Raw genomic sequence first — 72089 nt, forward strand, 5'->3', positions numbered from 1 at the left:
AATTTGCGTTAAACTATGCTGCTTTTTTCTCTGTGCAGCTTGCAGTAGCATGAATAGCATTGCATTATCTACGACCATCACAATGCTTCAAACCGGTCCTCAAATGTGCACCAAATGGTGGGAAAACTGGGAAGGTTCAAAAGTCAATGTAACGGTCACCTGGTCAGCCAACTGTGAGCTTCCGAACAGAGCAGATCGTAATTATGTCCACAGTGATTCCGCAATGGATGCTACATAAAAACTGGATCGTATGACAGTCGATATAAAAGCGAACTCCGAGCATGTTGACATTGTTAGTTGGCTATTGGGTGCGCTATCAAGAAATGATCCACAGGTGTCTGCACGAAAACGAACTACACCACCGCGCGAGAAGCCGAAGCTTCAATCGTATGCACGCAACCGTGGCTTAACAGGACGGAAGCATATGAAGACTGCAGTGGTTCGGGGAGTGTGAATGGGAAGGAGAGAAATTATATCCAAGAGAAAGAAAGATCCAACGGTACATGCCATCAGCGCGGGCTGAATCGGCTTCACATCCAGCCGGGTTGAGTCAGTTGGTATCTAACTTTCATGGACTGTAAACATATCACGGATATCGTGAACCGTTGTGTGGGGCTGTTGCGCATTTTCGATAAAAAGATCGCATGGGCTACCAGTGTGAAGCAGCTCGATGTCGTTGCTGACCAAAATTGTTCGAGCCAAATAAGTGTTCCGGATATTAATATACCTTTCTGTGTGTCATCATAAAAAAGTGCATACCAAAACCAAGTCCTAGTGAAGAGTGGCTGACCTATTTTTAGTGCAAACAAAATCGGTTGTATTAGTGAAGAACCTGGCTGAAGAAGTGAAAATAGAAGTTAGCAGGAGGGAACAAAAGAAAGTACAATTGGGCCAGTGGGCGGAATTTTACAACCTGTTGTCTGCTGTTCATTAACAGGTTTGGATACGGCGCTATTTCTGGAGCCTTCGGTGAAGCACAGCGCATTGATCTGACTGGATGCTGACGAAGCAGCGCATAAAGGTGAGATCAGAAGGTGTAGGTTAAGGTCGTTGCACCGGTACAAACGTGTTATTTGTGTACTCATTTCTATTTCGTTGTTGTATCATAGTTAAGAGTATTGCTTCACGCAGAAAGAAAGTGAGAAACACATTTTTTATCGGCTGCTAATTGAGCGGAATGGGGAAACATGAGACATGTTCCGTATGTCTTTCTAGCGAGACGAGTCGAATTCAACCTGGCTTATGCAATTACAACGTATAACATTATCTTGTTTACAGTGGAATTTTCATTTCTCTTACGGATTTAAATCCACTAGGAGTTTATGGAATGAATATGTTTATGAATACAATTATAGTGGTTATAGTTTTGATTGTTAACTGTCAGTAGGATGGGAGTACTAATGAGCATTAAGTGCGTGAACATATAATTGTATCGTAACTAAATTAGAGACGCATGTCATCAAAAGTTAAGCAACAGTTTCAGTAGCTTATTTTTTTACGATTATCCTTCCAGATAGAAACACGTTTTTCCTTTTAAACGGAGATACGACAAATGGCACATTTTTTTAAAGCTCTAGAATTATTTCGATGCACGAAAGCTTCAAATTATTTTGTCAATACATTACGTTGATTAAAATTATAAATAAAATTTGTAATTGTATTGGGAGTAGTTTTTTTTAATAGGGGAAATGGCTCTAATGTTGGCCTATGGATCTAAGATTGGGCCCATCGCTAAAAATTTGATGTTTATTAATTTTATCTAGATGAACGTGTCATTGGGACGGTACTAATAGATATTTTTGGTCGCTATTTATGTATAGATCCAAATTAATGGCATTTAGGCCGACATTACATCCATTTTCCCTAAAGAGATTTTAAAAATGTTTGTAGGTAGTAGGTTATTCGTGACTTGAAACTGGTATGAGATTTGAAGTCGTGACCTTCAGTGTGGAAGGCATGGATACTAACAACTACGCCAGGCCCGTCCTCCTGGTGAATCGTTTATTAGAAGTTTGCTCATTTCAAGTCTAAAAAAAGTAGAAGTTAAGGGTCTGTTTTTGAATAGTTGCTGCAATTTGATGCGGGGCTACATGATACAATAATAATGACAATAATATCCTACTCAGGGTACAGTGAGATAAATTTTATGTCTTGCCAAATAGCGCATGGATGATTGCATTGGCGTAACTATTAGCGAAGTCCTTGGGAAAACTGTCAAATCTTGAGCACATACATTCTCAGGTAAAATTTGAATAACAAATCACCAATATTACCCAAATTTCAGTACCACATTTCTGCTACACTAAACATTTTCAAAATAAAGTCGAAATCTCGGGATTGTTAAGCTATATCTTTTTTTCAGAATCATCGTTACAGGGTAGGTGAGCTGCTAGTGGAGGAACTCAGACAATTTATTTATTAAAAACTGCATACAATTTTTATCCGTCAATCTACAGAAAAGATTACATTCTAATAAAATTTTATACATTTTTCGAAAACTCGCTCTTCATTAATAGGAACACTGTTCCAGAAGTTGTGGTAGTTGCTGACTTTGGTTCCTATATTAGTGGGATGCATTAGTTTCAAAAGATTTCACTACTATAGGTACACTACCGCAACTATAGGTGCAAAGGAGTGAAAATCTCAGGGAAAAATCATTATTTCCGTCGTTTTTGGTCATGCAAAGTTAAAACTAAGCAAATCTACTTTATTTTAGGATAGGTTGGTTGTCTTTATTAAGGAGATTTTCAGCCAGACGCTGGTTCATCTCCAGCTTATTTTAGAATGATGAATAATAAATGTATCTGGTTTTCTACCATTATTCCGACATAACACCCATATCGCAACTATAGGTACACCACTAACTGGAACATTTGGGAAACTGGATACTATGTATCCTCCTGTTTTCTCGAGACGTCTTTCCGAAAAAGAAACGTAGTTTTGAGAATTTGTACGACACTTCGGAACAAGTTAAGATATTTCCCAGGGAGCCTGCGATCTAAAATGCATAGGGGAAACAGCTCTATTGTTGCGGTACGTTAGCAGCGTTAGTAGCCTATTGTTGTGTATGGAGGTCTCCATACACAACAATAAGCTTCTAACGCTGCTAAAGTACCGCAACAATAGGGCTGTTTCCCCTACACATTACCAGAAATCTACCAAAAGTTTTTAAATCTCTAAATAAATATAAGATTAAGATTTAATAATAGAACATTTTTCCGGAAATTTGAATTTGTTTTTTTTTCATCCTCGGAGCTTTATATTTTACTGTGGATTGAAAGCTTAACACTGCAAATCTATTTACATATTTATAAGACGAATCCACGGATTGGGATTTATAATTCTTGGATTTCAAATGCCTTCTGGATAGTTCTATAGAAATATTTAAAATAATTTATTTTTAATTGTAACTTTAGTTAGGTAGAGGAAATGGCTCTAATGTTGACCTATTGATCTAAAGATTGGGCCCTATCAATCACAATCTCCCGTTCTTCAACTTATCTTAGACCATTGTGTCATCAGAACAATACAAATAGAAATTTTTGGTTGCTAGTGAAAAATTGTCAAAAATCGCATTCGCTCGAAATTTATGCCTGGGTCCAATAGTAAGGACATTTAGGCAAGGTTGCAAATACTCATTTCAGCTAAAATAATGTTTTTCGGAATAATAAAACCAAAAGATGGTATGATGACATGTTTTACTTGTAACTTACAAGAAGAGGTTACACAGTATGCGTTTGGAACATAAAACCTGTAAATTTTGCTTTCTATGAGTCAGTGAGTGAGTGAGTGTGTGAAAAATAGCTGATTGTGACTTTCATGAAGTGAAATAAACAGGTTTAATATGTCAAACACATTCTTTGCAACCTCTTCTTGTATCTTACCAATTCAAAATATGATCATAGCATCTAATTATTTCATAATTAAAAAAAAAAACATTGTTTTAGCTGAAATGAGTATTTGCAACCTTGCATTTAGGCCGACATTAGGGACATTAAACCCCTCGCAAAACTAACGAACTGATAAAAAAAAATCTTAAGCTTAGGTTATATCACAATTTTTAGTTGCAATTTGCGATACATTCTCAAACAGAGTTCTAAATCATGGAAATTGTCAAAATTTCTAGCTTACAAACAATGTTGGCATTCTTAAGATTTCGGCATTTTTATCAATTTTAGGTCATTTTGATGATTTTGGTCTATTTCGGAATTTATATTTCTTCTAATGATGATATCGACAACTACAAAAAACAACTCAAAGAAATTATAAATGTAAAAACATTTTTTCTATGCCATTAGGGTATACGTCCCTAACCTCGGTCTAATATGCAGCCATCGATTACGTTTTTAATCATAACTCATCAATGAATTTACCTGCAAACGATATTCTACTGCTAAATGGTATGCTTAGATATGCTTATCATGTCGTTTGCTATCAGAAACCACGAAAAGTTGAAAAACTTACTTTTTTTAAGACAATAACTCACGAGGGAAATGTATGTAATATGGGTCTATTGTCCCCAAATTGGGTCTATTTATGGATGCAACTTCGTCCTATCTTGTTTGATCCTCAAAAAAACGCTCTTGGTAACGTTTTCTGATGTATTTTTTTTTATCACTATCACTGTTAACTTAATGCTCTTCATTCCTCAAAACATTTCTTAGAGAAAATTTTACGAAAACTACATTAAATCACTCAATTTAAAAATTAAAAATTAAAAATTTCGCTTATCGTCTTTTGACCGCAGAATATCTAAATCAGAACATTGTGATGTTCATTATACAGGTTTGGCAGAAAAAATCTCCCTTCCTGTTCGTTCCTTATCATCCAAATGCAAAACAACATTGTTGACGTTACTCTTATTGCTATATGCTGTCAAATGAATTTCATGGGCCATAGTTAGGAACATAGAAAAGAAATGTGTCCCTAAAGTTGGGTCCATGTTTTACTTGTGAAAACGTTGTTAAACAATTAAAATAAACATAAAATATTCAAACAGCAACTGTAAGTTTTACGTCTAGTGTGTATTATCAGGTAATTCCAATCAATAAATGCCATAATCAGGCCATTTGATGATCGTCAGTCAACCTTCCCATCTTAACCTTATAAGTCATGGCGGCTAAAAACTCCGAACATTGTGATATTCTCAACCAGTTTTATTACTTACGAGAGCTGAAAATGTATTGAAATGTTGTGATATAAATTGATTTGTGTGTGGTACACATTTATCAACCATCAGTGATCAATATTTTCCTTATTTTTTGTGTAATATTCCTTAATTAATTATTTATTTGCGTGATAGGCCGAATGAAAGGACTAGACCCACATTACATACCGTAACCCTATGTCATAAGTTCGGCTTAAAAAAATCGCAAAAATCAAGCTTTCAGTTTTGTTTCGAGTCTCACTTTATTTCGTGATCAGATAAAAAATGTTTTTACATGTAAATTTAATCAAAAACCTAAACCTAAAAACCTTTTCATAGATTTTGGATATCTTTTTCCAGTTTTTTTTTAGGAAATCTCAAAATGTGCTAGAATAATAAACGGATTTCAGGCTGTCCGGTTTTTTGAATGATTGTATAATAGTTTTTTATGGGCTAAAATAGCTTTGAACTGTAATTTTTATCAAAGCGTGTCCAACTTTAAAATTGCAGAAAAGTTACTATTATATATAAGTTTTCCACTAGATTTTTATGAAAAAATATCAACAGGCGTTAGTTTTTTGCTATTAAAGTTTTTTTTACCCTTCTTGGTAAAACGACTTATGACCGACTGTCATGTACTAACCAATCCACTTATTTTGACGAGATCAGGTGTATGTTTGTGTGTAACAAAATAAAGCTCAGTCGGTAAAGGCGCAGCTACAAAGCAAGACCATGCTGGAGGTGACTGGGTTCGATTCCCGGTCCGGTCTAGGAATTGGGTTCTTTAATTTTGAAAAATATATCGGTTTTTATATATCATCTGAAAGAGCTTCGTTTTCTGAGCATAGCGATATTTTTTTCGAACCCACACACTTTCATCTCGATTTTTAAATCAATATTTAAAGCAAAATAATAACATCACTGTTTGACACTAAACTGACAAACTGACAGCTCGCTCCCATACAAAGTGACACCGAGGGGCGCTAATAAGTGGATTTTTGCAAATGTAATCATTCTTATTTTAAATAGTTCCAGTGTACCAAAATTGATGAAATTTTGGGTTTGGATTCCATTTCTAATGCAGATTACGAATATGCATTTACCTCAATACCCTTAAAGAACCCAATTTTTCGGGTTGGAAAATTTCTCGACTCCCTGGCCATAGAGTATGATTGTACTTGCCACACAATTATACTAATGCAAAAATGGTGGCAGGCATCGAAAGCTCTCAATTAATAACTGTGGAAGTGTATCTAGAACACTATGTTGAGAGCACGCAATAAGCTAATATGCCATAAGCAATAAGCTTAAAAAATGCGAAGAAGAAGAAAGAAAGAAGAAGAAGAAGAAGTGTTTATCGGCAACCTCTGAACCAAATTGGACGCAACATTCGCCAAACGAAAGATACCATGGTCCCATAGAACGCTATTACATATTTTTCGGTCAACTGGTTCCGGAGATATGGCCGGAAAGGTAGTGTTAACTCACCTGTCCAGAGAAGCAGGCCACTGTCGATGTGTGTCACGCGATCGTCTGTTTACTCGGCAGCAACTATTGCGTGGTCCTCCTCATTGTTCTTCATCAACAGTTCTTTCTGTCGATGCGTCGTTGACTTTGTAAAGCAACCGTTTCGTGATGAGTGTGTGAGTGATGACCACGTTTTCCGTCCATTGCTACAATGGAAGCGTTCTGCTCCCCGTTGGCGATACTGCCATACAATGGAACCACTGGAAGTGGCTCTCAGAACAAAAGAAGGATAACTCAGAATGGAGGAGGCTTATTGGATAGTGGAAGATAAAGTGACATTTTGAAATTGCAGCGTTGCGTTGGATAAATGTCCTTTAACTGAAAACTTGTTTCAATTAGTGGACTTTTAGTTAGCGGCGCCGGTGGTGTAGCGGTAAGCGTGATTGCCTCTCACCTCAAAAGGCCTGGGTTCAATCCCAGTCCGCGCCGTAGGGATTTTCTGAGGCATAAAATATCTGATCACACCTTCCTTCGGAAGGGAAGTAAAGCCGTTGGTACCCGTTTCATGAGTTGATGGGCCGATAGTTTTGGTCCAGGTGTGGGAGCTGCCTCCCTGGCGTCGGTAGCATTGGTACTCAGTACGGAAAACTAATAAAAATGGTGGACTTTTAGTTGATCCGAAAACGAACTTTTTGTCAGTGCGAACCTCAACCTGAGGTAGGTTTTAAAAAACAAACGGTCAAACTGACCAATCAATCATCAACGTGCATCAATTACCATCCATTGAGGGTAATCTAATGCCAGGGAGGCGGTATCCACACCTGGTAGATATCGCATCCATCAACACATGGAACCGGGATCAACGGCTTGATTTCCCTTCCGAAGGATGACGTGACCAGAGATTTTTTGCCGCAGAAAAATCCCCAATTTTAATTTTAACAGTTTTTTTCAAGGGGTTGTTCATAAACTAGTTAGACAGCTTAGAGGGGATGAGATAGTGATTGTTTACGGTACATACACATTTTTGACAATTTGTTTGGACGATTGTTGACGCAGGGGGTTTGTTTTTGGGATGAAAGAAACGTATGTAAGTGTCTTTAATAAAGACGTTTGAAAATGTATTTGCAATATGGGAGATGAACCAGCCTGCGGCTGAAAATCTCGATAATAAAGAAATAAAAAAAAAAAAAAATATTTGCAATATAAGTACCACTTGATGTTTCAAGGCACAGCCGATATCAGTAAGTTGTTTCTGGCCTCTGTATTATTTTATTCAAATTTAACTGGAACAGTCTAGTTCCCCTCGTTGCTCGCTAATTGGGAATGGAACATTATCAAATTTTACGATTTTTGTTACTCAAAAGGTCACAAGTTGCATAACCTGACGCAAGCTGCTGACATAAATGGTATAACATCGCTTTCGTCTAGTCTCATCAAAATCGGAAACCGCATACTTACTAGAGGATTGTGAAACAACAATAAAAGACGACTTCCAAAAACTGGAGTGAAATTTAAAGTATGGTTACCCTCGCTAGTGGTACGTGACACGACGCACGTTTGCTGACGATTCAATCCGTAGTTTTTGGGTCAGTCAGTCCACGGAATGAGCAACGAATAAGCCAGGGGAAATTGCAATCGAAACCGATTTCATAGTGATACGTTTATATTGGGGATGATTCATGAAAACTTATTAGGCACAGGAAAACCAGATGAGAAAAAATAAGAAAAATTAACTTTACAAAAGAGAATGGCCTCACATTGTGCCCTTGGATATCCGTTGCCGAATTTGTGTACGCATAATTTGAAAACTCACAACATTTGGTGAATATTGATTGAGTATGGAAGATAACAGTAAAAAGAGCAGTGTGATGAGTTTCGCAATCTTGTATCCATGCTATTTTTTCGTCATAGTTATTTAGCTATCATTTGCTGAGCTGAAGAAAACCGTTATCCACAGTACAGTTTTCCCAAGCAAGTTTTGTACTTTCCCTTGCATTGGAACTTAGTGTGATGATTTGATGATTTGTAAACTTTTAATTACGCTCTGCTATTACTTCATTTTTCACCCGCTACAACGTGAGTTGAAAGTGAAATGCCATGATGACGATGCAAGGATTGTACTGTCGATAAATGTGACACATAGGCGAAATGCTCGATGAGAAACCACTCGGCACATTTTTACGTGATGTCTGCTCGAGTGAATAATCTATTCGTGGGAGGCAACACTAGAGGTTAGTAAAATTGTATAATCATTTGTTTCTTGTTTCTTGAAATCTGAGATTAATTGCTCAGTTATCAGCTGTAATATGATTTTGAAATGTTATTACACAATTTTAAACAAACATTCGGTTTTGGTTCCTGCCCCCACTATCTTTTCAGGGGGTTTGAATGTGCCGTACACAGCAAAAAATAAATTTAATTATTACATCCAAGAGGATAAACAAATGCAGTAAAAGCAACGTAATGTCAGTTCATGCACTGTATTAATGATAATTTTGTCCTTTTTGGCAAGTAATATTACACCATATTTTCGACACGATTGAATTGCATCCACTTTGATGTGATATTACAGTTATTTTTTTTGTTGTGTAACAAAAGGCGCTTGATACGCTATACATCACGTTACATTAGCATTGCGTACTATAATGTTGTCTTAAATTTCATAAAATACTATTGATGGATTGATCAAATATGGATACATAAAGACACTTTTGAAGTAGTCCTCAAAGAAAACCAATAGTGTCGCTTTTGAGTTAAGCTGTATAAATTTTATGTCTTTAGTAACAATGGCTGCAAACATTTAGAGTTTGTATGCTTAATATCAGTTCAGGTGTTCAGACAAACACTGCCACATTCTCAAATGTTAGTAATTTTTTCCATAAAGGTTGATGATCAAGGAAAGTAATTGCCACGTAGAAGCTGGTTGCTTCAAAAGAGTTTTCAACATTGGAATAATCAAACCCATGATGTTCCTCATGGAGTCAGACACAATCAATAATTCGAGAATGCTATCCACAATGCCAGAAAACGTCAACTTGGAACATTGAAGCCTTGGAAGAAACTGGATTTCGCGGAAAGTTCATATCAAAATCGTATGATTTTAAACCCAGTGGAGGGGCTTTTGGAACATTACCGCTACTTCCTGATTTCTTCAAGATTACTCGAGGTTCGACACAAGATGTTTTCCCAAGCTGTTGCGTGGTATTCCTGGATCTCTACCCAGGTGGATCTTTAACACGAAATGACTTCCCTTGCCAACATGTTCTCGCCGTATTCATCTTTAATTCAACTCATTTTGCTTCATGTTTCTGCATGAACATTATTCCGATAAAAAGCACGTTTGTCAGCGAACCAAAAAAACTAGCTGGATTTATTGAAGATCGTGCCTCGCATGTTAACCTTCCAGCAGTCGCGCTGGTGCACTATTGAAACATGATTTTTATCAACAATATCCTTGGATATGTTTAAAGTGTTTATGCAGCACTAGAAAGAGGAAAAGTTGACCAAATTTGATTGCATATATATATCATATACATATTACAAAAATAAAAGTCAAATTTAATTAATTACTTTTTGTATATCACATGAAAATTTGCATGTGAAAATGTGTCACTGTTGTCACCAAATAAAATAGTATGCTGAAATCAATACATTTAAAATATTATACGTATTTTCATTTGATTTACCACTCGTGATGATAAACAAATACATTAGTAGCCTTTTTGACCACTGAGGAGCTTGCATCGCAAAAATTTGGTTCGCAAGCTAAGCGAGTGAATCATTTTGTAATATAATATATTTGGTGAAGGCCCGCATGTTTCATAACATCTTCTTGCGCAATGCTAGACAGGAGGAGGCAGAAAAGACCATCGTTTTGTCGAAGTCCTTTGCAAGTTTCAAACGAGTCCGATAAGGCAACAGGTATCATTTCACACATCACTGGACACCATCCATCGTAGACTTGATCAATCTGGTCAGTTTCCCGGTCCAACAGTTTTCGTCCATAATTTTCCATAGCCCTTGACGGACAATAGTATCGTAAGCGGCCTTGAAATCCTGGATTAGGTAATGAATGTAAACTTGATATTCGCGACACTTTTCAAGGATCTGACCCAAGATTTGGTCTGTTGTTGATGGCCCGTCTACGAAACTGGATTGATAATTACACACAAATTTGCTCGCTAGCGGCGATAGACGACTAAAGATACTTTTATCATTTTGATACTTCCGTTCATTTTCCACAAGAGAAAGTAAAGATTTTTTTTAAATAAAGCGTCTGAACGGTTTGAGAACAGGATAGCAATGTTAGTTAGTCTTGTTACATGGAAAAGGATGTTAATATTTGTTGAAAATTTCACAGTTAATTCCTAAAACTTTGCGAATTTGTATTCAAATCTTTCAGTTTTGATTTTGAGTGCATCCAAAAAGATACGGCTACCTAAACAAAACCATGATCGCAATGCTCTCTGATTTTTGATGTTTTTTTTTTCTTTTCCAGACCGGTTCGCACGTGCTGTCAATGCTACATATATGATGTAGATGCTGACTCAGCGAAGTTCAACGATGTGGTGGTAGATAGCACAAACAATGAAGTGCTAGTTTGGATTGCGAATGAATAACGCATGAGTTTACCAAATTCACTTGCGAAGCGTATATGACGAATTGAACTTCATGTTTTCGCTCTCAATGTAGAATAAGTTGAGAGAGAGTGACTATAATTCGTAATTAGACCGCTAGTGACGAACGCTCCAATATGAGTGAGCTGGTTGGAGCCGCCTTTGGCTCAGTCGCAACAGCCGCTTCCAGTGTTGGTTGGTTCGTGCCTATGCTGGTAGCGGCTATTGCCTACTTTCAGTACGAAGAATTCATGGATCCAGAGGCAAGAGTCATCGATGTACCGTCGGATGCAATGTTAGATAAATATGACTTCATAATAATAGGTGCCGGCTCGGCAGGTTGGTAGTGTTGCGAAATTTGATGTAATGGCGCTGATACATGCTTAGCACTGAACTTGTCCGAATTTTCAGGGGCAGTAATGGCGAATCGACTGACTGAAGTAGAAAACTGGAACGTGTTGGTGTTGGAAGCCGGCGGGGATGAGACCGAGATTTCTGAAGTGCCATTGATGGCTGGATATTTGCAGTTGAGTAAACTCGATTGGAAATACAAAACGGAGCCATCGGGAAAGTACTGCCTTGGTAAGATATTTACATTATCAACAAAAGTAGTTTTTTATAACTTTACTGGACATATATAGGCAGAGCAAGCAAACGTAAACAATGACTTTAAACTCAAATTTCTCGAAAACCAAAAAAACACCTAAGCAATCTAAACCTAGCATCTGATTGCGCAAACTTCCTCTATCGAATGACATTGTTAGTTTGCGTTGATGTGTTTTGATTCTCGATAAATTTACGTTTAAATCCATTGTTTACGTTTGGTTATTCCGCCTATTTCAATTATTGGTCTATATATGTAATCGATTAACTCTGCATATAAGTTCAGTTCATACTGAAGCCATATGTTTACCTGGGTTTTTGATAAGAATTCATATTTTGAAATATTATCGAATGAATATTCCTATATAGTTTATGAGCAAGTTAGAAGATACTGAGAAGTAAGCCCACCGGTGCCTTTAGATTTTTTCGCAAATTTTCTAACACAAACGTCTCTTACCAATGATATGTACTTACTTCTCAGTATCTTCTAACTTTCTCATAAACAATAAAAATCTGAATATAAGTCGCTAACCGCAATTAAAAGTATTCCTATATAGTGAATTGTAAAAACCAATAATTTTAGACATTTTTTTAAGTTAACTACACATTTCCAATATGTATTATCATAATATTTATTTTTGTGTTAGTTTTATTTTGTCCCACCTTAGAGTTCATTTAATGTGCATTATTTACTAATTTATTATTGCTTTATAGTTTTTATCCGACCGAACAATACAGAATTTTACCACAATATTTATCAAAACATTTCTTATGTTTTCGTTTTATATATTTTTTCTGCTACTACTCGCTCATTTAGGAGCTATTTAAGATTTTCTGTTTCTAACCCACTGCTAATTATGTGAAATTTTTACTAAAAAATAATGTAAAATAAATAAATGTATTGAAATATAATAATGTAAAATAGCTTGGTCATACGATTTGCGTTCAGTTGATACGATAATATGTAAATATTAAATGCTAATATTATCAGATCCACAGAACGCAAATCAGAAACCACAGCATTACATGTGAATACATCGTACCTTTTGATGATATCATGCTTAAAATATACAGCATAGTTCGATGCTTGTATGTCCTGAACATTCGTTGTTAAATAGCAAATTTTGTGTTCAATGTTTGTTCTATTTTTTTTTTCATTAGTATCAAATCTAAAATTTCTTAAATAACTAATATGGTATCCCTTTATTGCAGCTATGATAGACGGACGTTGCAATTGGCCTCGTGGTAAAGTAATAGGCGGATCGAGTGTGCTCAATTACATGTTATACCTGCGTGGTAACAAAAAGGACTACGACAACTGGGAAGAGATGGGCAACACCGGCTGGGGATATAAAGATGCATTGTACTACTTTAAGAAATCGGAGGACAACACCAATCCGTATTTGGCGAATACACCGTATCACTCCACGGGTGGTTACCTAACAGTGGGGGAAGCTCCGTATCATACACCGCTGGCAGCTGCCTTCGTGGAGGCAGGTGTTGAAATGGGATACGATAATCGGGACCTGAACGGCGCGAAGGCTACTGGCTTTATGATTGCCCAAGGAACGATACGGCGCGGCGGAAGATGCAGTACTGGTAAAGCTTTTCTGAGACCTGCGAGACTGCGACCAAACTTGCATGTAGCCATGTACTCCCATGTGACCAAAATTATAATTGACCCTGTCACGAAAGTAGCTTTTGGCGTTGAGTTTATCAGAGGTCAAAAAGTCCACGTAGTTAGAGCATCCAAGGAGGTTATTTTGTCGGGAGGTTCTGTGAACTCACCTCAAATATTGATGCTCTCAGGAGTAGGACCAAAAACTGAACTGGCAAAGTATAGAATCCCATTGATCAAAGATCTAGCAGTTGGTGAGAACCTACAGGATCACGTTGCACTTTGTGGCCTCACATTTTTAGTAAATCAACCAGTAACGATTGTGGAACACAGATACCATACTATGTCAACAGTTTTGCAATATGCTGTGCTGGGACAAGGACCTCTGACGATTCTTGGAGGTGTAGAGGGACTTGCTTTTGTCAACACAAAACATGTGAATGCGTCTGATGACTTCCCAGATATTGAGTTTCATTTTGTCTCTGGATCCACCAACTCTGATGGTGGAAATCAACTTCGCAAGGCACATGGCCTTACAGATTCATTTTACAATGCCGTATTTGCACCTCTGAATAATATGGATGCTTGGAGTATTATTCCTATGTTACTTCGCCCGAAAAGCATCGGTCAGATAAAGTTGCGAAGTAGTAACCCGCTGGATTATCCATATATCTATCCAAACTACCTGAATGATGAACTGGATTTAAAGACCCTGATTGAAGGAGCCAAAATAGCCTACGCTGTATCGCGGACACAAACCATGCAAAAGTTCCAATCGACTATGAGTGGCTACAGATATCCGGCCTGCAAGCATATCAAATTGTTCTCAGATCTGTACTGGGAATGCATGATACGGCAATATACGTGTACAATTTACCATCCTGTTGGTACCTGTAAAATGGGACCATACTGGGATAAAACTGCAGTGGTAGATCCGCAGCTTCGTGTGTACGGTGTTCGTGGCCTGCGGGTTATCGACGCCAGTATCATGCCAAAGCTGGTCAGTGCAAATACGAATGCACCAGTGATAATGATCGCCGAAAAGGGTGCCGATATGATCAAGGATTTCTGGATCAAACGAAGCGTAGTAAAAACGTAGTCCATATAATCTGTACTATGCTGTATATATGCATTAGAGTGCTCGTAGTCGTAGAATTTATTTATTTTGACTACTTAACGTACGAAGATAATGTGTCATCGACTAGTTTTAAGATTTGTAAAAAGTACGTTATCCTAAGAGAACTTTTGTGATCTGACAATCGACAATCAACTGGTGAGATGATTGTTATATGATACCTAAACATGAACAATAGAATAATCAGTATCGAAATCCTAGATGATCTTAGGTATTCAGAAATTACGTAGAATTCCATGAAACTTCCTAACGAAAAACTTATGCTTTGAGGTCAAAGAAAATGTAAAATGTAAATACAGATAATGGAAAAAAAAATAACGGCATATTTTATTTCTGTTTGACTACACGAATGAGAAAGACCCTGGTATAAAGTATTTTTGTCACAATAAACGGGCTGCAATATTGTGTTAAATATGTGTTGATCTAAATTGAAGCGATCAAAATTAAAGTAATATAAATGAGTCTTGTCCAACAAATATTATAGGACAGTTACCAAATAGTACTTAATAGCCAAGTAGTTCAAAGTCGCCGAAAGAAAATATTCAAGACGATTCTTTGGTTGCTTGAACATGGAGTTTTTTTTATTGAGCTCAGTTGACTACAGTTCATACGAAAATTAAAGATTTTTTATCGGCTCCTACAAAAAACCAAAACAAATGTAAATGTAGTGGATCAAAAATGTCACGACTTTAACCTTCCGTTACTCGCGCTGTTGTACTTTGTACAATAATTATGAGTTTTCCATTGCCATTTTGTGCTGAGCTACCAATCGATCTGAAACCAACTTGTATTCCTCAAAAAACTTGTTTTGAACTAAACAAGCTAAACTTTGTTTACAGTAAACCTTCGAAAAATTCGGATTATAGGGAAATTGTAAATGGAAATCGTGTAAGCGGTGTTCATACTACATGCAATTTGACTTAATTGGTTACAACATGGAATATCTCGAGATCCTGACCGGATAGAAAGTTACTGTTTTCGGAAAAGTTACATACTTGCATGCATGTGAAATTCTCGCATGTGATATATCACTAGCCTGACCAGATAGAAAGTTGTTCAGAAGGTCAAAGCCTATTGATTGGCGCACAAAATTTCAGAATTTTCTCACTACCTGGCGCTAGTAAACACGTAAAATTCTCGCATATAAAATATCTCGAGATCCTGACCAGAGAGAATGTAAATGTCTTGGCTGAATGGATTTTTGAGACTTTTAGAAATTTTATCTTTAAGAAAAGATTACTCCACATTCAAGCAAGTTATGTTTGATCTTGGCAGTCCATTTTGAACGTATTTTAAAGTAATTTTTTATAGGTGTACTGGCATTTTATATCTGTTACAGTAAACAGACTGATTACCGGAAGGTATTCAAAGTATCGAAAAATGGGATATTTTCACTCAGGGCAGGATCCTTAATTTCTTTATTTTTTTAGCTCAAATTTTATCCACACTTTGGAAGAGTTTTCCTCCTTGATGTGTTTTCATGGGCAAATGATTTGAATGAACAGTTTTTAAGATATGACAAGATGAGTGACAGGTAGTTTTGAGCTTTTTTGGTAGAAAACCACTATTTTAATATTATGTTTAACATGATCTGGACAGGTTTTTCATTGGATGTATGGTATGAAATCATAACAAGCTTATTTATTTACTTGTATTCAGAATTTAATTGTGCTGCATATAGTAGATCCCGAACAGGTAGAAATTTACTGTTTTGAGTCAAGTTGTACAGGAGGTTCAAGGTTATAGGTTTATATACAATAGTTCAGAATTTTCTTACTAAGTAGCGCTACACGTTCAATTATGTACAGGGAGTCAAGACCTGTTGTCTGGTGGACAATATTTTATGTTCAATACTCGAGTTTCTGACCAGCTAGAAAGTTACTGTCTTTGGCAAAGTTGTTCAGGGAGTCAAGGAATTTTCTGGTCGACAGCAAAATATTCTAGCTCGGAGACGAGCCAGCCAACGGCTGAAAGTCTCCTTAATAAAGATATGAAAAAAAAAAAAAATTCTAGAAAAATGTTCCTTTAATCGTTTCCTACAAAAAACTCTTCAACAGCAATATCGTAACATGCTTTAGTCAAGCAGCATACGATCATCATCGGGACAACATACCAAAATTCATAAAGAAGGCGGTACCAAAAAATTAGGACGTGTTAGGATATAAGTATGTTCTAGGATTTTACTCAGGGGACAACAAGAAAGTCAAATATGGTCAATTTTACAGTCCTAGAAAGTTTTGCTATTCTTATAATCGAGCAAGACCAATAATATTTTTAAATTGAATAAAATAACAATAAAATATGATTAAAATCGTCGCATTTAGAGTGTTTTCATTCTTTTGGGTTATTAAAATAATTACTTTATGGAAATCTCAACATACTAGCACATATTATGGTTTATTACAGTGATTTTACATGAATTATAGATTTTTAAGGGGGAACCCAATTTAAAAAAAAATCACCCAAACGAGGGGTAAGACAACGAGATATCGTTTTCAAATGTTGTAAAAAAATGTCATTTTCTACAAAAAACTCTTGGACGGCAATGTCGTAACATGCTTTAGTTAGGCAGTACCAACAAATTAGGACGCGTTAGGATATAAGTTTGTTCAGGACTTTTATTCAGGGTACCACAAGAAAGTCAAATATGGTCAACTTTCTCAGTCCTAGAAAAAAAAGTTCCGATTTGTTGCACAGTGTTATTAGTGCGTATCGGGGTTAAAATCGGGCTGATTTCGTGTTGCCAATAATAGAACAGCTGGTTAACACGGCGATGAAATGGAATGGTATCCGAAAAAAAAAAAAAAAAAAATGCCGACAGTAGTTACATTCACCTGAGAAGTTTGGAGCGTTGTAAACAAGTTTTCAAACAATTTTGGACAATTATGTCGATTGGATAGAGCAGCAAGCAGCATATAAATCTAAATAAACAAACACGACATATGTGTGCGTGACGCTGAGAAAATAGAAGTGCGAACGCTGCTTAGATTGACAAGTATACGTGAATTCCCATAAATAGTTTTAACAACTTAATTTGAATGACGTCCCCAGGAGATTCTTCTAAATTTCTTCCGGAAAAATCTATTCTTTTGAATGCTTTGTTGCGATTTTTCTGGAAGTTTTGTCCGAAAGTTTCTCCAAAAATGTCTTCCAACTTCTTCCTTAGGTTTTGTTTTCGATTTTTGATTTTATTGCTTCCACTAAATTATAATTGACTTCCTTTGATATTTTTTCCCACATCTCCCGAAAGCTTTCTCTGACTTCGCCCATGCTTTTGTATCCCGAAAATTTCATCCAACTTCTTCCGGAAGTTTTACTAACTTCTCCTGAAAAATTATTCCTGGGAGATTTCTTATGCAGACCATAGAAATCGTCGTCTGAGCTCCCCATAATTAAAAATACCATACCCGAACGGTAACTCAAATTTTAGAACTATTTATCAAATGGTTTGGATGATACCCTGAACACGTCGTTAAGCAAAATAACAATACAAAATTTATTAGGACCAGGTAGGGTTGCATCCACTCACTTGCTATAAATCATGATTTTCGGAATTACAAAATCATTAGATGTTATAATAAGATTTTGTATTTGTAAGTTACAAGAAGAGGTTGTGAAGTGTGTGTGTTTGACACATAAAAAAATGGTCAATTCCGCTTTCAGAGAGTCACAATGAACGATTTTAAGATTCGTGAACGTTCACTCAGAGTGAGCGCTCACGGATCATAAAATCGCTGATTGGGCCTCTCTGAAAGCGAAATCGATAGGTTTTATGTATCAAACGCATACTTCACAACCTTTTTTTTTGTAATAAGTACAAAATATCATTGTAACGTCTTATGATTTCATACTCACCTGCAGTGAGGGGTATCTAAACTCGCAGGACAAGAGTATTTTGAAACCTCCTGCTCCCATGGGCTTTTCCTCGGAACTTCTCTCAAAGGCATACAAAACTACTCTTTTTTTGCCTCTATTTTCAATAAATGTTTCCACTTTCAGTTTGAAAACTTATCTTTGACGGAAGCCCGCTATCTAGTTCAGAAAAAAAACATATAACTACAAATGTACTGTCATTTCACTTTTTTGAACATGTTTTGGCCTTTGACGATGCTTTATAAGAGACGCATGGAGAGAATACAAGTAAATCTGGTTGTACGGCCAACTAAGTTATTTTGTTTGCAAGGTTTTACAACCCGCAATTTGGTGTATACTTCAAGTGACTTTTAACTGTCGCAGCAATTAATTTGAGCAACTGTCGTCACGATAAAACGAATATATTTTAACTCTATCGGTAGTGATTTTTTGACAAATTTCATTAAAATACACGGCATTCTTCTGTAAAAATAAACCGAATAAAACGATACAAAATGTTAGTTTCTACCGGTTTCCCAAAGACAATGTCGTCAGAAAAAAGTGGGTTCAATTCTGTCGGCTTCCTCCCGATCAAAGCGTGACGGAATACTCTCGATTATGTAGCCATTATTGATAAATGAACTGTCGTTTAGATGAAAGTCGATTTATTATATTTCAGCTACATTTCAATTACGAATTATTGTACGTGGCATCGGATGGCGGAAAACTATTAACAACTCCGGGTACAGTTTAGGTTTTTGAATTTGTTGCCAGGGAACAGAGAATGGAATTCATGATCACGTCAAAAATTATAATAGGCCTGACTTGATTGAATATGTTTTAACTAGTTGTATGTTGATGGCGAAAACATATTCGAAAGAAGTAAATGAGGCCAGAAAAAAACGTTAAATTTAATAAAATTTGTACGGTGTTTAGTACCCTGGCAAATTTTACTAAGAAAACGGCTGAATAAATGTTCACAAATTAAAATATATTTATCCTGCTATTTGTATCATCAGAACTCATTTCAATTATTGTTCATAGCTATTTTGGTAGCTATTTTACCTCTCAACATACGTTATTAAATAAATGTGTCATTATAATACCAGTAACATTATTAGTGATACAGGTAGTTGTACGTATAACATGGTTTTAAGTCCGGTTTCTTCAACAATTCCCGCATGTAATCAGCTTTAATCATATCAGAAGCTTTCTCCGCTATCATAATGGTTGGTGCATTGGTGTTCCCGGAAGTGATCGTAGGCATAACGCCAGCATCAATCACACGTAAACCAGAGATTCCATGAACATTGAGCCGTGCATCAACTACTGCTAGCGGGTCAGTTTTGGGACCCATCTTCGTCGTTCCTACTGGGTGATAGATTGTTTGCGAATAGTGTCGCACTAGACAATCGAAGAACTTCTCATCGTTCTTATTATAGCAGGTAGTTTCTTTATCCGCATCATAAATGAAAGTTGGACTTAATGTTGCCAGTACAGGAGATTCTGAAATTTTCAAACAGTACTTCAAGCCTTCAATCTAAAATAAGAAAAATGAAAAATATTTGAACCTAATTAAATATATTGTTCTTACCAATGTATCAATATCTCGTTGCACAGCAAAGTAATTGGGATATATAGATATTTTGATGTATGGATTTTTACTAGTCAGTTTGAGGTATCCTCTACTTAATGGTCTCAATAACAGTGGCAAACAAAGAAATGCGTCGTGGTATATCCAGTTCCCGAAGTTTTCAGCATAATATTCATAAGTAAAAGACGAACCATAAGCTGCCCACGTTCCACCATCTGAAACATCCGTTTCTGCTGCCATAAATAATTGTATATCGGGACGTGTGCTATTGGGTGGATTGTATTTCGTATTAATGAAGCCCATTACCTCACATATAGGCATCATCATTAATATTCCGCTATTGTTGAATAAGAAGTTTTCGATTGATGTTTTTCTGATTGATTCAAGCATATTTTCGGAAAGTGGCCCTGTTTTGTTGGGATTAGTAATTAGATACACAAGTCCTCCAGTTCCAACATGATCTTGCAGGTTTTGCCCTACTCCAGGTGAGTCCTGAATAACTTCAATGTCATGTTCTTCCAACTCCTTCCGTGGTCCTACGCCTGATAGCATTAGCAATTGTGGACTATTCAAGGAACCAGCTGACAGAATAACTTCCTTCGTTGCCAACACATATCGTTGTCGGTTTTCTTTATTAAACATAACCCCATAAGCTCGTTTTTCTTCAGGATCAATCAATATTTTTTCAACCATAGTGTTTAATGATATATGCAAGTTTTTGCGCATTCCAACTGGACGAAGATATGCCTTGTTGGTACTGCACCGTAGTCCATCTCTGATTGATCCATGAAGAGGCCCGAAGACAAGCTGCGAGGGACCATTCATTTCATCAGCCCATACTTCACCCATTTGTTTTGCAGCTTCAACAAAAAATGGGTACAATTCAGAACGATTTTTAAACAATTCAACTGTCAGTGGCCCAGTAGTGCCATGCCATGGCTTGTTGGCTATTTTTGGATCACGCACATTCTCCATTTTTATGAAGTATGGTAATACATCCTTCCAGCTCCAACCAATATTTCCAAAGCTTTCCCACTCATCATAATCTTCTGGATTGCCACGAATATACATCATGGCGTTTAGTACTGACGAACCACCGAGTACTTTACCTCGAGGCCACGCACACTGATCATTTTGCATCGCTTGACAAAAGCTCTCGTTTGGCATCGTTTTGAAGCTCCAGTCTAATTTTGACTTTTGCAACACTGGATACACATATGGAATATCGGATATGTATGTTTCATCTGGACCAGCCTCTAACAGCAGTACGTCCCAATCGCAAACTTCCGACAGCCTTGCAGCTAATGTAGCACCAGCGCTTCCTCCTCCGACAATGACAAAGTCGTACACATCGTAGATGAACTCCGGAGGAATGTCTTGGATACGGTTGTGGAAATCAACAATATCTGGACGCTGCAGCCATATCATACCATCGAGAAGTAACAACATCAGAACACTAGCTGGACGCGAGAATGATATCCTCAAAAGAGTAGCTTGCACTTCAAATGGCCCCATCTGTTATTAATTAATCATGAGCTGGACTGAGCGACGCGGCGGTGAAATCGGAACTAGCGGAAGAATTTGCTAAGTTTTGCATTTCAATCATACTCGTCCCTATGTTTACTTGTCATGTGACGGTTTTGGTAAGGCATTTTTTTTCTTTGAATAAAACTGCTGCTGCTTTTGACGTTTGGTTCTGTTCGAAGGTTTAGTAAGTGTAGTCAATTGACTGAAGTTGAAACCATAGTTTGAGGAACTGACCAAGTCCTGATTGAACTATTTTAGTGAAATAAATTAATAGTTTCAACTTTTGAAACTTTTGAAAACAATATCATATGCTTTTGCTATATAATAAAAAAGCCTCATTCGAAAGCATTGATTTTGAGCCATTTGTTTTCTACTGAACAAATAATAACAAATAGCATCATTCTGTTTTACGTGACACATCACTTACATAAGAGATAATCCCATCAAACAATTCTAGCTGCAGACCAGCCTATACAGGCGCAAATTAGCTACATAAGGCATTTTTTGACTTTATAAGCTAATCTGCTCCCAAAATTGTTAGTTGGGATGCTAAGTTTATAAAAAAATTTAAACAGGTGGTTGCTATGGTAAGTTGCACCAGGTCTATACAGATAAATTTTTAGTCGGCATTTTTCACTAGTTCGTAGCATCGTACCAAACGACTAGCATCGTACCAAACGCATAATTGACTTGTTAACTCTAAAATCATGGATTTATTTGAAGTTTTCTTTTCCAAAATGGGCGATTCGGCCGAACTAGTTCTCTACCCTACTTGAAATATGTCAAAAGTAACTTGAACGTAACGGAATGTATACATAATAATATGTGATTTCTGAAAATTTTTCATTGGGCAAACGCACAGTGCACTATACAACCATTTGCTATTTATTATAGAGATGATCATACCAAAGATTTAATGTTTACTAGTTTCACTGCAATCGCGGAGTTTACCAAGCACAACCATGTTTCAGTTCGATTATTCGTAGTTAATTGTATAAATTTCATCAAGAGTAAGATACCCAGCCTTAAGAAAATTCACTTTTTCTCAGATGGATCAGGCAGTCAGTACAAAAATAAGATGACAGCTTTTAATTTGTGTCATTTGAAAAAGGATTTTGGTATAGATGCGGAGTGGAACTTTTTCGCCACATGCCACGGTGAAGGTCCATGTGATGCTTTGGGAGGAGTCTTGAAACGAAATGCTGCTAAAGCAAGTTTGCAGGGGCATCTCATTACAACTGCTTAAGAGCTTTATACATAAGCAATTTCTAAAATCGATTCAAAAATGCACATGGCTTTTTTTCAGACGCAGATCATAAAGCTATGGAAAGAAAACTTAAAACTCGTTATAATCGTGTCAAACTAATTTCCGGAACACAGTCATCAAAATAGTTTTAGGCCAGAAAATGAAAATTATATTATTGTGAAACGATTCTCGTTCTCAGAAGAAGAACATTCTGTGAAACTTTGAAAGTATCTTTAAGCATGTTTTATGTCTACAAATAAAAAAAAATGATTTTTTTTTTTTTTTGAAAAAAAAAAAAAATGTATTTCAGTTCAGCTTCGAACCTGTTCGGATACGGTTGTGTATAAGTTTGTTTCTGTTTTGCGCGTGCGTTCGCTGATTTTGCCAGATTAGCGCTGGCACTCTGCCTCCCGGACGGTTATACGTGTGTGATTGGTGGTTGTCTCGCTTTCCGAGAAGTTTTGGAATCGAAAAAGAAAACGTGATGCATCATGTTTGCAGGCATCAGAAGAGATGTCGCTATCTGCGTTGTTTGTTTTTTCTTCGCTTGTGCTCCCGGTACAGAAATTGGTGGCGTCGCGAGTGATAGTTTTTGATTTCAGTTTGTTTACGCGTTGTATGATTTTGTGAGCGGTCGCTTCGTGTTCGCGTCATGGAGAAATCGACTAAATTCAACCAGAGGATTGATCCCCGTAGGGCGGGTCTATGATCGGAGCTACTACACCAAGCGTGACATAGCTGCTTGCAAGGGATTCAGTTGGACTGATTTGGTGAGATTGTCCCTTTTTTCTACTTTTGTCTATTTAAACTTAATTTCTATGAATGCGTATCGTTTGGAATCATTTGATTCGGATGAGACTCTTAACTTTTTTTTGTTTACATTGTGTTTCAATCGGTATTCTTAAGAACCACAAAATAAGGTTTCAATATTTAAATTGAGCAGCTCGACTAGCCTGGTGGCTGCCACGTTTGCTTACTGAGTAGAAGTCCGTGGGGGATCCACATTGTAATGATTCCCTATTTTCAGCTTTTTTACAGGCTGGAGTTGTTGTTTGAACCATTTAGTTTATCAATTTAATTTATCTGTATAATAATTATTCACAAGCATTCTTCCAGGTCAATTCAAGAATAGTTTGATGATGATAAATCTTCCTAATATTTTCATTACAGTTATGACCCGATCCTGTGAATCTCTCCGCGCATCAGACTGTTATTTTTCAATAATTCCAAATAATTGTAATTTCATACCTTCCTCCTTCAAGATGAATGTTTAAGATACACATACTTTGCTAGCTGACAAAATGGGGTCATTGCTGTATAATTATTCTCTTTTTGCAGCCTTCATTCAGACTGGATCTATTGATTTAAATTATTTGAGTTTTCTTCCAGCTCTTTGATGACGGAACATCATTAGATTTATACTGTAATGATTCACTCTTTTAGCTAGTTTTGTCTGTTGATTTGATTTGTTTGAATTGGTTTTCAGCTCTTTGGTGTTGGCAGTCGCGAGCGATCAATTTTGCTCATGCTCATGCTCTAAGTTTATTTTCAGCATTTCGATGATGGAACGTCTTCAGATTTATATTATAATGGGGCTTATTACGGGTGTCACATCACGGTGAAAAGTTGTCACTTGTCGTCACGGTGAAGTGATTCCCATTTGATTTGTACGGTAATCACGGCTCTTATTCTGAGTATCACTTGCTTATCACCGTGTAGTGACACCCGAAATAAGGCCCAATGATACACCATTTGGTTTTGGCTTCGGGCAAATCCAAGTATAATGCATGATAACACTGATTCATTTAAAACCATGGTCGCATCACTTATCAATGTGAATCCTGATCCAACGAACCCAACTTAAATACTAACAAAATCTCCTTTTCTGTGTCTTTTGTTGGGGTGCAGAGGTAAACACGGCCCACAAACAACAAAGGTCACTCTAATATTCCTTCCCTACTTCAACCTGATGGCAAGGACGTGGCCGGCGCCGTTATTGATCTACTACATATAGAGTCACTGAAACTTGTACAATGAGAATGGACGGCCGCTCCCAGCCCCATTCAGTTGATTCATTGCACAATTTCACTGATTCTGATCAATCACGGAGTACCAATTGATATGTGCAGTCAATCTAAGCTAAGCTAGCTATTGGTTATCGTATATGTACAGTGTTTATAGTACTACATATCTTTCATTATTGACTTTACATCATTTAATATTATTGTAAATTACATTTTATTATAAGTACTTAATTCTTAATGTTAGCTATTATGAGCGGCTCCAGGGAAGCATAGTGCCAGCTTGAAAAGAAATCTGAATCGTTCATTATCTGTTTTGTAAAAATCTTGTGTTTATTGTATCTTGTTACATGGCATTATAACGCATTTTCAATATTACATTACATTTAAATAAGTATTAACCCGGTTACATACATTTCAGGTCATCCAGGTCTTAAATAAGATGGTATCCGTTCCTTTTATCAACAGTTGTGATATTGCATCATAAAGGGTGATACGGTCAAAATTTGGTCAAGGGAAAACGCGTGTAAATCGGTGAAATCGTTTATTTAAAAAATCAAATTAAATTTCTTTTTCAAGTTCAATTAGTATAAAATTCAGGAAAAATATTCAGTTAGGCTTCCGCTTTTCCAAATCCGAATTGCCGGGCCTTACGCTTGACCCCTGCCATCAGATTTTGTACAGCCACCTTGTCCACCTTCTTCGCCGCAGAAAGCCAGTTTGCCTTGAACTGCTGCTCGCCCTTAGCAGTTTTTTTGGTCTTCTTTAGGTTCCGCTTGACAATAGCCCAGTATTTCTCAATTGGGCGGAGCTCTGGCGTGTTGGGAGGGTTCTTGTCCTTGGGAACCACCTGCACGTTGTTGGCGGCGTACCACTCCATGGCCTTTTTACCGTAATGGCAAGATGCCAAATCCGGCCAAAACAGTACGGAACAACCGTGTTTCTTCAGGAAAGGCAGCAGACGTTTATTCAAACACTCTTTCACGTAAATTTCTTGGTTGACAGTCCCGGAAGCTATGAAAATGCTGCTTTTCAAGCCACAGGTACAGATGGCTTGCCAAACCAGATATTTCTTTGCGAACTTTGACAGTTTCATGTGCTTGAAAACATCTGCTACCTTTCCCCTTCCTTTTGCCGTATAAAACTCCTGTCCCGGAAGCTGCTTGTAGTCGGCTTTGACGTAGGTTTCGTCGTCCATTACCACGCAGTCAAACTTCGTCAGCATCGTCGTGTACAGCCTCCGGGATCGCGCTTTGGCCATCGTATTTTGTTTATCATCGCGATTTGAAGTCACTACCTTCTTGTAAGTCGATAGTCCGGCTCGTTTTTTGGCTCGATGCACGGTTGTAGACGATACACCCAGCTTATTTGCGGCATCTCGGAGAGAGAGGTTAGGGTTTCGCTTGAAACTACCGGCAACTCTCTTTGTCGTCTCAGCGGCTTCCGGTTTTCGATTTCCCTCCGATCCAGACTTCCTGGCTGTCGACAAACGTTCCCCAAACACTTTAATTATATTTGTAACGGTTGATTTGGCAACTTTTAGCGATTTTGCCAACATTGCGTGCGAGTAGCTCGGATTTTCGCGATGCGCGAGCAAAATTTTGATACGCTGCTCTTCTTGCTTGGACGGCATTTTGACAACTGAAGAGTGAATTCCAAAATCAAAATAGGAGCAACATTCTACACACACACACCTTCAAAATGAGGGGTGTTCAGGTTTTTTAAATGCAAAATTGAAAGAAATACGTCAAGTTGATATTGACCAAATTTTGACCGCTGATTTTGCTGAAAATATATGAATTATCGCATATTTCTGTTGTTCATTACATACCAGGTGAGGGCTTAATCATGTTTTGTCGTCTAGTGTTTTGGTTTTGAGATGCTAGATAACCTTAGAGGGATCGGTTTTGCTTAATGAGCAGAATATCATGGGTTTAATCCCAAGCTCTCCCACAACATTACACAACACAAAAATATTAAGTATCATTCTAGCTAAAAATATTTATTTGCATAATATAACCTGGAAATTTCAGGGTTACATCTTCCTTATTGGGAGCTGAGGAGGCATAGAGCTGCATCATATTGTATGTAAAATAATTATTATTTTCATTGCGGAATACCAGTTTTTTGTATCATTATAAATGTATTTTCATTATTACGTATTTTAATGTTCTGATATATTTCATTTCTCCATTACATATTTTTACTATATATATAAATAAATACTGGGTTGGGAGGGAGCATCAGGGTATCATTTGACCTGGAACTGGACGATTGGAGTGGTATGACAACCGGAGTATAGGAGGGAATAAACACTATCATTTTCTTTATCCTACCGATTCGATTGTGATGGTGTGAATTCTACTCCAACAGTTTCATGGAGATTGACGCGCCCTTCTTAACAAACCATCCTGTAGGAAGCTTAATAAGTATTGCGAATTGCGTTATTCGATTTGTTGGATCGTATCGTTGGAAGGAGATTCTTAAATTCCCGTGGATTTGGGAGGTAAACGAGAGAAGGTATAATGCAAAGTTGCTCGATAAACTATACGTCACTTCCCCTTATTCTGTCACGTTTCGTGATAATAAACGAATCTAGACCTTGGTCATTTCTCTAGGGAAATGGCACAAGCTGATATTGGAGATTATTTGAATCTCGTGCCTGATCTGAGGATTTTGGGACTTGGTTCGATCTAGCTTGTGGAAGAGGCAGGAACGATTCGCTTTTAGTTCGCGCCGTGATGTGTAATTGGAGGCAGCGTTGGAAAAGATCACGATATTTCACGAAGTTCATCAAGGGTAAAGTTCGTGAGCCATAGTGAGTTTTCGCTGATTGAAGATGATTTAAGTTAACATGTATTACCTTTTTGTGACTTATTTAGGCTTTTCCTTCGTTTAGGCTTCCTGAATAAGTTTGTGCGTTCCGTTCGTCATTTCACGCGTCAATCAACGTGAAAACGCATCATCGCGTTCGTGCCAATTTTGTGTTAAACCACGAAGACCACAAACTACGAGGCATCGACATAAGCGTCATTATCATCCATCTCACTTACGCAGTAGTGACCGTTGTGATTCCGAAGGCGATATTCCCACCACGCATTTTAGGTACGCTATGAAACCGTGAGTACTCTCAGGCCTGATATAAACTAAGATCATGCACATGGTTCAGTTTCTTCCCGCTACCGAATGACTACAAGTAGATAGCGTGGTTCAGTGCTGAGATTTGTCATTGTCATTGACAGATTTTTGCGTGATATTGACAACATTGTTTTTCCCAAAGTCCGGGGCAGAGATGAACCAGCCGATGGCTGAAAGTCTCTTTAATAAAGAAAGATAAAGATAAAGATTTCCCAAAGTCACTGATAGACTTCACTCTTAAAATCTGATTCATTTGATAGTCAATGACAAAGATTCCAATGGTAGTTCAGGACGAAGATGCTTGTTCACTTTAACGAGTCCATGTAATTGTTTTGCTCAAGTAATTTAATTTCGTTACAAATTTAGCTAATAAAAAATCTGCACATGTTCGCACTAGCGTGCACAGATAAAAATTCTAAATTTTAATAGTGATGTAAACATACATACACGTAAACTTGTATTTCATTTCACGCAACCGAGCAACTTGTAAACAATGTTATTTACAATAATGGGCTTTTGTATACAATATTTGCTACATTGCATGAAATGTCTCAGAACTTTACATGATATATAATTTAAACTTACATGATATGTGACGCTCCATTTATGTGCATCATAGTAAACAGAATTTTACACTACTTTTTCGAACTGTGAGGTTACAACCGCAAAATTCTAGTGGCATTCATTCGTTTGGGATTTGCGCCGAATTCCACCCTGAGCACACACACTGTAGAATGAACACATCGCACGCATGCACCACACTCCAAAATAAACAATCAAGATTGGTAGGTTGAGAGAGGGAAAGCAGAATGTCTAAGCACAACTTTGGAACACCCCTGCTTGTTTCAGATGACGTTTAAACAGCTGATTATCACGCTGTATAATTTTTTTAAAATTTCGACCAACAGTTTCGTTATCGCAAGTGACGGTTCTTGACATTTCCGTGACAATGCGAAGCATTTCTCCGGAAAAGCACAAATAGATCGTACACAAATGGTGTACTATCCTCAACATTTCTCTGAGTCAATTAGCGAAATTGGAAGGTGTAAGCACCGGAGCCGTTCGAAACGTGATTCGGAAGCATGGTGATGAAGCAACTTTCCAGGACAAACAAAAATCTGGACGTAAACCGGACCCTGTTGACCGAAATCTGGGCCGGAGAATCGTGCAAGCTTTCACTTACAAGAAAAGTGCTTCGGTTCGAAGGCAAGAATGGGTCTAAAGACGTATAAGAAGCAGAAGAAGCCAAAGCGGAGTGAAAAACAAGCCGCATCAGGGCTTGGAAAATCGGTGTGCGTGATCATGGAAGATGAATCATACACGCAGGCAAAAGAACGTAAGAATTCCATAAGAAATACGCTGCTCTTCTTGCTTGGACGGCATTTTGACAACTGAAGAGTGAATTCCAAAATCAAAATAGGAGCAACATTCTACACACACACACCTTCAAAATGAGGGGTGTTCAGGTTTTTTAAATGCAAAATTGAAAGAAATACGTCAAGTTGATATTGACCAAATTTTGACCGCTGATTTTGCTGAAAATATATGAATTATCGCATATTTCTGTTGTTCATTACATACCAGGTGAGGGCTTAATCATGTTTTGTCGTCTAGTGTTTTGGTTTTGAGATGCTAGATAACCTTAGAGGGATCGGTTTTGCTTAATGAGCAGAATATCATGGGTTTAATCCCAAGCTCTCCCACAACATTACACAACACAAAAATATTAAGTATCATTCTAGCTAAAAATATTTATTTGCATAATATAACCTGGAAATTTCAGGGTTACATCTTCCTTATTGGGAGCTGAGGAGGCATAGAGCTGCATCATATTGTATGTAAAATAATTATTATTTTCATTGCGGAATACCAGTTTTTTGTATCATTATAAATGTATTTTCATTATTACGTATTTTAATGTTCTGATATATTTCATTTCTCCATTACATATTTTTACTATATATATAAATAAATACTGGGTTGGGAGGGAGCATCAGGGTATCATTTGACCTGGAACTGGACGATTGGAGTGGTATGACAACCGGAGTATAGGAGGGAATAAACACTATCATTTTCTTTATCCTACCGATTCGATTGTGATGGTGTGAATTCTACTCCAACAGTTTCATGGAGATTGACGCGCCCTTCTTAACAAACCATCCTGTAGGAAGCTTAATAAGTATTGCGAATTGCGTTATTCGATTTGTTGGATCGTATCGTTGGAAGGAGATTCTTAAATTCCCGTGGATTTCGCGTAAGTGCCTCTGCTTACGGGTCCACCCCACCGTTTTTGGCCCTTCATACAGCGATATTGTGAATTCAGATCGGTAGCTCAAATTGATCTTGCTATTAAGTGGAGCTGCATACAAGACAAGATCTTCGAAGGGATGGTGGCTACCTTACATACAAATAAAAAAAAAAAAAAAATGAATTTTATTTCAAACCACCCATGTGTATAGTTGGAAATCAAAAGATTGTCTTATCAAAGCATTGATTCTAGTCCAAATATGGACTAGATATGGAGTTCCAAACAGTCCGTGAAAGATGTACTACCCAAATTTAATATAAATATATTCTATTTGAATTCCTATGCTATGAATCACTGTAGTAATTATTATTTACACATAACGCAAAAGCAATCAATAAATGTGATTCAAGTTTCTATGAATGTCATGGTAGTCTAGGATCAGAAATTGAAATAAGTAAGTAATGTAACCATGTTACATTCGATATGTATCAATGGAGACGCAGGGTAATCTAGTCGTATTGGAGTAATTAGCGAAATTACGCCCATTGTCTACAAACCATGAAAACCATAAAAAAAAACAAATACAATCAAAGTTCTTACATACAAAACTCCAATTTTCAAAAAAAAAAAAAATATTATTTTTTTCTGAAAAGTATTTTTAATAACCTTTCATTTGATATTTTAACTATTCAAATCGGTTCAATGGTTCAAAAGTCATAACTAAAAAAAAAAAATGCAATTTTTGGAAAAAAAATAGAAAAAAAATCGATATTTTGGACTACCTTAACAGTAAAATGGTCAACCTAATGAGAAAATAAAAAAATATGGGTCTAATACTTTTCGATAAGGAACAAAACTGCTAATTGTTACGAAATTCTGAGAACCACTATATCGTTTTGCTATGTATACATACATACTTTTAAAAAAACTTGAGATTTAGTATGGTGAAACATCAACTCTCTTTTCTTGACCTGGGCAAAAATTTTTGTTTTTCCTACAACTATGTCTCAGACGTCATTTCGATAAAAAGTGACGTGTTCGTTTATGGTTCTCGATATCGAGTTAGTGGACATCGAGTTTTCGAGATAATATATCATATTGTAGTAAATTTTGCTTATAACAAATAATTATGCAAAGTTTCATGCAAATCGGAAAATGTTAATTGTTGTTCTCATTAGACTTGGAACTGCTCTTCTGAAGAATTTTGTGAGCAATTATGTTCATATGTAAATTTTTAAAATCAATCTCAAGTGACATGTTTATATTAACAAGTAAAACGACTAACAAATTTTTAATGTGAAAAGGCTTGGGATTAAACCCATGATGTACTACTCATTAAGCAAAAACGGTCGCTCTAAGGCCACCGAGCCCCTCATATTACATCACACCATCTATGATAAAGTTGTTGTTGTTGTAACCATTCAAATCCGGCACCGACGACGACGACGACGACGACTACAAGTTTCGACAAACACACGATGAGCAAGCGTTGTGTCTCCAAATCTCCTTAATATGAAAGGTATTGTATGCTCAGTAAGCAAAAACGACTGTCTAACACATCTGAGTCTCTCATATCACACCATTTATGATCAAGTTGATCTTTCAAACCCGGCGACATAAAGCTGTGAAAAGCACTTAGGTCTTTCATCTACTTTTACACGATGTTCATTGTTTCGATTTGGTCTAGACGTAAGACGCGAACAGAACGCCACGTCCTTATGGTCATCGGGGAGGGAAAGGATTATTAGTTCGACACCCGTTGTTATTAGAGAATGAGAACATCTCTGCATCTCCACGGTTGTCACGGGGGATGAATTATCTTTGGAAAGAAAATGACGCGATCCTTTCACCTCAGTAATATAAAGGGGCTTGGGATCTAACCAGCTTAGTAAGCAAAACCGGTTGCTCATAAGTCATATCAAGCTACGACCGACGATCGTTTAAGCCCGAGTACAACAAGCTATTCAAATGAAAAGACGTCCCAAAAGCAGTAAACAATATATTCCAAACCCGATCAAGCAGACGTCATATTTTTATTAATCAGTAACAATAGTGACCTTTTCCCAGTAGGGCTCAAATATGTGTCCGGGTCCTGCAAAACGTCATGTTTTACCGACAATATAGCTTTTTTATTTCACACCTCTCCGACCGCGCTCTCGCACGTTCAAATGCGATGTAAAACAGTAAAACATTAAAATAAGCCTTACGATTTCGCATGCTACACATTTCAAGACTGTAAATGGCCTATTCAAGAAAAACTGTGACGATAAAGTCGTCGAAAGGCATGTTTCAGTGAAAAACTTAATTTGCTAAACTGAAATTTTCCCTACTACTAGTTTTTCCATAAAGTAGGCTCTATTTTGGTAACACAACAATTGAAGGATCGTTTGTTTGAACACTCTCATATAAACTCATGATATTTAAATTATAAAGTTATTTTTAAACTATGATTTTCCTCATAAATACATTAAATAGAGCAAGCTTCAACGTAAAACAAATGTGACATTTGTGGTTATTCAAATATACGCTTCAAATGCATGTAAGCTTCAACATAAAACAAATGTGACATTTGTGGTTATTCAAATATACGCTTCAAATGCATGTAATGAGCATGTCTTTAATTGTTATATAGTTGTTTTCTTGATAAATAATAAAAACAAAAGAAAAAATATTTATGAACCAGCCTAAAGCGTGGTTACACAGATAGAGTTCATTTCATTCACTCTGTTCAAGCGCAACGCGACCACGAAAGATGTAGATTAAAAGTTTCCTACCAGCGCACATGTAATTCACCGCCTAAAAGAAGAACGATATGGCCAAATTTACATAAATTACGCGCTTGCTTCTGACCGTTGACCCAAGTAAAACGTATTCACGTTTCCTTGACCTGACCGTATCATTTGTCTTTCTTCGGATTTGGGAGGTAAACGAGAGAAGGTATAATGCAAAGTTGCTCGATAAACTATACGTCACTTCCCCTTATTCTGTCACGTTTCGTGATAATAAACGAATCTAGACCTTGGTCATTTCTCTAGGGAAATGGCACAAGCTGATATTGGAGATTATTTGAATCTCGTGCCTGATCTGAGGATTTTGGGACTTGGTTCGATCTAGCTTGTGGAAGAGGCAGGAACGATTCGCTTTTAGTTCGCGCCGTGATGTGTAATTGGAGGCAGCGTTGGAAAAGATCACGATATTTCACGAAGTTCATCAAGGGTAAAGTTCGTGAGCCATAGTGAGTTTTCGCTGATTGAAGATGATTTAAGTTAACATGTATTACCTTTTTGTGACTTATTTAGGCTTTTCCTTCGTTTAGGCTTCCTGAATAAGTTTGTGCGTTCCGTTCGTCATTTCACGCGTCAATCAACGTGAAAACGCATCATCGCGTTCGTGCCAATTTTGTGTTAAACCACGAAGACCACAAACTACGAGGCATCGACATAAGCGTCATTATCATCCATCTCACTTACGCAGTAGTGACCGTTGTGATTCCGAAGGCGATATTCCCACCACGCATTTTAGGTACGCTATGAAACCGTGAGTACTCTCAGGCCTGATATAAACTAAGATCATGCACATGGTTCAGTTTCTTCCCGCTACCGAATGACTACAAGTAGATAGCGTGGTTCAGTGCTGAGATTTGTCATTGTCATTGACAGATTTTTGCGTGATATTGACAACATTGTTTTTCCCAAAGTCCGGGGCAGAGATGAACCAGCCGATGGCTGAAAGTCTCTTTAATAAAGAAAGATAAAGATAAAGATTTCCCAAAGTCACTGATAGACTTCACTCTTAAAATCTGATTCATTTGATAGTCAATGACAAAGATTCCAATGGTAGTTCAGGACGAAGATGCTTGTTCACTTTAACGAGTCCATGTAATTGTTTTGCTCAAGTAATTTAATTTCGTTACAAATTTAGCTAATAAAAAATCTGCACATGTTCGCACTAGCGTGCACAGATAAAAATTCTAAATTTTAATAGTGATGTAAACATACATACACGTAAACTTGTATTTCATTTCACGCAACCGAGCAACTTGTAAACAATGTTATTTACAATAATGGGCTTTTGTATACAATATTTGCTACATTGCATGAAATGTCTCAGAACTTTACATGATATATAATTTAAACTTACATGATATGTGACGCTCCATTTATGTGCATCATAGTAAACAGAATTTTACACTACTTTTTCGAACTGTGAGGTTACAACCGCAAAATTCTAGTGGCATTCATTCGTTTGGGATTTGCGCCGAATTCCACCCTGAGCACACACACTGTAGAATGAACACATCGCACGCATGCACCACACTCCAAAATAAACAATCAAGATTGGTAGGTTGAGAGAGGGAAAGCAGAATGTCTAAGCACAACTTTGGAACACCCCTGCTTGTTTCAGATGACGTTTAAACAGCTGATTATCACGCTGTATAATTTTTTTAAAATTTCGACCAACAGTTTCGTTATCGCAAGTGACGGTTCTTGACATTTCCGTGACAATGCGAAGCATTTCTCCGGAAAAGCACAAATAGATCGTACACAAATGGTGTACTATCCTCAACATTTCTCTGAGTCAATTAGCGAAATTGGAAGGTGTAAGCACCGGAGCCGTTCGAAACGTGATTCGGAAGCATGGTGATGAAGCAACTTTCCAGGACAAACAAAAATCTGGACGTAAACCGGACCCTGTTGACCGAAATCTGGGCCGGAGAATCGTGCAAGCTTTCACTTACAAGAAAAGTGCTTCGGTTCGAAGGCAAGAATGGGTCTAAAGACGTATAAGAAGCAGAAGAAGCCAAAGCGGAGTGAAAAACAAGCCGCATCAGGGCTTGGAAAATCGGTGTGCGTGATCATGGAAGATGAATCATACACGCAGGCAAAAGAACGTAAGAATTCCATAAGAAACACTTATGAATTTTAGCCATAAGAAATGAGTGTGAATTTCATTGATTTGCCTTATGAAAAATAATGTTGACAAAAAAATAATAAATCGGAGCAGACTGGAACCGTAAAATGAACCTTGAGGTTAGGGGCCCGTGTGTTGACCACTCGTCTTTCAACGCTTGGGAAAATTAAATGGTTAAAGGCGTATAAAAGCTACCTCCTGTTACCCGAAAATCATTCATAAGTCACGCTTATGAAATTCATATATGTCGTTCATAAGTCGAGCCTTATGGAATGCTTAGGTCTATTTGCCACAGTGTACGTTAAATGTGATTACAAAACTCTTCCTGGTGATCAAGAAACGTGCTAAACTTTTTGGCTCAGCTCTGGTACTATATTCGGTCCCAAGCTAATCGATGCACTCCTCGAAACACAGGAAAATCCACGAACCCTTCATTTTATCTGTCAAACTTTCATAGCATATCAAAACAAACGTAGTGTAGTACTAGAATTTCGACTAGAATGGGGTACGTTAATCGATTTGATTGGGACCAATACGCTAGTCAAGGGATGGTCCATTAATTATGTCACGCAAATTTGGCCCATTTTCAACCACCCCCATCCCCCCTTTGTCACATTTTTTGTATGGACCTTAATTTTTTTTTGTTTAGCTCGTCACAGTTTTCAAAACCCCCCTTCCCCCCTAAATGTGTGACATAATTAATGAACGACCCCCAAGTAGTGAGCCAAATTAAAATTGATAGTTTCCACCGGTTTCTAATACGCTGGTGAGCGGGTGCTGAGAATGAATTATGCAAACGAAGTCAAAAGAGGATTTTCTGTTGATCAGTTCGTCTCGTGACCCGTTAATCGCTCAATTAGCGCTAGTGAGCTAGCATAAGTGTAAACAGTGTTTACATCTGTGCGGATTAACTAGCGCTAGTTTACTCGTCAACTAGCACGAATTTCAGTTGCTCCTGAAATTTCATGCTGGTAGAGGCTGATGCCCTGTTTACATTATGCTGTGAGCTTTTTTGCTAGCAGCTCCATTAGCCTTTGCAACTTTGCAGCTTTTGCCTTTGTAAACACTCCATTAGCCTTTGCAAAATCCCGGCTCCCCCGACGAGAACAAATGGTTTTGTGTGTGACAATATTCGTGCATCTCCAGTGCAAAGTGGTGATCTATTGTATTGTGTGTGTGATCCGTTCGGTCAACAGTACAGCAAAAACGGACGTGTGCACTGTAGACCTTACTGCTAACTACTCGATCGTTCATTGTGGTGTTACGCTGGATCAGTAGCGCTAGTGTACTAAAACTGTACAAAAAAGTAACCTGCATAATGCAAACAGGGCGTCAGCATCTACCAGTATGAGATTTCATAATCAACTGAAAGTCACACTAGTTGGTTGAGTTGGCTGAGCTAGTAAACTAGAATAAGTGTAATCAGCCCATCATGGGCTGCTGACTTCCTGTTTACATTATGCTGGCTACTTTTTAGTACAGTTCTAGTACACTAGCGCCAGCAAATCAGCACAGAAGTAAACACCACATAAGTGTTTGATGAATGACGACCATTTCTGTTACACTGTGGGATAAGATTCGCGGCAGGTAAGTGGTGGCGTTGAGTTTCGCGTGCGCTGAAATACCACGAAATCGCAAATCCGTGATTAATTTCAATGGTGAAAGTTTCTTTTTGTGATTTATTGATTATGATATTGTTTAACCTTATTTGCTGCATTTTGGAGAGTTCCTTGTAAGATTTGATCTATTTTCTGAAGACAAGTGACAACCTTTTTAAACATTTTTTTTGATAATTTAGAGCATTTTTTCCTATTTTATAGATTGTGGTCGTATTCAATTTGGTAATTTGAATCAAATATAAATTTTAAACGGATTTATTGAAGAAGTTCATCCACGATGGGAAGGAGAATCATGTTTTTTTTCGCGACGGGAAGGAGTTGTACGTTGCGTCCACGTCGGGAAGGAGAGATACCGTTTCGTTTTCGGGTTCGGTTCGCGTGTTATTCCCATTGTTGATTAGTGTGAGTGGTCAAGATGTCTAGGAACGAGAAGGCTGTGGTCTCCATCACAATCATCTCACGGAACGAGTCAATTTCGAGAATCGCTACTGCGTTGCAAAAGGGTTTCTGTTCTCGAAACGATCCGTGGATCAGCACTACGATGGCTCAACAGCAAGCATCGGTCTTTCATATCCGTCTTCCGAAGATCGACCTTCCTAAATTCGATGGTGACTTTTCCCGATGAATGGCTTTTCGGGATACGTTCCAGTTGATGGTCCATAGCAACAACGACATCCCAACGGTGGCCAAACTTCAATATCTCATTTAATCGCTCGAAAGTGAGGCCAAAACGCCCTTCGAAAGCATCGAATAACTAATGAATACCTAATTCTGATCTGTTACCAAAATTTGGTGTTGATCAGCATGACCAAAATACCAAAAAATAATACCAAATTGCATGCAAAATACTTTGTAAATAACCAAAATTGATATTTGGATACCAACAGAATACCTGTGTGGTATTGTTTTGGTATTGCATTTGCAAAATTTGGTATTGGAATGGTATTGTGAGAACATTTTTGGGTATTAGTTTTTGGTATTTTTCCTCTTATGTAATGATTATCCATACCAATTTAAAGTATCGAGATATTCGTTCCTGCTCGGGCTGGGATACACTTTTGAGACGGTATGAAAACAAATGACTCCTCAAACGTCAACCCTTCGGAGCATTGTACGACCTTCCGCCGGTATTCAAGGAATCGCCACAGGACCTACACGATCTGGTTGATGACTTCCAGTGTCTCGTCAAGGCGCTTGCGAAGCTAGGCGATCCTATCAATAACTGGGACACACCACTGACGAACATGCTGGCATACACACTTGACCCGACAACTCTGCAAGCTTTCGACGAGAAGACAAGCGAGGATAGTGTGAAGTACCTACGAGTAAATGGTGGAATTCCTGTATCAGAGGATCCGCATCTTAAAGTCTGTGGTTTCCGAGATGAGTAACCATTCTCAATCCAGTTCGATGAAGTTGCCTGGCATGATCGCTCCGAAACCAGCAATACACACCTCTGCAACAACTGCCCTAATAAATACCAGCTGTTGCATCGGTTGTTCTTTTTTCCTTGATTTGTTTTCCGTCGATCTTGTTTTCCGTGCTGAGCACCAATGCTACCGACGCCAGGGAAGCAGATCCCACACCTGGACCCATCAACTCATGAACCGGGGATCAACGGCTTTACTTCCCCGAAGGAAGGCGTGATCAGAGATGTAATACCTCAGAACATCCCGGCGGCGCCGACTGGGATTGAATCCAGGTCTGCTGGGGTGAGAGGTAATCACGCTTACCACTACACCACCGGCGCCGAAATGGAGCTACCTATGCTGCAATTGCAACGGGGAGAAATCAAAATACTAGCCAACATAATTCTAACGGAAATTTTGATAATTTTAACTTAGGAAGCATTACTGCTCCTAAAATGGAATTTTTAAATAAATGATCGTCTTGATGGAGCCTGTGGTGGCGTTGCCACCATTTTTCATAGACGTATCAAACTTAAAATTTTTTCTTAATATTTTTTAAATTTTGGGACTTTCTGTTAAACAAAATTTGGACATCTTATGTTTATAGCTGCCTATTTGCCATTCCAATGCGTACGCCAACATAAGAATTTGCTCATGGGTGACCTTCAGAAACTTACCCGTCATAGGTCTAAATTCTTCATTATTGGTGATTTTAATGCAAAACACCGCTCATGGAATAATGCTCAAAGCAATTCCAATGGTAATATTCTGTTTGATGATTGTTCGGCAGGTTATTGCACTATTCAATATCCAAACAGCCCAACATGCTTTTCATGTCAACTTTGTAGCCAATTGGTTACCCATGCTGACTTCGGTTCTAATCACCTTCCAGTAACTTTTGAAATATCCCAAGAAATAATGTCTAATCCCAACAGCTCTACTTTCAATTACCTTAGAGCTGATTGGGAGCAACATCGAACATTTATGGAATATATCTTTGATCCATACATTCTTCTGCAAACTAAAAATGAAATAATTTATGTTCTTAAATCTCTGATTATTTCTATAGTTGAAGCAAGAGCTGCCTCAGTACCAAAATGCGAGGTTAAATTCGATTAAATTATAATAGACGACGATCTTCAGCTCTTGATCCGTGTTAAAAATGTCCATAGAAGGCAATATCAAAGAACACACGATGCTGCCATGCAAAGTTGTCTAACGGGATTTGCAAAAATATATAGGAAACTATAGGAAACAACTTTACTGAAGACAACATCATGATTCAAGCTAGTATTATGCAGTTATTCATTCTTGAATTTATAAGTGTATTTTGTTCGTATATTGCAATAAAATACAGGTAGCGTATGCAACTGTATCAACTAGATTATCACTAAAAATAAAAGTTAATATTTTCCACAAGAGATTTGGTTGAAATTTTCATTTACATTCAAAAGCGAATATCTCAATAAAACTAACTGGATTCATGATCCAATCTTCAGCAAAGTTGTTACTCATAAACTAAACTATAAGTTTTTAAAAATCTGAATCAAATCGATAATAAGGAAACTTTTTTATGATTGATAGAGTGTAGGAGTGTCATTTTTTGATATATTTTATCCAAAATCTCTATAGACAAAATTCAAACTAAAAGCGCCAGCTCATCCTACAACCAAAGGAGCTAAAACTTTCAGAGAATGGTTTTCTCACCTAAAAGCACAAATCTAGAGGTTGGCCCGTGGAAAATTAGAACTTTTATTTTTGTTGGCCAGTCTAATCCCCATCCACCCCCCCCCCCCAAAACATCCACATATAAACTTATGATATTTAAATTATAAAGTTATTTATAAATTCCTCATAAATTCATAAAATACCGCAAGCTCCAAAGTAAAAAAAACCTTTGTGATTCAAACATACGCTTCAAATGCAAATCGTTTATTTGAGCAAGCATTGATAACATTTGTATAATAATAATTATTAAAACCCACTCAAGCAACAGTTTACAAACCATGACGATTCAAAATTCTCCAGATGAATTGTTAAATGAAAAAAATGTTCAAACATTGGAACGTAAACATTCGAATGCTTTTTTCGACTGGTATGTTACCTCCTGGTATTAATTTGTACTTCCGAGCTATTCCACAATAATTATCATTCATTCGAAATATTTAACATTAAAATTACTACCGCTCAAACTTCGAAACCTTGGCTTTGGATAGCATTGTTGTAAAAGAGAACTATATTGTGTTGGAGTGATCGACTGTGAGGTTCTGCAATAATCAGTTTCGGCTTGGCAGTCTGGCAATCACTCGTCAGAACAAATTAATTTTGTAATCTGGCCCTAATCAGAGCCGAAACGTAGGGACAAATTACAAAATTAATTTGTTCTGGTGAGTGATTGCTAGACTACCAAGCCGAAACTGATTATTGTAAAAGAGAACATATTTTTCAAATGCTAAAATATTTTGTGATCGAATGCAGTTCACATTAGCTACTTGCTTTATTGCTGCGATTTTTTGCGACTGATTTCTTCTAATCAACGACAGGAGTACAACGGTAGGATAAGAATGTAATACGTGGACCGTGTTGATTGCCTACACGTAAAGGCGTTCAAGATAACGATTATCGAAAATAAGGGTGTTTCCATCGACGTCCAAAATTTTGAGCGTTTTTGTTTTGTAGTAAAATCCAAGGTGATATTCTATAAAATAATGATCAATGTTCAGTTTATAAAGCGAAAAAAATCAAGCGAATATTTTTAAACACTCATAGCTTGTTTATAATATTCCATAAATCTTAAAAAAAATATTGCTGGCTAGTGATGTATTCCCACAACCTTATCACAAGCTAGATGGATGAACTTGCCGTCTCGTCGATGGTCAGTGAGAACACACCGAGTAATGAGTATAGCAGCTATACGTTATTCTCTTTCTTGAGCTCTCTATAAAGTCTATTTGCGCAAGGAACTCAGATCAGTTTGTGCTACGTAATCAGACGATTCAGACGCTGTGTGGATAGAAATTGCCGGTCGTGACTCATCCGTAAGTGTGAAGTTTATTTTTCCCTTTATTCTCATTGGAAAAACATAAATGAGATAGCGATTTATTTATGCCATGCCCACCGAAGTGTTTGTGATGCTGGAACGTATATCGTGTTCACAACTTATCATAAAATATTGAACGAGTGATATAACGGGAATTTAGGAAAACAACACAAAAACGAAAGCGAAGAAAAAGTGCGAAAGTAGCCACTACTGAGCTGTGATTATCAACCGTGATAGCTTCATCGATGTCTCATCAGCTGTTTGCTGTGGACTGTTGTAGTTGTGCATAGTGAAAATCTAAATGTACAGCGACAACATTGAATAGCATGAAACGTCAAACATAGACATCGAAATACCCATGAATCAGCAAATATCTGTAACACAGAGACCATCTTTCTTCTGATTTTGCTGATGCAACTTAATACCAATGCCCTGAGGTCCGTATTCGTATGTATTTAAATAGTATCTCAGGTTTGTTTTCAATTAAATGTCACTGTAGACGTCATTAGAAACATTAATATGACGAGCAAAACCAACAGGCAACGAACCAATCTGTTTGAACGTCTATAAAACGCCATAACTGAAACAAGGTGAGTATGTGCAATGTACCGTAAGAAAACTGCGCTTTGAAGGCCATCGTTGCAAGTTAAGTATAGAAATCAAGTGCGTGATAATAACGGCTAGAATTGGAAACGGGTTTTTAGTGCGTGTTTTTCTAACAGTTTCAAGATGTTCGACTAACTGAAGTGCGGTGCAACAAACGGATGGATTAGCATCACAATCAACAAGGAACGATCTAGAAAAATTGTTTATGAATATGGATCACCGATTATTGCGTGCTTTTTGAAATCTTAAGTTTTTCGCCAGACAGAAAAATACGTGGTGTTTGCTCTATACAAATGAAGCACAACACAGCGCTTTTTGCTGCAGTTTTGCTCCATTTATATACTATTTCTAATTAGTTTATGGACAATCCTAACTTTATAAGGAGAAACAGGAGAAATAGAGCTTGAATTGCCATTCGGATTCTGCGATAAAAAGTTGAAAGACTAAAAATCAGATTAGGACGAGAGGACAATGGAAAACAAAAATATGTTAAGTGAGCCAGTGTTGAGGAACTTAGGCAATTTATTTATTAACATAATAAATAAACAATCTGCATACCATTTTTATTAATCAATCTACCTATAACCTTTAGTTTGCTAGAAAAATATTTCATTGCTTACTTTTTTCGAAAACTCGTTCTCCATAAATAGGAACACGTACTTGTGGTAGTTGCTAACTTTGGTTCCTATAATAGTGGAAAGCATTGGTTTCTAATTAATTCCACTATTATATGAGCACTACACTGAAACTATAAAAGGAGTTAAAATTTTAGGGGAAATTAATTGCTTTCCGTCAGTTTTGGGCTAATTTAAAGTTTCAAATTTGCAAATCGACTTTATTTTAGGAGAGTTACCGATGAAAAATAAAAATTATCTGGATTAACACCATAATTCCAACATAAAACCCATACCGCAACCATAGGTAAACCACTATTAGTGAAACAGCTGCCCCAATATAAAAAGTCGACACCATAAAATAATCCAACACATTTTCCTTACTTCTTCATCTTATTGTTTTTCTTCATGGGTATTTATTTGAGCACTTCAACATTTGTTTATTGAGATCAGGGCTGGTAAATGTCATTTTCAATGAAAGATCTCACGCGATGTTTACAGAAATACTTCTGTCACTATCATCGGATGAGAAAATGATGATAGAGATTTACTTAAAAATCTCATCGGTTTTGTTGTCATGACAGAACGTAACAGTGTTGTTATCATCGCTATTACTAGCTCATTTATTTATTTATTTATTCATTGCATTCATCAAACACGAAAATAAATAAATAAGTATAAATAAATAAATAAATAAATAAATAAATAAATAAATAAATAAATAAATAAATAAATAAATAAATAAATAAATAAATAAATAAATAAATAAATAAATAAATAAATAAATAAATAAATAAATAAATAAATAAATAAATAAATAAATAAATAAATAAATAAATAAATAAATAAATAAATAAATAAATAAATAAATAAATTAATTAATTAATTAATAAATAAATAAATAAATAAATAAAGAAATAAATAAATAAATAACCAGAGATAAAACAATTATTTTTGTTCTATATTGTTTAAACATTTTGGATGACAGTTGTCGGACATTTAGAATTATGGTGTTGGCAACCAATGCTGCTTTTTTAGAAAATATTTAATCGTATTCATGCAGCAATATCTTTTTTTTAACTCTTTATTTCTTCCAAATTCAAAATAAATTACATTTCATTTTTAACCTAGGTGCTCCAGTTACTACAGTAACTTACCAGCCTGAATTGTTATGATATATATCTAAGTGTTTTTACATTGTTCCTGCCTTGGCAATTCAGTATTTTAAACAGGTTTTTTATACCTGCATGTCAGTATAACAATTGAAATCTTAAAACTAAAATCTAAAACTAAATCTTATCTTGGTACAGTACCTCTGTAGTACTGTACCAGGGAGGCAACTTCAAAATCATCTTCAGAACTTTGTTCTGAATCTTTTGAAGTGCTTTTTTCCTGGTGGTGCAGCAACTAGACCATATTGGCACAGCGTAAGCGTAAAGCGTAAATTCTAAAAACTTGTTCAAATATTAGAAGTTCATTCGTCAGGCAAAGTTTGGATTTCCTGTTTATAAGAGGATACAAACATTTTATATGTTTGTTATATTTGGCTTGAATGCCCTTAAGGGGAAGTTCACCGCTCCGAAAAAAAAATAATTACGTTTTGATTTTTCTAAAAAATTGAAAAAAAGTATAAAACATCTAACAAAATCACATTTTTTCTAATTTTTCAAAGAAAATTCACGTGCAAAAACATTTTTTATAAGTCATTATGGTATAAAGTTGGACTCAAAAAACCATAAAACATCGACTTTTCGGTTTTTCTGAAAGTCCATTTTTTTTTTCGTGATGAGATAGAAAAAATATTTTTACATGTAATTTTTGACAAAAATCTAAGACAGAAACTGATTTTCTTGGATTTTTGATAATTTTTCCCAAATTTTTTAGAAAAATAAAAACGTACAGAAAATATTTTATTTATTTTCGGGCCGGTAAACTTCCCCTTAATGTGATCTTTAAAAGTTAATTTTTGGTCAAGTACTAATCCAAGATATTTCACTTGGTTTGACCAGGAAATTGGAACTCCGTTCATAGTGACTATGTGACTACTACTATGTAGGTTTCAAAAACGAAGCTCTACGCCTATGTGGAAATATTATAAGTTGAGTTTTGTCTGCAGTCTGCTGCAAATAACACGAAGACTTTAGGAAATGCCTGTGTCATCAGCGAACAAAGATTTGTGGCAACTCTGAGGCAAATCTGGGAGGTCCGAAGTGAAAATGTTATACATTATAGGCCCAAGAATGCTACCCTGAGGAACTCCTGCTCTAACAAGTAGTCGATCAGATTTGGAATTTTGATAATTTACCTGCAGAGTTAGTTAAATAATTTTGAACTTATTTCATAATATAAAGGAGAAAATTAAACTTTTTCAATTTAGCAATAAAACCTTCATGCCAAACACTGTCGAATGCTTTTTCTATGTCCAGAAGAGCAACTTCAGTTTAGTAGCCTTCAGATTTGTTTGAACGAATTAAATTGATAACTCTTAAGAGTTAATGAGTCCATGGCGAAATCCAAACTGCTCATCTGCAAAAATTGAGATCGTATTGATGTGACGCATCATTCTATTCAAAATTATTTTTTCAAAAAGTTTACTTATTGAAGAAAGCAAACTTATTGGACGGTAGCTAGAAGCTTCAGCTGATTCTCAATATCACTAGTAAGACCCAAACTGAAATTATGGGAACTCTCGAATTGCTTAGCAAGTTTCTGAGCTTTTTCCAAATTTGTCCGAAAATTCAAATTTAGTTTTGACACCTTTTTATTTTTCTAAAAATGTTGGGAAAAATTATCAAAAATCCAATAAAATCAGTTTCTTCGTAAGATTCTTGACGAAAATTACATGTAATCATATTTTTTCTATACCATCATGAAAAAAAATGGACTCTCAGCTAAACCGAAAAGTCGATGTTTTGTGGTTTTTTGAGTCCAACTTTATGCCATAATGACTTATTAAAAATGTTTTTTCACGTGAAATTAGAAATTAGAAAAAATGTGATTTTGTTAGATTTTTGATACCTTTTCCCAATATTTTTAGAAAAAATCAAAACGTAATAATTTTTTTTCGGTGCGGTGAACTTCCCCTTAAGCGCTGGAATAGGCTTTCGAGGTTTTTTTTTCAAAATTTTTGTGAGTTTCCAAAAGGGTATGGAACTTGGGTCTAATTTAGAAACATAATTTTCAAAAGTTTTGTTCCTCAGGGCAGAGAATTGCTTTTCAATTTGATTCTGCAAATCCCGCCAGATAACTTCGATGGCAGGATTGCGTGTTGTTTGATATTGTCTCCTACGGACATTTGTAAGACGGATCAAGAGCTGAAGATCGTCTTCTATTATAATTGAATCAAATTTAACCTCGCATTTTGGTACTGAGGCAGCTCTTGCTTCAACTATAGAAGTAGACAGAGATTCAAGAGCATAATTAATTTCATCTTTGGTTTGCAAGTGAATGTTTGGATCGAAGTTATATTCCATAAATGTTCGATATTGCTTGCAGCGATATCTCATTTTGGCAACATGCTACTATTGTCTTTAATATAAAAATAAAAAAAAACTGTCCGATCGAAGTCAATTTGTTCTGTAAATATTTGGAATGTTGAAGGAAATTTTGGCAGAAAAATGACTTAAAGATCTGCATATGCACTGAGGCAAATAAACTTTAGAATTTCATAGGGCATGATTTATGAACCTGGGCATTTTTTATTACATAAGACACTAATGAATTAAACACGACTTTTGAATGATTATCGTAGTACATTAGGTGATTCTTGTACGCTCTTAGCTTATCCGGTTTAGCAAACGTTGAAAAGTGCACTTTACACGGAAGAAGTTTTGTCAATATTTCCATCAATATTTTTACGTCAATACGTTCAACAATATTTCTGGTGGGCCATCAATACAGGGATGCTCCTTACTAAATTTGTTATATCCGATGAACTATTCCGAGACAAATGACACTTTTCCTCACAAAAGATGCACAAGAGCAATCTGTAATCAAACAGAATTGGAAAATTGAGGGAAATATTGAAACATGAATACAAACTTTTTTGATTCTGCGCCAATATTGGCATTATTTGGATACAATTCAATGGATCTATTCAAGTAATTTTTTGACGAAGGACTACGTTTTTAATTTCTATACTGGAGGTCACATGAGCGAGCTCAATGCTCGGTTGACCGCTCACCATTTCACCAATGAAAGGAAGGGAGGAGAAAAGCAGTGATAATAAAAACGTTTGCCAAATCGTATTCTTCGTCATTTACTTTCGAGCAACGGACGGATAAGCGTTGGACACGACGTATGAGTGGAACTGCATGCATCGCACCAATGCAAAGACGACGCAGTGTTGCAACATTTAATGCCATTTTCAATCTGTATTTTCACTGTAAAAAATCTTTTTAATCTGTTTCTGTCTGAAAAAAATCTGTAAAATAATCGGTATTAATTATATAGTATGCGAGATAGTATGATCTCATTGCGGATCGTCGTAAATATACTTTGAGTTCATTTCAAGTTCAGAAATAGTTTGTTCATAGTTTAGAATCTTGAAGAATGGGTTAAGTTTGCTTTCTAAAGAATTAATCACGAATCCTGAATCTTTATTTTTTGAGTGATTTGTATCTTTTTAAAATGTATAAAAATACAAAAAAAAATCAAGTTCCAGTAATGAGAGACAAACAAAAAAAAATATTGAAGAGACTATCACATTTTTGTAAAACTAGAATTTTTCTATATCCGAGATTACAAAAATCTTTGTCAGGTCATTTTTTTACACAACAATTTTAGAAAATTAAAAATAAGCATTAACATTTTATGAAGTAGGGGAAATGGTTCTAATGTTGGCCTATGGATCTAAGATTGGACCCATCGCTAAAATTCTGCTATTTATCAAGTTTATCTAGATGAACGCGTCATTGCGACGGTACCAAAGGATATTTTTGGTCGCTATTGAAAATTTAGTCAATTGCTGAATTTATGTATGGGCCCAAATTAGGGACATTTAGGCCGACATTACATCCATTTCCCCTATTAGTTGTAAAATGTTCTGCTCGATGTTTCATTTTCTCATTTTTTCTAATCAAACCAAATTTCAACTTTATCTGATCATTTGGCAGTTTAAAAGGATATTGAATTCGCTAGCTGTTCTCGAACATACTGTGTAGTGTACTCAGTATTTTTTTGTGATAAACTTTGGGATGGTTTCATCTGTATTTCTCTCTTTTCAATCGTGTTCATATGTTTTATCAACTTTATTGTATTTTGTCACAACACATAACTTTTCTTTGGATGTTTAGTAGAGTTGCATAGAATATTCTTTATTTCTGATCAAATGTCAAAATATCAAGTTGACTCTTCAACTCACAAACTGTAATCAATCAGCTTGTGGGTTGGTAAAACGGCTTGTCTACCGATTCGACAAATAAAAAAATAATAATCATAGTACCTGTACCATGTGATATGGTTTATTAAACAGAAAAATACACTTTTCCCATACCGTCTCTTACTCATAATTAATTATATCTTAACTCATGCGTACGATTAAAAAACTGTGAACAGCAAAGTTTAAGGAAATTAATTGGGCTTTTTATTAAAACTATTGTCAAGATTGAACACTCACGAATAACATCTCAAAAGAGCAAAAATTGCTCAAATTATGCGATAAGTGAATTTTAACCTACGAGTATCTCGAAAATAACAACTTTGGGCAATTTATGCTTTATGAGCTTTTTTGTTGTAAATTTAATGTGTTTTAATATTAACACTATTTCAAAGATATTCGATAACTATCGGTAGTATTTTGGAAAATACTTATTTTTTCAATAATTCATAACTTTTTTAATTATGATTTGCCCAGCAAATACACAGTGTCAATAGGTATTTCTTTACCTAAGCTACAAAATAAATATAAAAAAATATTTTAAAAAGATATGCAATTTAAGTAATTTAAATTTTTTTTGTAAAAAAAAATATTTTTTTACAGTGTATATTTTTCTTGAAAGGCACAATAGTTGTCCGCAACTTCTTTTAAGACACCATCTCGATCAAACAAATCGTTCACGAGATATATATTTTTCTATTGATGCGTATCTTTTTTACATAAGCCCTTTTCAAGTGTTAGTCGTGTGCAAAACTAGGGAACCATTTATGTAAAATGGCATGTTGAGCAATAACAAACAACTGTGCAAAGTTTCATCATAATCGTAAAAGGTCGATCCGAAACGATTTGCGAATCTGAGTGGAACTGCTCAGTAACATGTTTTGGACAGTCAGAGGTTATTTAACTTGATCAAATCAAATAGTGAGGAAAGCCACTGCTATCGACCTTACTTTCGTGCTATAATGAGTGGTAGACAATTATCATCATCAGCAGCTCTAGTGGTGTGGTAAGTGTGATAGCCTCTCACTTCAAAGGACCTGGGTTCAATCCCAGTCGGTGCCGTCGGGATTTTCTGAGGCATAAAATCTCTGAAGTACAGCCGTTGGTCCCAGGTCCATGAATTGAAGGGTCTATAGATAGGGTCCAGGTGTGGGAGTTGCTTTCCTGGCGTCACCCAACAAACAATTTGTGCTGATTAAGGGATGAATAAGCTATTGTTTAGCTGAAGAAGCATATTTTTGCCTGAATAAGCTCTTATTCCGCTTCCACTGTTTGTTGGGCGGTACCCTTGGTACTCAGTACGGAAAACAAATCAAGGAAAAAAAATATCATCATTAGCATCATCCTGTAAAAAAGTGAAGCTTAAGAAAATTTTATTTTCATTATAATTGGGTTCTTTAAGGGTATTTAGGTAAATGCATATTCGTAATCTGCATTAAAAATGGAAACCAAACCCAACATTTCATCAATTTTGGTACACTGGAACTATTTTAAATAAGTACGATTACATTTACAAAAATCACCTTATTAGCGCCCCTCGGTGTCACTTTGTATGAGAGCGTGCTGTCAGTTTGTCAGTTTAGTGTCAAACAGTGAAGTTTTATTTTGCTTTAAATCTAGATTTAAAAATCGAGATGAAAGTGAGTGGGTTCGAAAAAAATATCGCTGTGCTCAAAAAACGAAGCTCTTTCAGATGATATGTAAAAAAGGGTGTATTTTTTTTTCCAAATTAATGAAACCAATTGATATAATTTGACATCTTATAAGATCTATTCTGTTATAACAGATTTAGTTTTACAAGCCTTACGATCTATTCCAATTTAATTTGTGATTATGTACGATACCAACATGAATTAGTTGGTGCTTTACTGGGAACTCTGTGAACCCATGGAACTTCAAATAATAAACAAGCGCATTTCAATGGTGGTGATTACCACAGATGCCATAATTTATACGAGTTTATATTGATTAGTTATCAGTCCGAACGACCGCAAAAAAAAAAAAGAATCGTGGCCCACAAATTATGTAATTGATAAAACAGTAAGCTTATCAGCAATGTGCGATGGAAAAGTAGGTGAGTACAAATCGTCTATGTTTTTCATGGTTTCTTCTTATTGACACAATCAACGGATATTGCATTGAGTAGCGTGCTCAATCATCAGTACGAAAAAAATTGCCCCAAATTTAAAGGTTTCTGTAATAATAAAATCGACTTCATTTCATTGTCCAGTTCAACTGTTTTTACACTAATCACACTTTAACTTGTAAGAAAAAAAGTTGGTGGGAAATTTTTTGCTGTAGAGTTTTGTTTGCATCGTTTTTTACGCATACAACGGATATGGATTCCATACGAAGAAACAGCGCTGTACCTTAATAGGAGCAGAATTGTACATTTTTGTAAGAACTGATTTATTCAACACATTATCTTGTCACAACTGTAAACAGTGATACATATAAAGCCAACCTGTGCCACTGCTAAATGAAGAACGTATGCATACATGCAGGGCTGTATCGCCTCCGCCAGTATTGGTCAAGTAAGTCCCCAGATCAATATTTTTTCATTTGTTCAAGCTATAATACATCAAATGGACTAATGTGAACATTTAGCAGTTTTGTGAAATATTTGCATCAATTTCAAGCGGAAGATTTCGATGAGTTTATGAACCACTCCTATGGGGCATTTACGAGTGTTTGTTACGCAACTGTATAAAGTGCAACCCTGCAGCTACCATACGGTGTTGTGTGCTTAACGGATATATGACATATCAATAAAATTTACAACCTGCACCAACAACTGGAGTAGCAAATGAAGTGACATAAGTTTATACTATACACACACAAGGGGTGAAGACCCTCTCGGTGAAATGTACGCTACAGGTGACAGACAGATGTTTAACAAGATTACCTTTCCGGAAATGGAATGATGCACCATCTATCCCGACAGTTTATTTAGTAGCTTATTGTAAGTGTACCTGAAAAAGAAAAGAAAAATAAACATACATTAAATATATTTTCATAGTAAGCAATGCACTGTGAGTACACGCTTAGAAATAACTATTTTTACACTAGACGTAATTCATCTTTGACGTAAATCATTGAACGTAAACAAAGATTTCATGTAAAATTAAGTGTTCCTAAACCGAAGCATACACAAAACGACGAAAAGTGCGTTTGAATGAATTGATTTTCTCGTCTCTTTCAACTGATTCTTATGTCAAAAGGGCCGCTTGCATGTGTCGGTCTCAGGGCACATAAATTTACATTACTTTTTGGTAGTGTGTAGCGATAATGAACTACATTGAAATTTTTCAAACCTTAAAGCTGTCTAGGAATGATTTCAATTACTATTTTTTTTTTCAATTAAATCATTTCATGGAAATCAAGCTACAGTTCTGTGCACGATTTCAAATTAGAGCTCATCGGTCATCGCGTAGCAGTGATAGTGGATATGTATGTATAGATGGTGAATATGTATGTATGTATGTATGTATGTATGTATGATTTTTTTTTTTATTATAGTTACTTTAACACTCTTGGGTTATTCATGACTTGTCCGGGGGTGAGATTTGAACTCGTGACTTTGGCGTGAGAGGCATGGATGTTAACCACTACGCCAGGGTCACCCCCGTTCAAATTTCGTTATCTATGAAGTTCTATTTTTTTTCCTCTATTCGGGACATAACACCACTGCGACCAGATTTGACCTATTGTAGTATATCCCGTGTCCTTAGTTTAGTGCATGTCGTATTACTCAATCACTATTGACAAATGATGAAGTATTCGGGTTTGCCTGATGAAGTATTGCATTCTTGCCTTCATCGCAAGGAATCGATTCCAATTGAAAAGTTGTGCTTGTTATACCCTTCGGAGTGTTTGAACACCCTCCAAAGGTGCGCCCCTTTGTCAATCAAAATTGGACTCCTTAGCAACAAAAATAAGCAATGACACCGATAATGATCATGCATTAGAACCCTAGTCTTAACCACTTCAAACTATGGAACAACGAATAGAAGATTAGGAATCATATAGGGTAAATTATGGCTTCGGCACCCATTGACTGTTTTCGGCAACCGAAATAGAATCGTTTATTTCACTGTATTTTCCCATCAAAACTCTTCGCTGAATGTATTAAGCCGATTCCTTACCTTTTCAGCTTCAATCTGATTACATTTTTACGACTGTGAATTCCTGTTATACCATATTTTTCTTTAAATGAAATATACATACTACAAAATACGGCTGATTTCGAGTTGCCGATAATAGAACAGCTGGTTAACACACAGTTCAAATGGAAAGGGTGCCGAAGAAAAAGAGACTGCCGACAATAGTCACTCTCACCTGAGAAGTTTGGAGCGTTGTAAAAACATGTTCAACCTACATGTTCGTGGTAGGGGTAAACAATAGTTGCAATTTCCAAACCTACGACTGGATGCCTTCCTTCAAATAACAATTGAAATGCGGTAAAAATCGGTAGAACTGTTTCAAACACACAGTTGGTACTTGAACGGGTCGGTTTTCATCTCTTTTTGCCAGTGGTGGCGGGGGGGGACACCCCTCACCACCCCTCTCCAAAGGGTCGGTCTCAGGGCACATAAATTTACATTACTTTTTGGTAGTGTGTAGCGATAATGAACTACATTGAAATTTTTCAAACCTTAAAGCTGTCTAGGAATGATTTCAATTACTATTTTTTTTTCAATTAAATCATTTCATGGAAATCAAGCTACAGTTCTGTGCACGATTTCAAATTAGAGCTCATCGGTCATCGCGTAGCAGTGATAGTGGATATGTATGTATAGATGGTGAATATGTATGTATGTATGTATGTATGTATGTATGTTTTTTTTTGTATTATAGTTACTTTAACACTCTTGGGTTATTCATGACTTGTCCGGGGGTGAGATTTGAACTCGTGACTTTGGCGTGAGAGGCATGGATGTTAACCACTACGCCAGGGTCACCCCCGTTCAAATTTCGTTATCATTCTGATTCAACACAAGGGAAATCCGGGTAAAACCGACACCCAAACGTTTTTCACTGGAATGCATTATTTTACGTTACACAATCTTTCTTTGACTCTAGATGCACCATTCCATGAGATCTTATAATTATATATTTTGATAAAACTTGATTTGTATAAAAAATAAAATTATGTGTTTTCAGGCGAAACAATCGGGAGTGTGGGTAAGATCGGTTGGGGTAAAACCGACACATCTTATTGGGGTAAAATCGACACCTTATAAATATCAATTAAACGTTTTCCGATCATAAACACGAGGCATCTACAAAAAAAAACATTAAGATTTTGAAATAAACTTATGGCATATTGCAAATGTCGATATTACCCCGAATGAACTAAACACCTTTTAACAAAGTTTTTGATTCAATGTATGTATGATGAACTAGGCACACATAAATAACTAAATGATATAAAATGTTACGTCTAAAACAGTAAAAACCCGAGAGCTAAATCGTACAGCAGCTGTTGGGTCAATGCTGGCCGAAAATTTATTTTGACAGTTACAGAATAACGCTCAGGCAACCTTTAAATGACTGGTTTTGGTTGTAAAGCAGTTAACTCAACATAATTCTATGAAGTTCTATTTTTTTTCCTCTATTCGGGACATAACACCACTGCGACCAGATTTGACCTATTGTAGTATATCCCGTGTCCTTAGTTTAGTGCATGTCGTATTACTCAATCACTATTGACAAATGATGAAGTATTCGGGTTTGCCTGATGAAGTATTGCATTCTTGCCTTCATCGCAAGGAATCGATTCCAATTGAAAAGTTGTGCTTGTTATACCCTTCGGAGTGTTTGAACACCCTCCAAAGGTGCGCCCCTTTGTCAATCAAAATTGGACTCCTTAGCAACAAAAATAAGCAATGACACCGATAATGATCATGCATTAGAACCCTAGTCTTAACCACTTCAAACTATGGAACAACGAATAGAAGATTAGGAATCATATAGGGTAAATTATGGCTTCGGCACCCATTGACTGTTTTCGGCAACCGAAATAGAATCGTTTATTTCACTGTATTTTCCCATCAAAACTCTTCGCTGAATGTATTAAGCCGATTCCTTACCTTTTCAGCTTCAATCTGATTACATTTTTACGACTGTGAATTCCTGTTATACCATATTTTTCTTTAAATGAAATATACATACTACAAAATACGGCTGATTTCGAGTTGCCGATAATAGAACAGCTGGTTAACACACAGTTCAAATGGAAAGGGTGCCGAAGAAAAAGAGACTGCCGACAATAGTCACTCTCACCTGAGAAGTTTGGAGCGTTGTAAAAACATGTTCAACCTACATGTTCGTGGTAGGGGTAAACAATAGTTGCAATTTCCAAACCTACGACTGGATGCCTTCCTTCAAATAACAATTGAAATGCGGTAAAAATCGGTAGAACTGTTTCAAACACACAGTTGGTACTTGAACGGGTCGGTTTTCATCTCTTTTTGCCAGTGGTGGCGGGGGGGACACCCCTCACCACCCCTCTCCAAAGGGGGAGTTTGGTAAAGAGAGATGAAAAAACCGATTTGTACCTTCCTTAAAAGTTGTCCTAGTTCGCTATTCTAATATCTATATACAATCTTCACACTGCCGTACTCTAACGGAACTATCAACTCTATGCTTTCATCTACTCCATCTATCGTATAAAAATTACCACTACAGTCTGTTATTTGAAATTAGCATCTTCAACTATGTTCAACCCGTTTTGATCAATTCTGTCGATTGGAATTGGTATAACAGCAAGCAGCAGATAAATGTCAACAAACAAACCTGTCATGTATGTGTGTGACGCTGAGAAATCGCTAATAGAAGTTCGGACGCTGCTTAGATTGACGTAAATTCCCCTAGATGAAGACTAACTAACTCATTTTTTCCTTATTTCAAGAGCATCTTCGGTGGATTAAGCCAAGTCTTGTCACTATCAACAAGACATAAAAAGTAACAAGGACTAGATGTGTTCCTTTGATAACTGACCGTAGTTGAAGTAGTCAAAACTAGGAATCGGTGGTAGATCTTACATCCCGTAACGTACCACGAGAAAGGTGATCTACTTAAGTTACGGGGTATTGATTTGTGTTACTTGGGCGGCAGCTATAGGGTGATTCGGAATATAATAAATGACAAGTGTACTTAGGGGTTACTAAAAAGTTTGTTAAAAACAGCTAATAATTTGAAAATTCAAAGGGTGTCGGTTTTATCCGGATTCCCTCTACTGTTGTATGAAGAGAAAAAAAGGGTTGGACGGGCCTGTTGGCAAAAATAATTACGCGAAACCCGCGGAATAATCTCCTTATCAAAATGCAAATTTCCGCACCGTAGACCCAGACTCTGTGTTTTCACTCAAGGTGCACTCAAGAGCACTCTCAAGTAGGTGCATACATCTACAATGAAAACACAGAGTGTGCCCGAGCAAAGTTAGAGATCTAATAGAAATCAGAATTTGCTGTTGTGATGTAACTTATTTTGAATACTCCATTTGATTTAATTTTGGTTGACTTAACGGTTAACACATCAAAAATGAGAGCAACATTTTACACTGTTGAATCAAACGGAAAACTAATCCTGCTTTCAATGAAATCAATTTAATTGCTGATTTTGCATTCATAATGTTTAACTGAATACGGGCCTGGCGTAAATGGTTAGCATCCATGCTTTTCACGCTGAAATACTTGATCTCAAATCCCACCTCGGTTTAGTCACAAATGTCCTAAGATGTGTTAAACAAAACAAATAAACAATAATCGTTAATTCAACGACAGATGAACTTAAATCAAATTTTAAACAAGAAATTAACAGCAGAACTTCAAGTTAAGTTGCTTGGATTTAAAATGTCTTCACTGTATAAAGAAAGCACAATATGCAATCAGACTTCTGTCGCGACAGTTGAAATCAAAATGAGTTTTCATTGTGATAAGAACTGCAAACTTTAATATCGATTTGCTTTCATTGTGTTAACCGACTTTGCTCGGGTGGCTCTGCGGTGCGGAATTATTGACTGTTGATCGATATTAATAGCACTAAACTTTCTTTTTTAAAATGGGTTAACTGAATATTTAATTGCATTTAACGTAAGCTTTCTATATTAAAAATTATTGAAAAAGTTCCAAAAGACCGATCCATAACTGTATGAGAAGAGAGCGTCATATTCATTGCAACTGTTGGAGTGAAATGTAAATGTTTGTTTGTACACATTCCCTCCATTTATTCTGACGTTCGCTAACTGAAAGGGACTTTCTGATTTTTGTGTAAATCACAACTGTCTGTAGCACTATTTTTTTAACAATTGTCAACAATAAGTCGCCAGCAGACCAATTTTTGACAGTGATCATTTGAACACCGTAAGATGGAATTTTAAAAATAATAAAATAATCCATTTCAGTTAGCGAACGTTTATTGTATTCACAAAGTGCATCGCAAAGGTATACACTAGTATGGTACAAAATATCGATTTTGCTCCACCATGCTCAATGGATTTCAAATCAGATTCTGATGATTCTTGCAAAATTTGAGTTCATTTGGATGTGAACTCATATTGCACTATCCCTTTGAAGTTTATAGGGGAATTACTATGGTAAAAGTAAAAATTTTGTTCTCATCGTCAATAATGATTAACGGATAAATTTTCTATCTGTACTTATAGGACATTTTCTAAGCTACAACTTCGCTAAAGATCACATTTTAATGGAATGTCTGAATAATTATACAGAAACCAACTCTGAATTTTACTGGTGATGTACACATCTATACATGCACACATTCATGCATGCACAGATAAAAATTATGAATTTCAATAGTGATGTAAACATTCACGTAAACTTGTATTTCATGTCACGCAACCGAGCAACTTGTAAACAATGTTGTTTACAACATTGGACTTTTGTCTACAATATTTGCTACATTGCATGAAATATCTCAGAACTTCACATGATATATAATGTAAACTTATATGATATGTGACGCTCCATTTATGTGCATCATACAGAACAGAAATTTACACTACTTTGTCAAACTGTGTGTGAACTTCCTTTTCACGTAAACTAACAACTTGCAAGACATGTTGCTTACAAAGATGGACAGTTGCATACCATATTTGTAATATTTCATGACAAGTATTATAAATTTACACGATCTATTATGTAAATTTGTGTGACATATGTTTATGTGCATCATAGTAACGGTAATTTACACTACTTTGTTTTAACTATGAGTTATGAATTTATTAAGAAGGTGATATTCTTCTCACATGCTCCATCGACTGGTCAGCAGGCAACATTGTTGTACTTGGCGCAAAGAATAGGACAAACATATCCAGGCTACTATATCATATTGCAAGATGCAGTGTTGCCCTGTAAGCGGTCGATTAATCATATCAGAAAGTTATTGGCTTCAGAATTTATCAATAACTTCATCAAATAGTGATAGTGAAGTTGTACTCGAGAAAATTTTCTATAAGAACAAGTAGTAAACTTATCCGTAAATTTTTATGGTGAGACGCTAGGATGTGGTAAGCAAAAAGTTTACTTTTATCGTAGTAATTCCCATATAAACTCAAAGAACATTCACATCCAAATGAGCTCAACCTTTGGGAGAAAGTTTGGCCTGATTTAGAATCGATTTAGCCTGTGATCCACCCTAGTATACACCCTCGTAAATGCGTAAACTTCCATTACACTTCAATGGACCCTGGTATTTTTTAAGATAGTGTATATCTTTATGATTCGCATAGCATATTATTTATGCATCAAATTTTCCCGAGCAACTTCGAGGGTTAGCTGAGTAACAAGAAAATATAAAAAATATAGAAAAATTAAATCTTTTTGGTGTCTTGGGGCATTTTATTCTCGGGTCATAATGGATAAGTGCGCTCAAGACACCAAAAAAGATTTAACGTAAAACCGTAGTTTTATAAGCGATGGCACACAACATAGAACATATAAATATACTGTACAATATAATTAACTGTATATTGTATTACATAACATTATTTATGTTTGGTTCATATTTTGGGGATATGAATTGAATTGGTGGCTGCAGGCATTTTTTTAAAAGACGCAGCCTATTATTCATTTTTTGAAGGACCTTTGTGATTTTTTTCCAAAAGTCGACGCACCGTACTCTGCGGAGCATTTAAAATTTAGAAAATCGCTGAGATATAGCAATGTTTTTTAACATACGAAGAATAAAAAAAAACGGCCGACGCACATTTCATCTGTTGGTGATGCGTTTCGGCAGATCTGACAGTTAGACAATAAATTTAACTGTCACGAATACCCAAGCTCTGTCGCCTAAAAATGAGATATTTCTCCCAATTCGTCATTTCATGACCGATTTTGATGAAACAAGGTTATAACTGATCTGGAATTGATTCTAGTTTTAGATTTTGTAGCATAGATATTTAAACTAAAATTTCGGAATAAACGTATATTATACGAAATAGTTTTATTCAATAATTTTTTTTTTTTTAAATGCGTTTATTTTTCTAGGCTCATTTGCCGTAGCTTTGCGGAGCCGATATTCATTGTTTGGATGACAAAATTTCTTAAAACTAACGTTAGTAAAGCGGGGGCCGATTACTCGCGGCTATCTCGAGGTTAGGGGTAACAAATTGTAACAAATGGATGGCAGGGTAGGGATTGAGAACACAAGGTTTGGAGAGCAATGTGCTTTTTATCTCGAACTAAGCGACCAACTGACGAAAAAGACAAACATGGGGGTACACCGATGGGCAGCTAACAACTTGGGGGAACACAAGATGACACTAACTACTAAATCCTCAGATCGATCCGTTTTAAAAACACATAAATTAAATTAAAATATTCGAGATCTCGGCTCGCCAAGATGTCTCTAACGGGCCGCATAGGTTGTTTTCCTCGGGCCCTGAGGGATGCGGATAACTCGGATCTAGCAACACAATGTAGGGTGCATGACCAAAGCACGTGGTCGATATCGTGATAGCCACTACCACAAGCGCACAAATTGCTGCCTGCGAGCCCGATTCGGAAGAAATGCGAGTCTAACGAGTAGTGATTGGACATGACCCTTGATATGACACGTATAAAGTCACGGCTCATGTCCAATCCTTTGAACCATGGCTTGTTCGACACCTGTGGGAGAATAGAATGTAACCATCTTCCCAGATCACTCTCATTCCATTTTTGTTGCCAGTTGGTGAGGACGTGCTGACGGGTAATTGAAAAAAATTCCGCAAAGGCGATTTGTCGATCAAAAATATCGCCTTCCATAGCGCCCACCTTAGCTAGCGAGTCCGCTTTCTCATTACCCGGAATTGAGCAATGAGATGGGACCCAAGCTAAGGTGATAGTATAGGAGCAGTTAGATAAAGTACTCAATTTTGCTCGGATTTCGGTCAGGAAATACGAGGAGATATTCAATAATAATAATAGTTTTATTCACAACTCTTAATAAAGAAAATAAGGCAGATGCAAATATTAATTTCATTTTATGTCTAACATCCTCCAAATAAAAATCAATTAGCGGAACAAAATTTACGTCTAAACAACGCATTTAATAATAAGTTAATAAATTAATAATAAAAACAATAATTTATGATCTTTTAGGACAGGATATTAATAGGACCGGATTAGTTTTACATAAGTTCTTGGAATTATCCAACATGCTAAACGTGCCTTATTATATACGAGCCAATTATCTACTGACATTTGTTGACATTAGAATTGCAAACTTGCCGTAATAGTGTCGGCTTCCGGTGTAAATAGCATTCGTGAAATGCATAGATTCATTCAACTGATTTGATAAGTAGCTACTCTGACTGCGTTGCATTGGTCCAAAACAAACAAACCACTCACACAAGTGACTTCCGAAGTGCGCAACGTCTTGCATTCAACTAACAAGCAATACGGTAGGATGGTGAAAAACGCACCGTTTGAGCAAAATCGTCAATTGCTGGCGTTACCATGTTTTCTACGAAGATCGAGTAATTTCGAACTACAAAAAGATGATATTTCATGATATTCAAGGTATTTTATAAATCGGTTCCAAAATGATAGCTAGGCAAAACGCCTGATTCATGGTGCAATATGCACCACAACATTGGGACAAGACGCACGACACCAATGGCCAAAACGCACCACAACATTGGGGTAAAATGCACCGCATGATAGACCAACCATAACCCCTGCAAGTAGAGAATGCAAAGGCATTAGGTATTTCAAATGATTATTCCTTTATGTTACATCAGATCAGAAATAAGGTCTCAATAGCATGTTAAACTATGATTCATGAAGTAAAACATCTAAAATATATACGAAAAGTGAATTCGTTTAATTCTTTTGCGATATATGCAGTTAAAAGCTTAATTTGCTGTCGATGATTTTAACAACTGTGTTATGTTTTGCACAAAATGCAAATTTTTAAAGGAATCAGTCAATAAATGATTTTATAGGAAATATTTGTGAAACCTCCAGTTGAAAACAAACACAATCCGTTACTCGGAAAATGCATCTGAGGAAAAGTTATCGTTGTTTTTCTATAAGTGGGCATTTTACCCCATGGGTGCATCATGGGCTGTTCTCCCTTACATTTGTGGAACCGGCTCCAAACAAAACAAAAACCTTATGAATATTCGCTCGCTAATAATAACACAAATGACTAACACTCTTCCGTTTGATGATACACACTGTTAAAGGTTATTGCTATCAGAAGGTAAACAGCACCAACTACAGATACGGGTAAAATTCTATAAATTTTCGCTCAAATCAGCCCAGTCTTCCAGAGCTGAAGCGAAACTCGATCGAGGTGCACAACCTTTAGTGCGGATATTTTACTCCAGACATCAATCGAGGAATAACTGTTTCAATCACTTGTTTCATTGCAGATACCTTGCAGAGCTGAGTTCTTCCGATCGTCAGCATGGAGGCACTGCTCAATAGTCAGTGCGCGACGCAAAGCCTTGGACCGGCAAACCAACTTTTCGCTATGCTGCTCCAAACGATTATGGCAGCACAGTGTAGCATTTCACCACCGGATATGTGGCCCAAGGATTACGGTCCAACAGCTCTCAACGAAGGTCTCCAGGAGTACGATTTCATTGTAGTGGGTGCAGGTTCGGCTGGTTCCGTTGTGGCTAATCGATTGTCGGAAAATCCAGACTGGAAGATTCTGCTATTGGAAGCAGGAGGGGACCCACCGATAGAATCCGAGGTAAAATTTGCTCGACTCGATTTGCTCCATAGCACTAAAGAATGCATTTCAATGAACTAACATTTCCATATTTTTCATGGCTATCATTACTAACTTAATTTCGTCATACGGTGGTGGAATTCGAACACTCATTTGAATAGGTTCCTGGGCTATTTCTGCACATTCAGAACACATCTAGTGATTGGGAGTATTACGCGGAAGTATCCGAAAAAGCGAGCAGGGCAATGCCCCGTGGCAGTTATTGGCCGAGAGCTAAAATGCTGGGTGGTTGTAGTGCAATGAATTTTATGCTGTACGTCCGGGGTAATGAACGAGATTACAACAGCTGGGCTGAAAGTGGTTGCGAAGGTTGGAGCTGGCAGGAGGTTTTGGAATACTTTAGAAAATCCGAAAGAAACGAACTTTTCGGAAACAGTTCTTTTCATTCGTTGGATGGTGAATTGAAAGTCGGAAAATTTAGTAGGGGAAATCCGCTGATGGAAACGTTCATTGACGCTGCTGTGGAATTAGGATATGCGAAGCTAAAGGATATCAATGGCAATAAGTTCATTGGAATGGTAGAGCTGCAAGGAACCGTGTACAAAGGTAGGAGACAAAGTGCTGCAAAGGTCTTCCTGAGTTCAGTGGTTCGCCCTAATCTACATTTGATAAGGAATGCTCAGGTCATGAAAGTCATCCTCGAAAATTTCTCCGCAACTGGAATACAGTTCAGACTTCAGAATAATAAGCTTATGGAAGTGAAAGCAAAAAAGGAAATTATATTATCAGCAGGAGCAATTAATACACCACAAATCTTGATGCTGTCTGGTCTGGGACCCAACATTCATTTGAATATGCATGGAATAGAAACGCTAGTTGATCTGCCTGTCGGTAAAAATCTACAAGATCATGTAATCGTTGCGTATTTTATTGCATTGGAACCTGGAAACGAGGAAGATGATGTGATCAAAGACTATCTTCAATACCTTTTGTCGCAGTCAGGACTTTTTGCCGGAAATGGCGGAACTCATATTACTCTTTTCCTGAACACGGAAACCATTGGAAGCAAATACCCCAATCTTCAGTATCACTACCTGTTTTTCAGAAAAGGTGATAGCTATCGCATGCCTCAGTTTCTCAAATTAATGAGCTACGAAAAAGATATCCATAAAACTATAACCAAAGTCAGCAAAAAGAGTGACATTGCGGTAGTTTGGATTACACTTCTCAATCCAGTATCAGTAGGTCACATTGAACTTAGGAGTTCCAATCCGTTCGAAAAAGTCAAAATATTTCCTAACTATCTCAACGACTCAAACGACGTCCGGCTTTTAGTCGATGGATTAAAATGGCAACGTAAATTTCTGAACACAAAAGCTATGAGAAGCCTGAACGCTACGGAACTACGTTTTAAAATTCCAGAGTGCGATGATAACCCAATAGATTCAGACGAATATCTTAAGTGCTACGTGAGCTTCTTCTCGACCACCATTTATCATCCCGTAGGGACAGCCCGTATGGGACCAACCAGAGATCAGCGAGCCGTAGTAGATCCACAACTTAGAGTACGGGGTACCAAAGGTTTACGAGTGATTGATGCCAGCATCATGCCCAACATTATTAGTGGCAATACAAACGCTCCATCTATCATGATAGGGGAGAAGGGCGCTGATCTCATCAAAACTGATTGGCTTCATATAGATTTATCACATTCCGAGCTCTAAACAGACATCAACTAACAACAACATGTGGGAAATTATGTGTGTATTTGTTGTTTTGTTTTGCTATTTTAAGATGAATGTTGCCTTCATCTAGACAGTTTCCTTTACGTCGTTGATGACTATTTTTCAGCTGGTGCCCCTTTTCTTCCATCTACAAAATTCTACCTGTGATTGGGCATACGTGACAGAAAGATCGAAACGAGCTTGCAAGAGCATGCCGAATGGTTGCTTCTGGCCGCGAGGAAAGCTGCTTGGGGGTTCAGGTGCAATCAACGTTATGGTCTACATCAGAGGCAACAGACGAGATTACGACCAGTGGGAACAGATGGGCAATGTGGGATGGGGTTGGAGTAATGTGCTGGAATACTTTAAAAAGTCCGAAGACAATGTGAGCCCCTTGATCGCGGATTCAAATGGCGGAAGGTTCCATGGAAAGGGAGGATACCTCACAGTCACATCATTCAATACCGACAATCCTTTGGTTGATCAAATGATTAAGGGTGCCAACGAGATTGGTTTTCCTGAGGTGGTAGATATGAATGCTGAAACCCATATTGGATTCAACCGACTGCAGGGCACTATCGTAAATGGAACCCGTTGCAGTCCAGCGAAAGCTTTCTTATCATCTGTGAAGGATCGCCCAAATTTACATATCATAAAACATGCACATGTCACTCAAGTACTATTTAATCCCGATAAGAGTGTCAGTGGAGTAAAATTCCTATTGAATGAAAAGGATGAGCTTCAAGTTAATGTCAGAAAGGAAGTGGTCTTATCAGGTGGTGCAGTGAATACACCTCAGCTCATGCAGTTATCCGGTATTGGTCGTGAAAAAGACTTACGGAAACTGAATATCACAACAATATCAAACTTGAGTGTCGGTAAAAATCTTCAAGATCACAACGTGGTCCCCATTTATTACAAGGTACACGCATCTACCACTCCTGAACTCGATATGAAAATAGAGTTGGTCGATCACCTTCTGGAGTTTTTGACAAAAAGGACTGGACCATTGTCCAACCATGGGCTCTCTGGGCTAACCGGATTTGTTAACACAGTGAACGCCACCGACCCTTTCCCGGACATTCAATACCACTACTTCATGGGACGGAAACTGTCGGGACGTACAAAACAGATCATTTCGCTGATTGGATACGAAGAATCGGTTGTGAATTCTTTGGTAGATGCAGAAGAACAAGCTGATTTGATTGGGATTTATGTTGTTTTGCTAAATCCAAAATCCTGGGGGAAACTGAAACTACGATCGACAAATCCACTTGATAAACCGTACATAGATGCTGGATATCTTTACCACATGGACGACATCAAGTCCATGATCGGTGGAATCCGAATCCAGCAGAAAATTATGGGTTCTTCTGCCCTTACTAGTGCAGAGCCGGAACTGGTTAAGGTAGATCTACCAGGCTGCGCCAACACTGCTTACGATACGGATCAGTATTGGGAATGCTATATTCGACATATGGCTACCACGCTGTATCATCCAGCTGGAACGGCCAAGATGGGACCAGACTCGGACAGGGATGCCGTCGTCGATCCAAGGCTTAGAGTGCGTGGCGTTCAGGGGCTTCGTGTCGCGGATACTAGCATAATGCCTGCCATCATAAGCGGAAACACCAACGCTCCGGCAATGATGATCGGTGAAAAAGTAGCGGATATGATAAAAGAAGATCATGGATTGGCAATCGAGCCTACGCAAGTGGCAAAAGATGAATTGTAGAGATGTTTTGTTATTGTAATATATCAGTGTTTGTGTTAGGTAGTTATGAGCACAATAAATATTTTTACACAATGTTGTTATTATGTTCCATTTACCATGGCATAGAAAATGCAAAACTGCACGGGAGCACTTGGTAGTTGCGAAGCTAATAAAAAGATCGAAGTACATCATTAACATTTAGGTTTTTTTCTCTAGTTTGTAGAAATGATCTACGAGCTACAGCGTACGAACATTGATTGGGAGTATAAGGCAATGCGTTCCCGAAGGCATAGTATTAGTAGTGTTAATGGAGTCAGTTGGCCTAGAGGTCTTGCCCTTGGCGGATCAGGAACGATTGGCGCGATGAAGTATGAACGTGGAAACAGACGGGACTATGATCGTTGGGAGCAACAGGGCAACGTTGGATGGGGTTGGGATAATGTGTTGAAATACTTTAAGAAGTCTGAGAATAGCAAAGTTATGCGGAAAAGTAAACTTCATAACACAGGGGGTTATTTGAGTGTAGATAACTATGATATAAAGGATCCAATTAATACGGTGTTACAGATGGCAGCCAAAGAAGTAGGATTTGTTGAGTTGAAAGAATTGAATGGCAATCGGAATGTAGGAATTGGAAGGGCTCAGTTCATGATAGAAAATGGAACTCGTTGCAGTCCAGCGAAAGCATTTCTGAATCCCGTCAAGCACCGTACAAATTTGCACATAATAAAACACGCTTTCGTCACCTCAATTTCATTCTCAAAAGAAAACGTTGCACAAGGGGTTAATTTAATCCTAAGAAACATGCATAGCTTGCGAGCCATAGCTAAAAGAGAAGTAATCCTATCAACAGGCGTTATAAACACTGCAAAATTGTTGATGCTTTCCGGAATTGGTCGTCAGACAGATCTTGCCCCTTTGAGAATATTGCAGCGAGCGGACTTAAATGTAGGATACAACTTGCAAGATCATGTGGCCATTCCGCTTTTTTACAAGTTCAATAAATCATCCCAAACAATCATAAACCTTACGTTGGAAAAAGTGCTTAATATATTCGACTATGTCCTTAAAAACAACAGCCAACCGCTAACCAACCATGACATGTCCAGTTTGACGCTTAACGTAAATACTGTAAACGCAACCGAGCCATACCCGGATGTTCAAGTAGGTTATCGATTGTTCAAGAAAGGCGGAATAACTTCCTATTCTGTGATGCAAAAAATGGGATACGACTGGGAGATTGTGGAATCCATACACCGAGCAGAACAGAAAGCCGATGTGGTATTGGCGCTGATCGGTGTTCTCAATCCCAAATCAAAGGGTACAATTAAACTCGCCGACGGGGATCCATACAGCGATCCCATCATAAAACCAGCGTACTTTAGCCAATATGATGATTTAAAAACTATCATCCGGGCTATCAGAATCCACCAACAGATGCTCACGACAGCTACTTTTCGCAAAAACGAAGCTCAGCTGCACCAATTGAATATTCCGGCTTGTGCGTTTATTCAGTACGATACAGACGAGTACTGGGAGTGTTATATACGACACATGTCCACCAGTATGTACCACCCGGCGGGGACGGCCAAAATGGGACCAGATGACGATCCGGAAGCGGTGGTGACTCCACAATTGAAAGTAAGACATATCGGCAACTTGCGAATTATCGATGCAAGTGTCATGCCTCAGATAGTGAGTGGTGGCTTGATGGCTCCAACGATAATGATTGGTGAGAAAGGTGCCGATCTGCTAAAAGAAGACCATAGTATGTAAGGATGATATTATGTTTGCACAGATACGCATCTGCACGCGGTAGAGGTAGTGTTTGGGGGAGCATTCAACACCCTTTGACGATAGATTTTCAATTACTTTCGACAAGTTCACAACATCTAGATCAATATAAATCAGTTTTCACAAGCACTCAATCTCCGTTGGTAAGACGCTTCATCACTGAAACGTTGCATATCGATGCTTAAATTGCACTTGGTAGTGGTAAAGATTCGAAGGGAAGCTCCATTAACGGCACAGGAATCGTTGTAGATTGTCGGATTGCAGCCCACCATGATTCGGACACGAGTTGACTGGGAGTACACTACGGAGCGTGCAAATGATTCGAGTCTCAGTATGGTAAACGGGACATATTGGCCGAGAGGGAAAATGCTAGGTGGATCCAGTGCAATCAATGGAATGATGTACGTTCGTGGCAACCAGGACGACTATGACGAGTGGGAACGTTTGGGAAATCCTGGATGGAGATGGAATGACATCCTGAAGTACTTTATCAAATCTGAAGATAACAGTGCACCTGAGGTTGTTAGAAGTTACGGAGGAAAATATCATGGTGTAGGTGGATATTTGAGCGTAGAGTTTTACGGTGATACGAATGAGTATAATGAAATACTAAAACAAGCAACGACTGAAGCGGGTTACAAGCAGCTGATAGATTTAAACGGAGAGGAGCACATCGGATACGGTAGACTGCAGCTGACCGCTAAAGGCACAACGCGAGCGAGTACAGCAAAGGCATTTCTTAATTCTATTCAAGATCGTAAAAACTTACACATAATTAAAAACGCGTTTGTGGTATCACTTCACTATGGTAGTGAAAACATTGTTCGAGGGATAAACATGATAGTAGATAACCAATATTCGTTAAGGGCGATCGCTTCGAAGGAAGTTATCTTGTCAGCGGGAGCTATAAATACCCCTCAACTATTGATGTTATCTGGTATAGGAAGGCCAGAAAGTTTAGAGCCGTTCGGCATACCAGTGCGAGCGGAGTTAGACGTTGGAGGAAATCTACAAGATCATGTGCTTGTACCGGTATTTTTTGGGATTGGGAAATCGATTACCAATCTTACTGAAATTAGACAACGAGTGATGATTAACCTTTTTGACTTCACTCTACGCAATAGAAGCACGTACATAGATCTCAACAGATTTTCAGATTACATGGGATTCGCTAATACAAAGAACGGTGATGAAAAATTCCCTGATGTGCAATTTGTAAACTTATTACTTCCAAAAGGAGATGCTAACTCGGTGGATATTTACACTGGAATGGGCTACAACGAGAAGGTGCTGAGTTCAATTAGAAAACATGTACAAGAACAAGATGTGGGCATTGTTTGGGTTATTGGTATCGATCCAAAGTCTCGTGGACGCCTGCGGATTAGATCAGCTAATCCATACCATCATCCATCGATTGTTACGGGATATTTCAGCAATCTGAATGACTTGGATGTGATCCGCAAGGGCATTCGAATGCAACAGACCTTATTCAACACGAAAACGTTACGAAGGTATCGACCAAATCTGCTGAGAATTGATATTCCAGAATGTGACGCTTTGGAGTACGACTCAGATAATTTCTGGGAATGTTATATACGGCATATGAGTACTACTATCTACCATGCAAGTGGTACGGTTAAAATGGGTCCTTGGAGTGATGCAGGAGCAGTGGTCGATTCCCAGCTGAGGGTTTATGGGATTGAGCGATTGCGAGTTGTAGATGCCAGCATAATGCCAACCGTAACTAGTGGTAATATCAATGCTCCTACTATTATGATCGCAGAAAAGGGTGCAGATATGATTAAAAATTCTTATCTCTGACAATGTTAACTCGCAGTAATTATGAATAAAACTAAACAAATGATGATTATAACTATCACTTTTCATAACCACCACGTCACAGACTCATTGTGTGATTATAGAAATAAATTTACGATTTTGTACTTAAGTTTCGTATGATCTCATGTAATAGATGATACCTAGTTGTAGACTACGTTTTCGAAACTGTTGTTATGTCCCTAGGCTTATGTTTAGCAGCTAAAATAAAATCACTTATCTTGGTCGTTTGGGATTCTACGTGTTTTTATCCTACAAACCGGTAGAAAGGGGATTCGATATATATATATGTAACCCTTTGCTTTCTAGATACCGAACATGTTTTTCACTCTGCAACGGACGGAATACGATTGGTCGTTCTTCGCGGAACCTTCGGACAAGTACGCCAAGAGCATTCCAAAGGGAAGCTTCTGGCCACGTGGTAGGTTGCTTGGCGGAAGTGGAGCAATCAACGCAATGTTGTACGTTCGTGGCAACCGGAGGGATTACGACCGCTGGAAGGAATCCGGTAATCCAGGATGGGGTTATGACGACGTTTTACCATATTTCATGAAATCGGAGAACAACAGAAATCCCAACGTTGCTGAATCAAATGGTGGTAAACTTCATGGCAAAGACGGTTCATTAAACATAGAATATTTCCCGACAAATAGCCCACTAATTGGTGATATATTTGAAGCCGCCAAAGAACTAGGATACAAACACCTAAACGATATCAATGGTGATGAGTACGTTGGTTTTGGTCGTGTTCAGGGAACAGTTGTCAATGGAACTCGATGCAGCCCAGCTAAGGCATTTCTAAATCCCATTAAAGATAGGCAAAATTTACACATTATGAAGAATACGCGGGTTGTCAACGTAGAGCAGGACAAGAAAGGAGTATTTCGTTGGGTGAACTTTTTCATTGATGACGAGCATCTAAGGGCGGCGAAAGCTCGTAAGGAAGTAATCATCTCAGCCGGCTCAATAAATACTCCACAAATTTTAATGTTATCAGGTATAGGACCCAAGCCGTTGTTACAATCGGTAGGAGTTAATATAGCAGCGGATTTGCCGGTTGGTGAAAACTTGCAGGATCATGTAGTCGTACCACTGTATTATAGAATCAACAAATCTACTGCTCAAGCTCATACTTTACTAGATCTAACCAATAGCTACAATCAATATCTTCTGTACAGAGATGGGTTTTTGGCGTCCCATGACGTTACATCGGCGATGGGTTTTATAAATACGGTCAACTTCACCGACCAGTACCCGGATGCCCAGTTGCACTTTTTCATATTCAAAAAGGGTGCAAATAACTCGTTACTATTTGCTAGTAAGATTGGGTTTGATAATAATATTATTCAATCACTCAATGAATTTACACTCGAAACGGATGTCCTGTCAGTTTTCGTTACTTTATTGAATCCAAAATCAAAAGGAACCGTGAAAATCACCTCACAGGATTGCAATCCGTACACGCCACCTAAAATTGTTCCCAACTATTTCGAAGACAACGAAGACATTGAAACGGTTGTTCGAGCTATTCGGGTTGTACAACGCTTAGCTGATACGAAAGTATTTAAAAATAACCAAGCAGAGATCAGTCGGTTGGATATTCCAGGCTGTGATGAGCTGGAATTCGATTCGGATGAATATTGGCATTGCTATAGTCGTCACGTTACTATGACTCTTTATCACCCAGTGGGAACAGCTAAAATGGGCCCCGATGAAGATTCCTCGGCAGTGGTAGATTCCAGGCTGAAAGTTAAAAAAGTTACCGGTCTTCGAGTAGTGGACGGTAGCGTTCTGCCATCGATTGTGTCTGGAAATACCAACGCCCCGATAATGATGATAGCAGAGAAGGCATCCGATATGATTAAAGAAGACTGGAAAGAAAAGTCCGATGTTCATACAGAATTGTAAAGCATGTTTTTGTTAGTTTAAAATGTTTACGTTGTTATTTTTGAGAAATATACTGGTTCCATCATAATTTAACCAATGTTTCATTTAGTTCATCCCATCAGTATCATCTACTAATCAGTCATTCATCACCATGTTTTCTAAAGGTAACATACAGATTTTCCTTTGACATTCTGATCAACCAATAATCTACCATTTTTTCACTACAGATTCCGTTGCTATTGATGCACTTGTCTAATAGTAGTCACGTGTGGAATTACTACGCCGAAAAAAGTCCATCCGCTAGCAAAGGTTATAAAAAGGGAAGCTATTGGCCACGCGGAAAAATGCTGGGAGGATGCAGCAGTAACAATGCAATGCTCTACGTGCGTGGTAATAGCCGGGATTATGATCGCTGGGAAGAGTTAGGAAATCCGACATGGAACTGGAAGAATGTTTTGGAATATTTCAAAAAGTCCGAAGGTAACGAAGCGTATCATATTCAACAGGAAAAGGGTGCCTTCCATGGAACCGATGGACCACTGAAGGTGAATACGTTCATGTCCAATGATATGACTAAAATGGTTATTACGGAGGCAGCCGCTGAACTTGGACACATTGAAATTATGGATGTAAACAGTGACGAATTCATAGGATATTGCGTTGCACAGGGTACGGTAAAGGATGGAAAAAGATACAGCACTGCGAAAGCCTTCCTGAATCCCGCGAAAGACAGGACGAACCTGCATATCATTAAACATGCTCACGTCACTAAAATCAACATTGAAAATGGAATTGCAACCGGTGTCTCTTTCGACATAGGAGAAAACAAAGATATTGTAGCAAAAGTAAAAAATGAAGTCGTCCTTTCCGCCGGAGCTATCAATTCTCCTCAAGTTTTGAAGTTATCTGGAATTGGACCTCAAGAAGAATTGAATAAATTCAATATTCCTGTGTTGCACGATTCCCCACATGTGGGTCAAAATCTCCAAGATCATATAGTCGTACCCCTAATGTTATCTATGCATAAATCTCGTCCCATAACAGTCAATTTTGATGAACTGATGGACAACATCTATTCCTACTTCCGTTACGGAATGGGACCTCTTGGATCAATTGCGTCTACGGATCTCATCGCATTTGTTAACACACATAACCCAGCAGCAAGATTTCCTGACATTCAGTACCATCATTTCGTTTTCAAGGCGAAAATGGCTGACTATGCATCGATTCAAGAAAAATTCGGTTTAGAAGACTATATTGCAGCACAACTCTTAGAATTGAACAAAGAGGCTGAAGTTCTGCAAGTTTTCGTCACCCTGCTGAATCCCAAGTCCTCGGGCAGCGTTAAACTGAGAAGTTCAAATCCATATGACGCACCAATCATCGATGCCAATTACCTGTATGACCACCGGGATGTGGCAACTCTGATTAGAGGAATCCGTTTCTTCCGTAAAATGCTCAAAACTGAAAACTTCAAGCAACACGAGATTGAAGAGTTTCGTCTAAATATTCCGGAATGCGACATGTTGGAATTCGAATCTGACAGCTACTGGGAGTGTTACATGCGATACATGTCCACCACGATCTACCACCCGGTGGGAACGGCCAAGATGGGTCCCGATAGCGATCCCAGTGCCGTATTGGATTCGAGACTGAAGCTACGTGGCGTTGAAGGACTAAGAGTGGTTGATGCAAGCATCATGCCAAACATTGTCAGTGGTAACACCAATGCACCAACCATCATGATCGGCGAAAAGGGAGCCGATTTCATTAAGGAGGACCATGCCAAAAAAAAACCTCACGTTGAGCTGTGAAGTTGTGCGTAGAGATGCGGCAGCTGAGATGAAACTGAAGTTACCAACTTCGCATTAGAAGTGGCTATAACATAACGCCATACAGCAGTATCTTGTCATAATATAACCGGTTTAACCCTCTCCTTCCCATTTTAGCACAGGTGATCCACAACTTTTCGGTCCGTCTCATGTTTGTCAATCTACCGTTAAATGGTCAGTACTTGTTTAAACTTCTCTGTGCGCTCATAATCCTTACCGACTTGTATTCTTGAGTCAATTAAAAAACTATAGATTAAAAAAATGTAATGGATTCGAACTGAAACATTTTTTGTTCTACCACTTTTATAAAAAACGTATTATTGGATC

General features: G+C 37.3%; 6 protein-coding genes across 8 annotated transcripts in view; 5 read left to right on the forward strand and 1 right to left on the reverse strand.

The window, feature by feature from the left end:
• Positions 1–233: 233 nt before the first annotated feature.
• LOC135713823 (glucose dehydrogenase [FAD, quinone]) lies at positions 234–14841 on the forward strand. Its single transcript, XM_065237058.1, has 4 exons — positions 234–1021; positions 11112–11568; positions 11641–11811; positions 13045–14841. The coding sequence occupies exons 2-4, from the start codon at positions 11367–11369 to the stop codon at positions 14547–14549; spliced, it is 1878 nt and encodes a 625-aa protein (XP_065093130.1). The 5' UTR covers positions 234–1021; positions 11112–11366; the 3' UTR covers positions 14550–14841.
• Positions 14842–18991: 4150 nt separating this feature from the next.
• On the reverse strand, positions 18992–21797 carry LOC135713831 (glucose dehydrogenase [FAD, quinone]-like). The gene is made up of 2 exons (XM_065237066.1): positions 20032–21797; positions 18992–19977 (listed from the first exon to the last, which is right to left on the reverse strand). The coding sequence occupies exons 1-2, from the start codon at positions 21544–21546 to the stop codon at positions 19555–19557; spliced, it is 1938 nt and encodes a 645-aa protein (XP_065093138.1). The 5' UTR covers positions 21547–21797; the 3' UTR covers positions 18992–19554.
• Positions 21798–41082: 19285 nt separating this feature from the next.
• LOC135713832 (glucose dehydrogenase [FAD, quinone]-like) overlaps positions 41083–72089 on the forward strand; it is a 31220-nt gene continuing 213 nt past the window's right edge. Inside the window, exons 1-3 of one of the 3 annotated variants that reach the window (XM_065237068.1) lie at positions 41083–41188; positions 60671–60996; positions 68353–70017. In XM_065237068.1, the coding sequence (XP_065093140.1) occupies positions 60706–60996; positions 68353–69951 (1890 nt within the window). In that variant the 5' untranslated portion in view covers positions 41083–41188; positions 60671–60705 and the 3' untranslated portion in view covers positions 69952–70017. Of the gene's footprint in view, positions 41189–60670; positions 60997–62826; positions 64511–68352; positions 70018–70157 lie in introns of those variants that run through there. The other 2 variants (XM_065237069.1, XM_065237067.1) reach the window with 2 other exon arrangements.
• LOC135713837 (glucose dehydrogenase [FAD, quinone]-like) lies at positions 61003–62820 on the forward strand. The gene has a single exon (XM_065237076.1). It carries the CDS (start codon positions 61221–61223, stop codon positions 62697–62699), a length of 1479 nt encoding a protein of 492 aa, XP_065093148.1. The 5' UTR covers positions 61003–61220; the 3' UTR covers positions 62700–62820.
• Positions 64595–66190, forward strand: LOC135713836 (glucose dehydrogenase [FAD, quinone]-like). The gene has a single exon (XM_065237075.1). It carries the CDS (start codon positions 64639–64641, stop codon positions 66187–66189), a length of 1551 nt encoding a protein of 516 aa, XP_065093147.1. The 5' UTR covers positions 64595–64638; the 3' UTR covers position 66190.
• On the forward strand, positions 66472–68341 carry LOC135713835 (glucose dehydrogenase [FAD, quinone]-like). Its single transcript, XM_065237074.1, has one exon. The coding sequence runs from the start codon at positions 66478–66480 to the stop codon at positions 68026–68028; it is 1551 nt and encodes a 516-aa protein (XP_065093146.1). The 5' UTR covers positions 66472–66477; the 3' UTR covers positions 68029–68341.

The sequence above is a fragment of the Ochlerotatus camptorhynchus genome, unplaced genomic scaffold (assembly GCF_037179485.1).
Source record: "Ochlerotatus camptorhynchus isolate MF236.1 unplaced genomic scaffold, CSIRO-AGI_Acam_v1.1 ptg000586l, whole genome shotgun sequence".
NCBI classification, from domain to species: Eukaryota; Metazoa; Arthropoda; class Insecta; order Diptera; family Culicidae; genus Ochlerotatus; species Ochlerotatus camptorhynchus.

Coding starts and splice junctions, on each gene's coding strand:
- LOC135713823 (XM_065237058.1), top strand. CDS start 11,367: ATGAGTGAGCTGGTTGGAGCCGCCTTTGGCTCAGTCGCAACAGCCGCT. Junction 11,569..11,640: donor AATAGGTGCCGGCTCGGCAG/GTTGGTAGTGTT, acceptor CCGAATTTTCAG/GGGCAGTAATGGCGAATCGA. Junction 11,812..13,044: donor ATCGGGAAAGTACTGCCTTG/GTAAGATATTTA, acceptor CCTTTATTGCAG/CTATGATAGACGGACGTTGC.
- LOC135713831 (XM_065237066.1), bottom strand. CDS start 21,546: ATGGGGCCATTTGAAGTGCAAGCTACTCTTTTGAGGATATCATTCTCG. Junction 19,978..20,031: donor AACGAGATATTGATACATTG/GTAAGAACAATA, acceptor TTCTTATTTTAG/ATTGAAGGCTTGAAGTACTG.
- LOC135713837 (XM_065237076.1), top strand. CDS start 61,221: ATGCCCCGTGGCAGTTATTGGCCGAGAGCTAAAATGCTGGGTGGTTGT.
- LOC135713836 (XM_065237075.1), top strand. CDS start 64,639: ATGATCTACGAGCTACAGCGTACGAACATTGATTGGGAGTATAAGGCA.
- LOC135713835 (XM_065237074.1), top strand. CDS start 66,478: ATGATTCGGACACGAGTTGACTGGGAGTACACTACGGAGCGTGCAAAT.